This window comes from Nuphar pumila, chromosome 5 (genome assembly GCF_984573655.1).
Source record: "Nuphar pumila chromosome 5, dmNupPumi1.hap1.1, whole genome shotgun sequence".
In the NCBI taxonomy this organism is placed as follows: Eukaryota; Viridiplantae; Streptophyta; class Magnoliopsida; order Nymphaeales; family Nymphaeaceae; genus Nuphar; species Nuphar pumila.
This window is the reverse complement of record NC_143253.1, coordinates 119543671-119615759: the sequence shown is the minus strand read 5'-3', so window position 1 is coordinate 119615759 and position 72089 is coordinate 119543671. Positions and strand designations below refer to the sequence as shown.

Below are 72089 nucleotides of genomic sequence, written 5' to 3'. Positions count from 1 at the left end.
CTTGATGTTTTAAGTGGACCATGTTTGACAAACGGTACGAGCAGGAACCAGAGTCCAATGAAACTTGAATGGGTATTGGGTTGGATCCCTCAGAATTTCTTGAGAGGAAACTGGTGGCCAGGGCAATATAAATCTGTGGGTTTAGCCCCTAGTTTTAGGAGGGCCGACATTGGCTTCTGTTGTGACTCTGAAACCAAGATCCGACGCTTCCGATCCTGGTCCGAATTTCCATATTTTTTTACCTACGTGTCGGATCCGGGTATAACTAATCTGAAAAAGATCACCCGGAAAGAGCCTGAGCGCACAAACGATGTCAATAGTTACACGTAAGAAGCAAGATAAGTTTGTGTGTAAAACACTAAAACCTCTTTGAATAACGTGTAAAAAGCTTTCCTGAAAGGAAGAAACAGGAAAACTTCTAACCATAGAAACTTCAAAAACAGGAAAACTTCTAACCATAGAAACTTCAAAAACAGGAAATTCTCTCTCTTAAGCTCTCTCTGAACAGGAAAAAGGTCACTTTGAGTAACGTGAAAAGCCATTCTAATTAAAAAAAATAAAAAAACATAAAAACTTCTTACCGCAGAGGCATGAAAAAAAGGATCTATCTCTCTAGAGTGAAGAAAGGAAGACCTACCTCTTCTTTTTTCTCCTCTTGCTTGGGTTGCTCTTCTTCCTTCTTCTCTTCAGGGGGCTTGGGCAACGGGGAGATGATTTCAGCTTTCCTTCCACTTTTCTTCTGTATCCTGTCACAAACCTTCACTGGGTCTGCTGCCTTCCCTTTCACAACTACCTTGTGAGATTTGCTATCTGTGTGCACCTCCTCCACACCTACACCAAACCCCATTAACCACACCCACTTAATTACAATAAACCAAAATAAAGCAAATTCATCAAAATTAATCATAGCCAATCAAGGTTCAAGAGCTGCTCTTAAGTATTTCACCAGGGACCCTTGAATTGTACGATTGTTAGTGACCCGCCGCGACCGGTAGAATGTCAGATTAAGGACGAGCACAGACTACGACGCCATAGTACGCCGAAAAGTTCATGGAAAAAATGGACTTGGTCACTTTTTTCATGACACCCAAATGGGTTAGAACATAAAATCTATCATTCCCCAATAGCGGTAATCCACACAATAGTAACTCATTGCGTCACACCTCTCCAATATAAAATAAGAAACATCTTTGAACTAATATAAAATAAGAACCTTAAAATGTTTAGAACATTATCGTAGTAATTTAGGGGTCAGGCAGCACTAAAAGCACATGAGCTCAATTTGTAAATCTTTTTCAAAGTTGTGTTCAATGCCATGAGACATGAGTAGGAAATTTAAGACTATGAAAACGACACAATATGACCATGAAATACAATTTAAATATATTGGCACACTGACGGCTCTAAATAGAAAAAAAACGATTTTCTATGCTAAAATTAGCAGAGCATTGAAACTTCTTACAGTAAAAAAAAATGCCTAACAGGCTGACAATGGTTTCTCAAGAAAAAAAATGGTGTTTGTTCACGTGAATGAATACCTACCAAAAACATGAAGTTAGAACAAATAGTTCAACACTAAAGCAGTCCAAAAAGGTGATAGGTTATACATATCACATGTAGTAGTTTCAGAGGGGAACTGTTCCTAGAAATATAGCAAATTAATAAAAGTTCTAAAAAAAAGGACCTGGGAAGCCTCTAAGGGAGCGTTGGACCTTCTTGGCACACCCTTCACAATGCATGTCCACCTTCAACACTATCTCTGGGTTCTCCTCCTCTTCTTTCTTATCTCCATCACCCTCCTTCTCCCCTTCTCCTCCCTCCTTCGCTTCCCCACCTCCTCCTTCCTTCTTCCCCTCTCCTCCTTCCTCTTTCTTCTCACCTCCTCCCTCCTCCCCCTTCACTTCCTCTTTCTTCTCCGTTTTATCCTCCTGTTTGGGTATCCAAGAAAATTTCAGAAAAGAAAAAGATGGGTCAGTTCAAATACTACCTTTGAGCACAATTGCACATGTAATATGATATGGTTCCTTAAAAAAGAAATCCCTTCGAAAAATTTTGATAAAATATGGAAAAGTTGTTTCAGAAATATTAGGTGTCAGATTACAGGAAATTGGAAGATCTAGTTCTTCCGATTTTTCCTATAAGCAGGATTCGACCAAAATGTGAAGTAGAAATCTTAAAACAGGGAGAGAGAGATTTCGCAATTTGTAAAACTATTTTTTTTATTCTATTGCAACTATGAGAATAATGATTAGAAAATGATGTTCTTTCTAATCATGAACCCAAAAAGAATAGATTTAGTTAGAGAGTCACACGTGGGAAAAGTGGTGAGTTTTATATTAGTGTTTGAATACCACAAAGAATGCCATGTGGTTTCTAAGTCGGGAGATTCAAAGAATCCAAAGAATCTAGAAAAAACGAAACTTCACGAACAAACTCGAATTAGCACAAACAAGAAAAAGAGAGAAAAATGTAATGGAAGAAAGAAAAATTACGAAACCGAAAATTGACGCTTAAAAAACTTTTGTTCGAAAATTAGGAAAACCCCAAAAACATTTTTGAAGGAAAGCTTTTGTTCGAGACGAACTAAATGCAAACTTTGAAAGAATATATAGAAAAAGATGAAAACGTCAAAATACTTAATTTTAAACCAGAAGTAGAAAGATACTGAAGAACATGGAATTAGTTATCCAATTCACTAAGATTTCCCAACCGGAAACAAATTTCAATTTCTTTTGAGTTTCCAAAAAAGACCAAGGAAACATTTGCGTTCAAGAAAAGAGAAAGCCTTTTCTTCAGATTTTAAACAAAATAAAGTTCTGGAAATTTTTCACTAAAAATATAGAGAAATTTTAAACACGCAGCCCATATTACTCGATTTTCTTTCAAAACGGAAAGGAAGAAAGAAAAGATTGCATGAACTAAATAAAATCATCTTCTTTCTAAAAACAAAAACTAAATAAAATGTTCTTCAAATGAAAACTTAAACGACCATATAACTCGGTACCTAACCAAACCAGAACTTCTAAACAAGAGAGAGAGAGAGAGAGAGAGAGGTTATTTGAAAAAAAAAAATAAAGTAAATGCTCCAACTTAACGTACTTCACCCATTAGAGAGGGGGCACTCCGCTAACTCTGAGCAAGAGAGAGAAAGCTGCCTTCCTTCTCCACGTTCGTTCCTCACAAAACTAAGCCTTCCTCCTCCTCCTTATATTGTAGAGAGAAGCTGCAGAGGAAGAAATTACAGTGCGGTAATTCCGCCACCGCTGTGACTAAGCCATTAATTACAACTCTGCCCTTTGGATTGACTGGCTTTACGTCATCCTCTTGCGTCTCTGAGATCTCCGACAGTTCCGTAAATGACAAAAATGCCCTCAACACCTCTATCTTCCGAACTTTGAAGTTTTACTCGGGAAAAAAAAAATACAAAACCTCAGAGTTGGTCGAGAGAAGGTAGGTAAAAGAAGAGGATAGCACGGTCATTTTTTGTAAACAAGATTGGAGAATAACGGTTATGCCCTCGTTTGTGGCCTTGGGGCTTGATTTGGACTTTTGGGTGCATTTTGGTTTCGGATCCAAACAGTGTGGCCGCACAGCAGGACCGGTTTTGGGTTTTTTTATTTCAGGATGCCTAAGACTTGCTCGGATTTTGTAATTTTTTTTCTAAATCCGTTTAAAAAGATGTGGGATGCTCGTTTCAAGCTTCGATCGTACTTTTTTTTTACGAGAAAAGATAAAGTAGGAATAGGTTTTTCGATCTCTGCCGCTTGATGCACAATGTCACAGATCCAGATATGGGAATAAGATCGAGTGGAGGAATGAAAACCTTCCAAACTTCCCCAATAAAAGTGGACCGTCTGATCAGTATATGATCGGCGGTCCATAATAAACCTTTAAAAAATCTTTTAACTATCTGCTCCTTTTTTTCCTTTTTTCTTTTAGTTGTTTCAGGTATTATGTTAAAAATGATCTTTTTAACTGTCTCAAACAGAGGATATTTTAATATGATATTACAATGAAATTTCATGGTTCACCCATACCGGACCTGAAATTCCAGTATGAGTGAACCCGAACTGATCCTGTTGTGGCAAGGGAGATTCATTTATTCATCAATGCTTCCACAACAGGTTGATATTGAACTTCCAGAAGATCTACCACTTAAAGAACCACACGCCATTGGTGAATGTTTACAGATCAAGATTGAGGATCTTCCAGAGGTAGAGAGAGCTTTTGTTCACCTTCATAGGGGGAGCTGGGGGGGGGGGGCGCAGAACTGGGCTGTAGCCCAGTCCTGCCTCCCGGCCCAGTTAAAAAAAAAAAATTTAAAGCCCAGCCCTGATTCCATATGAAATAGATTTTTATCCATTTTTGTAGCCCAGCCCTGACTGCAGCAAATAGTTTGATTTGTCCATATGAAATAGATTTTTATTAATAATTGTAGCCATTTTTTATTTTATCTCAAAAAAAAATTCTCGGGCCGCTGCCCCCGAACCCCAGACTATCACACCATTTTTTTTTTTTGCTACACCCCTGTCTGCCCCCCCCCCCCCCCCCCCTCACATGAATCCTAGCTACGCCCCTGTTCACCTTGTTTTACATTTGTGAATGACATGTCTTTTATTTTGTTATCTTTTATTTACTCTAACAAATTATGTAGAAATGAGTGATTGAGGCTTTTTTACCGATTGTCTTTTTGTTGTTCTTCTAATAAGAGGCTTTAGTAATTCAAATATGAATACTACATGTCAAAGCTCTACAAATTCTAATGTGGCAAGGAAGTTGAATATGTCGATGAATAAGCATGTAGAAATAAGCGAATATATTCATATGATGTTGGATATTGATAGCAATAATGATGCTAGAGATTTAGTTGAAATATAAGTTGTTGAAGAACATTTGGATGAATTGAATGCAAATGAAAAAAAATACTGAATTGAAAAAGTTTAATTCAGAGTACGTCTCAACTGTGCCATTAAATTATGTACCTAGCATTGATATGTAAGACCGATTCAGATGTCTATAAATTTTACAGTTGGTATGCTAGAATGGGTGGTTTTGATACTCACAAAGAAAATTATATAAGAGAAGAGGGAGTAGTTAAATGGAGGCAGTTCTCATGCAACAAATCAAGGTTTAAGAAGCAGAATGAGTTTGAGAAAAGCAAAAATGAACATTCAAAGGTGCTCTATGAAAAAAAATGGGTTGTTACCAGTATTAAATATGAATACAATCATTATTTGCATTATCCATCAAAAGTTGGCAAGTATAAAACAAAAAACAAAAAAGAATATCCCTCACAAAAAAGGTTGTGGAGTCATGGGTTGAAGCTGGTTTGAGGCCATCACAAGTGATGGATGTGTTAGCCAATGAAGCAGAAGGTACTGAAAATTTAACATTCACTGAAGAACAACTTACGGCGTTTCTGCAAATGAAAAGAAAAAGTTATTTTGGGAAAGACTGTCAAATTGCATTAAACTATTTTAAACAAAAGGCATTGGTTAATTTCTATTTTTATATTGAAGTTGATGAAATGCAGCAGGTTGGCAACTGTTTTTGGGCAAATGCTACGTGCCGTGAAGATTACTATTATTTTGGTGATGTGGTGTCGTTCGATATAACCTATAAGAAGAACCAGTATGATGTTGTTTTTATCATTCAATGGGGGTCAACCATCACAATCAATCTATTTTATTTGGTTGTGCATTACTCATTGATGAAAAAAAAGATTCCTTTATTTGGCTCTTTCAAGAATGGTTACAGCCTCCAGTGTCCATTATTATTACGGATCAAGATCTAGCAATAAAGGAAGTGTTCTCTAACATAGTTCATAGGTGTTGTACTTAGCATATAACACAAAAAGTTCTAACATATGTGGATAGTTTGTATAAACACAATTTCAATTTTAAGATGCTATAAGATGCATGGATTCACAACTCAAAGACCGTTGAGGAATTTAAATTAAAATAGATGGAATGAAATGCTTTCATTGTATCTTGTATTGGGAGACATCGAGTGAGCTAAGGATTTGTGGCAACAACATGCTGCATGGGCAAGGCCATATTCTAATAACACATTTATGGCAGGAATGTCTACCACACAACGTAGTGAAAGTATGAACAATTCTTTTAAGAAATTGGTTAATACAAATTCTCCGATACATTTGTTTGTAAAAAGATTTGAAGCAACAGTTAGTAGGCATCACCACAAAGAAAAGAAATATGATTTTCGAATAAATGATGAAAAGTAACCTACAAACACTCGCAAACACTCGCACCCCGATGGAGATTTACTTGCGAGATACATTTACCCCAGCAATGAATTTGGCATACTTTAAGCTTGAGTTTCAACAGTCTGTATGTTGTTATGCAAAGCTTGAACATGAGGGAGATTTTAGAACATATCAAGTGACACAACAATTTGAAAAGAATACGTAATTACATATGACAGAAACACTCAACACATATCAAGTTGTCGGTGTCACATTGAGAATCTACTGGTGTTGTTTGTTGTCACATGTTTGTTGTTTTCAATGTTGAACATCTTCAGGAATTGCCATTGGAATACACCCTTAAGCGATGGACAATGGGTGCAAAAACTGGTGCCATACAACAATTAGGGGTGCAATTATCATATGATCACTGCACCACAAGTACGCTTATAGAGAAGCATCTGATTTTCAAGAAAGCAAACAAATGTATAAGTTTGTCATTACAATATAATAGATCAAATGCAAAATGAGGTGCAAGATTGTGCGGCAAGTTTCAATATTATCGAACATGAACAAGAAAGTGTTAATGATGAGAGCACCTCTACTGTTAGTGGATGCATGATAGTTCTGCATGCCAATGATGAGTTTTCAAATAATGATGTTATTCTTAGATATCGTGAACCTCTGTGTTCTAAAGGCTGTGGTAAACGAATCTCATCAAGAATCCATCAAAACAAGGTGACAAAGAATTGTGCAACTTGTGGACAATCGTAACATAATTCTAAAACATGCAACCTCAACCACAATTCATGGTAATCTGCCTACTTGTTAATATATGCAAAATTATTTGAAACATAATTTGACAATTTGGCTGTATGTTATTTCTGTTGTTGTAGGAACACGAGCCAAATGATTGTTAGTGGTAAACCATCAAGAATATGTCACGTTTGTAAGGGGGCAGGGCATGACAAAAGAAATTGTAAAAATGTAAAGAATACAGGTATATTAATTTCTTGTTGATACATGTTAATAAGGTAATTTTATTTTTTGATTTCTTTAACATTTTGTAAATCATATTGTATATGTTGGATTTGAAATCGTTGGTGGAATTTTCATCGCTATTAGCATACACACCTTGTTGTCAGGTATTTTCTCAAGCCTCGAGCTTTTTGAGATTGGTTTCATATCCTTCTTTTATTGTCTTTCATTCTTTTATTCTTCCATTTTTTTCGCTTTCTTTCTTGCCTCTTCATTCTGTGTGTGTGTGCCAGCAATATATAGCATGATTAAAAAATACCTTTTATGTTAGCCAACATATAACACAATGTTTGCAGGAGGTAAGTGTTTGAATGACTTAAAATTATGTTAGCCCACCTACAGAGAAGTGCAAAATGTAAAGTTTTTCTAGTTTGCAACAAGAAAGAGACATCTTTCAAGAAACACTATTTGCAGAAACACCGCATCAGGCTTTGTGAATATCTCAATCTAAAAAGCATAGAGCAGTTTGCAGATTCACATGTTGCCTGCAAACTCAACGGGTAACCATGTTATTGAAATTAGCATACACACCTTGATATTTTGTGATTGGCTGTTGTGTTTGCAGAAGTTTTTTTATAACCTTTTATGTTGTAGCCTTTAGTTCAGTCTTTTTATGGAAGGCACCTAACAAGAGAGATGGACATTACAGGTTCCATGTGATTGCTTATCTTCAGCAAATTTAGTGGGTTGAAGTACATTGTGAGCTACAGATCCATTTTCTAGCTGGGACATATAGCCTATACTTCAGACTTCAGCTGGGTCGTGCATCCATAAGATTCGGTCGGTGTCAGTGTAACTTTGATCATGTTCAAGAAGGGAAAAAAAGATGGAGATTGAAGGATTGCTAAATTTTTGTGGGTTTTGATTGATTTTCTGACTGGTGCTATGGGTTAGTTTTTACTACGTTTTTATGTCATTTTTTACTCAGTTTTATTAGTGCTTGTCAGTCTCTTCCCTTACGGTACCTAAACATTTTACACATCTAAGCATTTCTTAAGCACTGATTTCTCGCTTCTCACTCGCAAATCACTTCATCAATCTTGGTCTAGTTAATTATAATAACGCCATGAGGAGTGTCTCAGATCTTACCAACACTCTACCCGAATGGGCTACTACTTTTTTTTATCTGAATGAGCAATGACTAAGTGCAAATGTTTCTGAAATCAAGTCAAACTTTAGGCTAGGGAATTCACCTAAAGATAGCCAATTCAGGAGTGAAGCACAGTGATTTGCTGTCGATAAGATACACACTGATACTAACAACATTGCTCCCAACAACGGCTCTCAATCATAGCCTTGGAGGCACTTGGGCCTGTTACCTAATCATTAAAGAGAGCAAATCTAGCGATCCAGCCTCGGTACTTGGCAAGGTACTCTAGCCTTTCAAAACAAAACATGAGCCACATTACTTTTGTTGCAAGATGGAATGGTTCGGTTGATTACTTTTATTGCTGAAAAACGTAGTCTCACTGTATAAGGTTCAAGTTGGAAGTGCTAAGAAAAAATAGAAGTGCAAAGAAAGAACACACGATGATTAACGTGGTTCAGCAGTGTTACTGCCTACATCCACGGATGAAGATCCTCACTCTCTCAACCATATTCACGAGAGGTAGGTTTCTTTAATAATGCATTTCTGTTACAGCTCATTCCTTTATAAAAAAGGTAGCTTCTATTTTCAGCAAAATATACATTGACAGGATAGCATTTATCCTTTCCAACAGGTTCTTCCTTAAGAATAGGAAGTGATCTTCTTTGTTTAGAAGGATCACCTTTCTGCTCATGATCAGCCACACATGTAGGAAGTCTTTTTATGTTAACATAATCTTTTTCCAATGTTGACATGAATCCAACTTGTGAACCGGATTCTTCTTTAGATTGATTATATCCAGTATATGATCTAACATCCCCCCTCAAACTCAAGGATCCAGAAAGGATCTGGAGTTTGGATCGAAGCTCTTCAAAGCGGTCAGTCGGGAGAGGCTTAGTTAGGATGTCAGCTAACTGATGGGAAGATGAGATGTGAGAGACCCGATAAGAGTCTTTTGCAATTCTGTCCCGAACAAAATGGATATTGATTTCTACATGTTTGCTATGCTGATGAAACACTAGGTGAGAGGACATGTAGATAGCACTAACGTTGTCGCACCATAGCGTGGAAGGAGAGGCAAAGGGAATTCTCAATTCATGAAGTATTGTAACCAGAGAAGCTCAGCAGAAGCATTGGCAATGGTCCAATATTCAGCCTCGGAGCTGGAGCGGGCCACAGTAGTCTATTTCTTCGAGCTCCAAGAGAGAAGGTTCAGGCCAAGGAAGGTGGCATATCCACTAGTGAATTTTCTATCATCCAAATTCCCAGCCCAGTCAGCATCACTATACACATGAAGACGAAAGTCAGGAGAATGTTGAATAAGAAGGCCGTAGTGAATTGTAGTTTTGAGATACCGAAGGATCCACTTAACCGTCTGCCAATGTTCAATACTTGGTTGGTGCATGAATTGGCTGCATTTGTGAACCGCAAATGAAAGGTTTGGCCGAGTGATAGTCGCATATTGCAGAGATCCGACAATTTGCCTGTATAAAGTAGGATCATGAAAGGTATTGCCCATGTGACTTCGGAGAGAGGTCGAACAGGACATGGGAGTAGAGACAGGCTTAGCGCCAAGCATATGAGCACGGTTGAGAATATCCATGAAATACTTGTGTTGCGACAAAAAGAGCCCTTTGAAATGCAAAGCAACAAATATGCCAAGGAAGTAGTGCAGATTGCCAAGATCTTTAAGAGTAAATGTGGAGTGTAAACTGTGAATCACCTGTTGAACATGTGCAAAGGAATTGTCAGTGATAAGAATATCATCAACATAAACCAAGATATATAAAGATTTTGTTTTTTGAAAATATTCGCTAATAGAATTCACACCTTTCTTTAAGGAATGTAGTTGTTCCTTTAGCTGTAATATACGAGACCTAGATTGTGCAACATATATTTGCTTCAAACAGTTCCACGCTTCAAAAGAAGTTTTGAGCCCAACAATTTGAGTATGCACAGATTCAGAAAGGGAACTAATAATCCATCCTAATAGGAGTTGATCTTGTTTCACCCAAGAGGCATATTCAGAATTAAGTTCCTCAGTTTTTTCTTCTGAAAATTTTCTGATTTTTTCAAGACACAACTTTGATCCATCAACTAGACCGTGAAGATCATAGGCCATCAGGATGGGGTGAACTGAGACTCCCAGAGAAGGTAGTTCTCAACCGTGAGCTTTAGATTTAAAAAATATTGGAGATTCGAGGGAGAGGATAGCAGATTTTGTGACAGAGCACTTATCTGAGATGAAAACGAATTTTGTGCAGCCATGACAGAAAGTACCTTCTTGACTGAATGCACCTAAAGAAGAGACCAACTGAAGAAGACCAAGCTACGGAGGCTCTGATACCATGCTAAGAAAAAATAAAAGTGCAAAGAAAGAACACACAATGATTAACGTGGTTTAGCAGTGTTACTGCCTATATCCATGGATGAAGATCCTCACTCTCTCAACCATATTCACGAGAGGTAGGTTTCTTTAGTAATGCATTTCTGTTACAGCTCATTCCTTTATAAAAAAGGTAGTTTCTATTTTCAGCAGGATAGCATTTATCCTTTCCAACAAGTTCTTCCTTAAGAATAAGAAGTGATCTTCTTTGTTTAGAAGGATCACCTTTTTGCTCGTGATCAGCCATGCATGTAGGAAGTCTTTTTATGTTAACATAATCTCTTTCCAATGTTGACATGAATCCACCTTGTGAACCGGATTCTTCTTTAGATTGATCATATCCAATATACGTTCTAACAGGAAGTACTAGTCTAAATTTTTTTTCTGGTTCATCGTCTAACACTATCAACATGATTAAGAATGGGTCGAACTTGAGCTTTACACACACACAAGAGAGAGAGAGAGAGAGAGCAAATTGTAGAATGGGTAAAAAATGAATGAAACTAGAATTAGTTTAAGAAAATAATAAACTGGAGTTTTTCAGTTTCGTTTGTATCTTCATTCATTTTCTGCATGATCACGTAAATGAGAAAACAGCTTTTACAACACAATAAAAATTTTAAAAACCAAAAGGATTGCAGAAACCCAAAGGAAAATCAGTATGAGCCCTTGTTCATCCGTCATTGCAACCCATCATTGCTACTCATTAAAAAAGGTTTTCACAACACTGACAACTAGCAACAAAATACATGTTGCAGGTCTAAAAACAACTAAACAATGACAAATTTATCATGATATTACAAATAAAACAACTTAGCAGTAACAAACTTATCCAAATATTACAAATAAAATAACTTAGCAGTGACAAACTTGTCCAGATATTACAAATAAAATTTACATTAATATTCACCACATTCATACTTTACATTAAGATTGATATTTATATTTTTCACTCATATAACAAGTGCCTTCACTATCTCCCTTAAATCCTAAAACTTAAATAACAGGAATTCTTGATTTTGCTCATGCAATGATTTTGAGCCACCCTCTTTATGACACCAACTTACAAAATTTGGCAGTGCCATATAATATTTGTTAAAACAGTTAGAACACACTTTATTAAAATTTAAAATCATATTATATTCTAATAAAAAATCTTAAATAATTCTGGCACCCATAAAATAGTCGTCCTGTATTTGGTTTTTAGTCTTTTGCAATACGTATAGGTGCCGGAATTTCACAATCACAACATTGATCCTAATTTTTTTCACTTATCCTATAAACTCCAATACAATCTGTTTACACCATACATCAAATAAAAAAAATTATGAAATGTGTTGTAGCTATTATGAAGCAAGATGGATGCATGTGGCATAACTCCCCTCTTTGGATGAATCTCAGAAACAATTGGCCAGATGATACCATATCCTAGATGCCGAGATCTAGCACCTATGGTACCATATCCTAGATGCCACTATATTATGATATCTGAAGACATGAACTATCAATCACATTAGTAAAGGGAACTCAAGTAATGAAGTACAACCCAGATCCAGCAGCTAATGATAACTTGTTCTACATTCCAACATGAGGGGAAGGACTAACACCAATATATATAGCTCAGTTCTTGCACAAAACCAGCCAGCCAGCCTCTTTCAATTGCCACACTTTTATATAAAGATCTAGAAAGCACCCACTCCACAACAAAAAGACTGTGAAAACTAACTGAAGAAGCTACTTGCACCACTCAAATTGGCCAGGCTGGAAATGCGGTCTTATTGTTGCAAAAGTGCAGGAAAATTTTTAAGTGGCCCCACACAGTAAATAATACAGAAGCAACAAACTACAAGAGGAAGAATACCTAGCAATTGTGTGCTGGCATTCATCAATGTCCTTAACGTCAGTGTTCCACCCATGCCACAGACTATGCACGGAGTGACTCACCCGTTCCTATACAAGGAAGTGATGGCCTTTTTTCCATTAATCTATTTTTTCATGGATGCATGAAATGTGTTATAGCTATTATTTTTTCCATTAATCTATTTTTCCAAATCCACAAAACTAAACAGAACAAATAACCTGAGGATTTTGCATTTGTACTTGCACTAAGAGCAGTTTTAGCTTTCTATTGAAAAATATAGAAAATTCAGGATTTTCACGATTTCAAAGAGAGACACAGAGTGAGATTGACAAGCCACAATGACAGACTGATTTACTATTGCTGGTTTGTTGATGGATTCACTCACCATGGTTGATCTTACATAATAGGCATATGTGGGATGATTTCATACACGTCGGCTTAAGGAATTCAAGAGGAAGGACATGAAATTTAAGCCTTCGGGAAAGCCCGTTTCCATGCTATATATGGCATCAAGTGGAATGTGACTTAATTTCACGAGTTCATGACATTTTCATGTCTTACGTGAAGCTCAAGGAACCAACATATTAGAGAGTTCATGTACTTTGCTCCTGTTTGGACAACGAGGAAACATGCCTTACTAGACAAGGCATTAAGGAAAGCAGATAAAGATTTCAAAGGAACATTATAGACTCTACATACTGAAACCAAAAAAACAAAAAAAGGTGCCCCCAACTAAGAGCAAGAAACAAAATAAAAAAGAATATTACAGACAAAATAAAAAACCAAAAATTGTTGATGTTTGGCGGTCAGCTAGTGAATTATATGGAGAACAATATAATCTTGCCTGAATATATCAGTTGTCTCAAGGCATACATGATTTAAAAAAGGGTGATCTTCCTCTCAATGAGTACTTTAGTAAAATGCGTATGTTGTGGGATGAATTGGACTCCTATTCTCCCACTATCACTGATCTTCAGCTTTTTCGTAAAGCCAAAGACCAAGAACACATTTTTCAGTTACTCGCTGGCCTTGGATCTGATTTTGAACAAATGAGAAGTCAAATCCTTATGAATTCTGAGCTTCCTTCATTAAACTTTGTTTTTGCTACTCTTATGAGAGAAGAATCAAAAAGGAAAGTTATGAATCATGTCAACAGAATTGAAACTCCTAATAAGACTGCTTTCAGTGTTCACTACAAGAAAAACGTCAATTAGGGACAAAAATTTATGACGAAAATAATTCGTCACAATTTTGCGACGGATTAGCAAGAGAAAATGAGTCGTCCCTAACATTGAAATTAGTTGTTGGATTAGCGACGAAATAATATCCATCATTACTTAGCGACGGATATTATTTTGTCACAAACATGTCAGAACTTAGCAATCGCGTAGCAACGAATATTATTAGGTTGCTAATTAGCGTCGGTGTTGGCGACGAAATTGTTTCATCGTGAATCCATCGCAAAGTTTCGATGTTAAACGACCATCTAGGGCACGAAAATGTGTTTGTTGTCTCTCTCTCTCTCTCTCTCATCCTCGTTGTGCACTCCGGCCACCTCCCGCTCTTCGGCGACCGCTCCGGCCACATCACCTTCTTCGATGACTGCCCCAGCCACATCACTTTCTCCGGTGACTGCCTCGACCCCCTTCGCACCCGCTATTCCCCTGACTGCCCCCGCGTTGCTCGCCCCGACTACCTACCGCGCTCCGACGATCGCTCTGGCCACCTCTCACTCTCTGACGACAGCTCCAGCCACCTTCCGCTATCCAGCGACTGCCCCATCCACCTCCCGCTATCCGGCGATATTCGCACCTGCTCTTTCGCTGAACAACCCCGTGCTGCTCTCCGGCGACCGCCCTCACTCTCCAGCGACCCACCGGCAAGAAAGTACGTTGGTGAGTCTCCCGTACCCACGCCTCCCCTCTATCCCTCTTTCTAAAATACTTTCGGCAGGGGACCCGCCCCCCTGCCGACAGTATTTTCTGGCAGGGGATCCGCCCTCCCGCCATTGTTATTTTCTGGCAGGGGGCTGGACCCCCTGCCCTTATTTAAGCAAGGGCGACAGGGGATCCCCCCCTACCGCTGTTATTTTTCGGCAGGGGGCGGACCCCCCTGCCCTTGTTTAAGAAAGGGCGGCAGGGGATCCACCCCCTTTGCCGCTGTTATTTTTCGGCAGGGGGCGGACCCCTCTGCCCTTGTTTAAGCAAGGGCGGCAGGGGATCCGCCCCTCTACCATTGTTATTTTTTGGCAGGGGAGCGGACCCCCTGCCCTTGTTTAAGCAAGGGCGGCAGGGGATCCGCCCCCCTGTCGCTGGTATTTTCTAGCAGGAGGACAGAGTGCCCCTGCCCTTGTTTAAGCAGGGGCGACAGGGGGATCTACCCCCCTGTCATTCTTTTTACTCAGCCGGCAGGGGCGGGAGCCCCCCAACCGCTGGTATTTTCCAGTGACATGGGGGATCTGCCTGCAGGGGCAAAGCCCCCCTACACTTGTTTAAGCAACAACATCAAGGGGATCCTCCCCCACTGCCCTTGTGTTTGCTTGGTCGGCAGGGGGCCCGCACCCCTGCCGCTGGTACTTTCCAGCCTTGTTTAAGCAATAGCGACAGAGGGATCCACCCTCTACCGTTGTGTTTGCTATGTCGGGCTGGTACTTTCTTGTGTCTTTGTCTTTGGCGGGCAAGAGTAATGTGCATTGCAAGTGCGTAACAGAGCAAAATGCGCGATGCTTAATGCTAAGCATCACATGCGACTTAAAATGCTATGCGAAAATAAACAAGCAAAATGCAAATCGGGTAAATACCCGTGGTGATGCAAGCGCATCACATGTTATTTAATTTCTTGGACGCAATAATTTTTTGTTCACACACTCACTTAGTTGTGGATATCTAGGACTGCTTTGATGGAGTTCGGAGATCATGCTGAGCATGATTTTAATGTATGAAAATAGAAGTGTTCTTATTTTTTGAGTGCGGATTCCATGCTAGGCATGGTAGTAGTTAGCAGGATATTGGAGTGTGTTTGTTGTAGGTACATGTTTAACATTGTTTTGATATGGATGATTTGAATGTATTGCAATGTTTGATGTGTTTGTATCCATGCTTGCATGAAGTTATTTTTCATTTAATTATGCCTTCTATGTGAAATTGTATCATGAAAACATGTTTCAAATGAATGTATCGTGTTATTGAATGTGATTTTTTATTTCTAAATATCCTCGTGATGTGTATAAATATCATGTGATGGTGTTACACACGAAAATATTGAATTATCAATGCATGCATAATAGTTCATGGAATTGCATTTTATGTTAAGCATGCTTGTGCTATAGAGGGGAAGAAAATTTACACATTAATTGAAACAAAAAATTGCTCACAAACAATCACCAAATAAGAATTAGTACATAAATTAGATATTTTTTTCATTATAGCATTATTAAGATTCTCTTTTAACTGGTGATGATAATATTCGTAACATTATAAGACAAAATGACTGCAAACCATAAATGGATGTACCGTAGGATAGTTGATAATGAGGTGTTGCATGAATATATGGATGGTGTTGACAGTTTTATTGAATTTGCAATGACAAGTGTCAGTACAGTGGATCTCACTAGTCGGATCAGATACCCTTGCACGATGTGTAACAATAATTGATTTGTAGAACCTCATGGTGTTAGACATCACCTATACAGGAAGGGTTTTTTTAGTGGTTATCAGAATTGAATGCTTCATGGTGAAGAATTTTAGAATACTTTTGACGCACGGGTGAATATGGTGCATGATAATCCATATATGGATTTGATATTTGATGCCGCAGGACCGAAAATGGGTTCTGCTATGGGACATAGTGATGCACCAACTGGGGTAGAGGAAGAAGCAACAAACGATGCAGCTAGTAGATTTTATGACTTACTTAGAGATGCTGATGAGCCACTGTGGAATGGTTGTAAGAATCAAACTATCTTGTCTGCAGTTATTCAACTACTGAATTTGAAGTCGGAGTATAATTTGAGTCAATCATGTTTTGATCGGTTGTGCTCTATTGTGAAGAGTATGTTTCCCAAAGATGAGAAATTACCAAAAAATCTCTATCGTGCGAAGGTCATGGTAAATGCTCCAGGTATGAGGTATCAAAAGATAGATGCTTGTCCAAATCACTGCATATTGTATTTCAAAGATCAAGAAAATAGCAGATCATGTCCATCATGTGAACATCCTCGGTTCAAGCCAAAGACAAGGGGAAATGGTAGCACGAGGCCAAAAGAAGTGTCATACAAGTCACTCTGCTACTTTCCTCTCACCCCTAGATTGCAACGACTGTATATGTCTTCGAGGACAACTAAACAAATGATATGGCATGCAAATAAAGTTCGACATGATGAAGACAAGATCACACATCTTGTTGACGCGGAAGCTTGGAGGCACTTTGATCGTACTCATCAGAACTTCGCAATGGAAGTGAGAAATGTTAGGCTAGGTTTATGTACAGATAGATTTAATCCATTTGAGGGTAGATCAACCCCATACTCGTGTTGGCCGGTATTTGTCACCCCATACAACCTTCCTCCAAGCTTGTGTATGAAGTGTCAAAAGCTTTTATTATCTTTATTGATCTCTGGTCTGACTTCTCTGAGCCAAAATCTTGATGTATATTTAAGGCCATTGATTGATGAACTGAAAATAGTGTGGGATGACTGTGTTCAAACGTACGATGCCCACAAAAAATAAAACTTCAATATGAAGGTTGTTGTTCTATGAACAATCTGTGACTTTCCTGCATATGGTATGTTATCTGGTTGGAGCACACATGAGAGGTTGGCATGTTCGTACTACATGGAGGATATAAAATCTTTTAGATTGACGCATGAAAGGAAGTTGTGCTGGTTTGATTGTCACTGTCAATTTCTACCCAGCGACCATCCATTTCGACGACAAAGGAATGTGTTTCGAGCAGGCACAACTGAAATGGAAGGTCCACCCACAAGGTTGTCTGGCATAGAGATTTTAAGAAGATTGCGATACTTTTCATGTGGACTGACAGATGCCCGTATCCCGACACCCTTCCTTGGATTTGGAAAGGATCAAAATTGGAGAAAGAAATCTATATTTTAGAAACTACCATATTGGCCAACCTTATTGATACAACATAATTTAGATGTGATGTATGTGGAGAAAAATATGTTTGATAATGTATTCAATACGATAATGAATGTGAAAGAAAAAACGAAGGATAATCCGAAGGCCCGTATGGATTTAAAAGTAATATGTAAAATACCAGAATTAGAACTCAAAGAGTACAATTGCAAAATACTAAAACCAAAGGCAAGGTACGTGCTTGGACCAGATCAAAGACTTTTGGGAGCCACCAGAAAAAAATGGTAACTCATCAATATATATATATATATATATATATATATACATATATACATATATATATATATACATATATATTATCAAATTTATAAGTATTTATGCATACTTATTAATCGATTTTTTTATCATTTAACATTGCAGGAAGCAGAAAAAGGAGACATTGTGCTTTACAAGGATGTGTTTGTTGAAACACATAAACGTAAAAGTATGGGAGATTTTGTATCAAAGAAGACGAGAGCGACATCAGTATGTATTTATTGTATTAATAAATATTGTAATATACAAGTTACTATGAATTATGTTATCATAAATATTGTAATTCTTAATTATTAATTCATATTCTAATCATTACTTTGTAGGAGTCATATGAGCAACAAATGGTACAATGATATGGCGATGACTCCACTCCGCATCCACCTTTTGATCATGCAGCATGGGTGACTACAACTAGTGAATCCAAAAAGGGTCGTGTGTTCGGGTTTGGGAGTAACATGAATACCACACCAATCATTACCTATTGTAGCCATGACTCTCAGAGTTTTCTCGCCAGCATCAACTCCCAATGTCTGATTGACCCTGCTATGTCTTGGGATGGTGTCTGTCAGCGTTTTGAGAACAAAATGCATTACTTTTTAAATAAAGTCATTCTCAACATTATCTGTAATCAGTTGTGCAACTTTTTTTAGGATAGGGAAACTTCATCTACATTCAACATGAGCTCTGGTGCCCGTTAGGTATAAAGATTCATGTCATTTGTTTCATGTCGTTAGATTTCAAGCTAGTATATGCATGATTGAATACATATATGCATGATTGTCTCATTATGATTTTTTTTTAAACCTTATAACACATATATGCATAACTGATTCACTATACAATTTTTATGACACCCTTATAACACATATACGCATGATTGAATCACTATGAAAGTTTTTTTACAACCTTACAATACATATATGTATGATTTCATCACTATAAAATTTTCTTAGTGCCTTATAACACATATATGCATGATTTAATCACTATTAAAGTTTTTTGACAACCTTAGAACGCATACAAGCATGCTTTCATCACTATGACAACCTTAGAACACATATGAGCTTGATATTAGCATATATGAAAGTTTTTTAATGCCTTATAACACATATATGCATGATTGAATCACTATAAAAAATTTTGATTGCCTTAGAACATGATACACATGATTGAATCACATATAAATTTTTTTGACTGCCTTAGAACACATATGAGCATGATTGAATCACTATAACATTTTTTGACTGCCTTAGAACATGACACGCATGATTGAATCACATATAAAGTTTTTTGACTGCCTTAGAACACATATGAGCATAATTGAATCACTATGAAAGTTTTTTTACTGTCTTATAACACATATGAGCATGATATTAGCATATATGAAAGTTTTTTGACAACCTTAGAACACATATATGCATGATTGAATCAATATGAAAGTTTTTTGACAACCTTAGAACACATATATATGTGATTGAATCACTATGAAAGTTTTTTGACAACCTTAGAACATATACAAGCATGCTTTCATCACTATGAAATTGTTTTACTACCTTAGAACACACATATGCATGATTAAATTACTATAAAATTTTCCTTAGAACACATTTATCCATGATTGAATCAATATGAAAGTTTTTTTACTGCTTTAGAACACATATGAGCATGATTGAATCACTATGAAAGATTTTTGACAACATTAGAACACATATATGCATGATTTCATCACTATGAAAGTTGTTTGACTGTCTTGTAACACATATATGCATGATTGTGATACATAACGCATTTATTTGACAACCTTATAAACCATATATGCATGCGTGAATCACTATGACATTCTTTAACAACCTTAGAACAAATATCTGCATGATTGAATCATTATAATTTTTTTTTCCAGTCTTAGAACACATATTTGAATTTTGTTAATGTCCTTCAGTTTATTGTTATTCTATGTGGCATTCAGCCATTTACTTTGTTGCATTAGATTAGGTGCATTACATATAATTTATTTCATTATATTTTGTTTATAAGTACTAACATTTTTGTTCTCTTGTAAGATGCTGGAGATGATCAGCGTAGAGGAGCTGATGAAGGCATGGAGAGAGGAGCAGATCGAGAAAATGAAGAGGATGATGCCCAAAATCTTGGCGCGGATTAGATTCATTTGTTTAATTTGTTTGACGTACTTGTAACTAATTATAACTTGGCAAAGACTGTATTTGGTTGTTAAAGTTTGCTTAACTTAGAACTTGTGTTAAATTTGTTCCACCTGTATATGTATTTTTTATGTGTACTTTTTTTTATAAGCAGGTTATATGAATTGTACAACGAGAAATTTTTCTCGAGTTTTATAATATTTCAAAAAAAATTAATTTTTTTTTGTAAAAATTAGCGTCGGATAATATCCGTCGCTACTCCATCGCCAATTTAAATCAGTCGGTGGTTTGCGACGGAATTTGAGTCGTCGCTAATGTCCATCGACGAACATTAGCGACGGATATGTATCTGTCGTTAAATAGTAGCGATGGATTAAATTTCATCACATAACCAAATAAGTCTCTATTTAGCGATGGACATGATATGTCGCTACTTAGAGAGAGATAAATTCTGCCATAGTTTAGCGACTAGGGTTATGCAACGGATGATATCTGTCGCAAAATCCGTTGTTAACGTCTTTAGCGACGGATTAGTGATGGCTTAGTGATGGATAGCGTCTTTCGCTAATATGCATTTTTCTTGTAGTGGTTAAAACAGAATCCTAGAAAACTTCTGATGATCGTGGAAAAGGAAAAAACAAGAAATGGTTTTGCACTCATTGCAAAAAGGAAGGACATTCTCATGAGCGATGTTGGGTTTTTCATAGTCGACCTGGCACTGACAGAGCAAAACAAGTTCATGGTGCTATAGAACAAAGACCTGACAACACTCAAGCTTTAGATAAAATCTTTGATCTTCTCCAATCTTTAAAAGATGGACAGGCTGAAATTGCTTTCTTCCATTATGCCATATCTTCTTCAAATAAAGGTATATCTTCTAATTCTTATGACACTTGGATAATTGATAGTGGATCTTCAAAACATATTGCAAAAAATGTTTCTCTTCTTAAAGATTTCAGCTATGATAATAGAAAAAGACTTGTCACTGTTGCCAATGGGAAAGTCGTTCAAGTTGAAGGGGTTGGAAAAATACACTTCTTTAACAATCAGTTTGTTTTCAAAGTTCTTTATATTTCTCAGTTTACATCAAATTTGTTGTCTGTTGCCAGAATAGTTGAAGACTTCGATTGCACTGTCACCTTTTCTTCAACTAACATATTGTTTCAGGACCGCAAGATGAGAAAGACGATTGGTGAAGGGAGAAAAGTTCATGGGCGATATATTCTCAAGCAAAACTGCAGAGCTTTCATGTCAAAGGGAGAAGAAAGCAAATCATGGCATTTTCGGCTTGGACATTCATCTAATTATGCCCTTGAGAGTTTATTTTCTGGTCATAAGTTTGATTGCAATAATTGTGATATGTGTAGACTTGCAAAATTATCACGTCATCATTTTTCTAATTCAAAGATTGTTTCTTCTTGCATGTTTGAATTAATTCATTCCGATGTATGGGGACCAGCCCCTGTTGACTCATATTATGGTTTTTGATATTATGTGACCTTTACAGACGATTTCTCCAAACTTACTTGAGTATATTTGTTGAAAACAAAAAATAAAGTGCTTTCTAAGTTCAGAGAGTTTTACAGGTTTGTTGAGACTCAATATGAAGCCAAAATTAGGGATCCAATCTCAAATCATAAATGGATCCAGAAAGTCAGATCATTTCTCAAACATACCAAAACATAGTTATATATGTGTCAAACTACGTGGATACTCATATTTGGATCCAAGATCAAAACAAGATCCAAAATAGATCCCACATAAAAATAATGTAGGGTTTGGGTTCGAATGGACCCAAACCAACGAAGAACAAAACCCTAGAGCTTGAAATTGGAATTGGATCTGAATTTAGATCCAACCCAATCTCAATCATATACTCAAAACTATAAATGAGTTTTTAAAATCCAAACCACCTCTCTCTCTCTCTCTCTCTCTCTATATATATATATATATATATATATATATATATATATTATTGGGTTGGGTCCAAATAGACCCAATCCAATCCAAATATACCGCACAAGCACAACCCCCCTTCTTTTTAGTAGGTTTTGCGTTGGATCCAACAGGATCCACCCCAAAACCCATATCCCCTTTCTATATGTTGGTTTGGGGTTGAATCCAACCCAAACCCAACCCATTTGGCTAAACCGCCCCACCCTCAACTCTATTTAAACCCCCACTCACTGTCACTCCCTCTCTTTCAAGACACTCCCCTTCTTCCCCCTCCCCCTTGCGACACTCTCTCATTGTCCCGTACTTCCCTCTCTCTATCTCTATCTGTTCTCACCCGTGCCCCGATGCTGCCACCATTGGCGAACCGTCGCCGCTGCACGACTCAAGTGAGCTCTCCCTCCTCTGCTTCTGCTTCTGCTTGCAGGGTGGTTGTTGCCGCCTTCCGTCACGACCCCTCTCTCCTCCTGTTTGACTCGACTAGGGAACCAGAGCCACCAGTGGTGGTGGCTCTATTCTGCCGCCCCTGGCTGCGGCATCGACAGCAGTAGGGCCATGCCGGCAGCTGCAGGGTCGTTGCCATGCCGGCCTGAACTAAGGTTGTTCGGGGACACCCAAACCCTGACTGGGAGCAGGGACGACTCAACTAGTCGAGCCGGATGCCCTGGTTCGGGCTCGACTCAGTCAAGCCCACCAACGCAACCCTGTGGAGGTCTCAGGTGGGTTAGGTCGGGCTTGACTTAGTCAAGCCCACCAGCCCATTTGGGCCGCCAGCTCGAGTGGGCTGGGTCGAGCTCGACTCTGTAGATCCCACTAGCCCAACTGAGCCGAGCCGTAAGATTTTTGGGCTGGGCCCGACCCGATTGGGTCACCAACCCGGCCAGGGTGCCCCGAGCACACCTAGGGTCTCGGGTTGGGCTCGGGTTCAGCCCTGTTTTCGAAGAGACTGAGCCAGGCTCAGTTTGATAATCAAATCAGCACGGTTTGATAACCGAACCAGCTCGGCCCCTATTTTTTTTATGAGACTGAGCCTAACAATTGAGCTTGGCTAGGCCATCTGACCTCCCTTGTCCTTTTTGGAATCGAACCCGGCTTGGCTTGCTTGCCGAGCCAACTTAGCCTTCAAGCCCCAACCCTGTCCCTCTTTGGTTAGGTTTGGCTCGGGCCCAATAGAGCTCGGCTCAGTTAAGTCTAAGCCAAGCCAAGCCCCCTCCCTTTTGGTTTTGAGTCATTATCATAAAACAAACCCGGCTTAGATAACTCCTAGCCAAGCCGTGCATTGGCCTGCAAACGCATCTCAGCCAACTCAGTCGTTCCATTAGCTTAGTCACTCGGGTTAACCATTTTGAGCCCGGCTTGGTCCGGTCAGCTCAAGCAAGGTTTGTGTTTAACCTTAACGACGCGACAATCACCTCCTTTCACTAGAAAATGCTTTTATAACCTTGTACTTTTTGCAATTCGCTAAAAAACTTTTGAGCGCACCATATCAGTGCAACTAACGAGATTTTATACCTTCGACAAGAATATTAAGACATGAGCAAGCTAACACCTACGCTTAGAATCGTCAAGCATTCGGATTATCTCTGAAGTAGGGGAAATTTGCATTTGATGATGACGAATGAACATTACGTACGCATTTATTTCAAGTGCGCAGTTTTGTGTACTTTAGCTTTCTTTGAATTACACATTTATTTTAAGTATGCAATTTTGCGTATTTTTGCTTTATTTACGATGACCTTTTGGCGGACGGTGCTTTGATATATGTATAATTATATATATGTATATACTTATTCAAAGTTTATAATTTTGTGTATTATTGTTCTATTTTAAATTATATATTTATTTAAAGTACACAGTTTTGCATATTTCTGCTTTATTTACGATGGTATTTTGGCAGACGTTGTTTTGATATATGTGTAATCATTATATATATATATATATATATATATATATATATATATATATATATATATATATATACTTATTCAGATTATGCAGTTTTATGTATTTTTGTTCTACTTTAAATTACGTATTTATTTAAAGTATGCAGTTTTGCATACTTTCGCTTTAATTACGATGGCCTTTTGGCAGATGCTGCTTTGTTATATGTATATAATTATTCAAAGTACGCAGTTTTGCGTACTCTTGCTTACTTTAAATTATGCAAACATTTATTTAAAGTCATAGTTTTGTGCACATCTATTTTAATTCAATTTTAAAAAGGGCTGACATGCAATATTTTAAGTTTGCATGCCTCCAACATTTCGCAAAATAAAACTAGGTTTTACATTTGCATGCTTTAGATAATCGGCGTCCACATGCACCGCTTATCCTATAAATAAAATAAGACTCTCGTGCTCGTATGCATTAAAGTTTTCATGTTCGTATGCATCAAACATCCTCCAAATGTTAGAGTATTATTTGAAACACTATTCCCACCTGGTTCAAACTTTAAATAAGATGAGGCTGTCACGATTCAGATATTCACAACTGAGCCTTCTCTTCGAACCAACAAATGCAAGACTTCGACTATGTAGACTTCGATTGTACTTATGTCAAGTCCTTCCCTTTTGTATTTGGGAATGACCCGGATATGCCCCTCACTTGAAGTACAAGAAATCATTGAAATTTCAAATTTCTTGGTTGGTCTTTTTTTTTCAAAAAGACAGGATTATTCCCATCACAATGGTACTACCAGACATGCTCGTACGTTGATGAATGAATTGAGGTTTTTGACAAACCTCATTATGCGATAACACAGTCATGGTGACAAATATTGTGATATTTACAAAAATCTCACCAAAAAAATGAGAAAGCTGTAAAAGTTTTAAATGGCTAAATTTTACGAGATTTACAAAATCTCATGTGATTTTTTTTTGACAATTTCTCCCAAAAATATCATGAGATTTACTAAATCTTGCGATATATCGTCGACATTTTTGTAGCACTTTTTATGGTTTCTTTTTTTTCACGGTTCTTTCAAAATGCAAAAAATGGTGATTGGCTTGAAAGTATTGAAACCCTAGTTACCCTAACGAGTCTTTGAGCTTCTCTGTGAGGGTGACTGTGAGCGGTGATTGCGAGCGGACAGTCGAAAACCTATGCATCTCTCTCTCTCTCTCTCTCTCTCTCTCTCTCTCTCTCTCTCTCTCTCTCTCTCTTCCTTGATTCACTCAGTCACTAGTTTCGACAATTGGTGACTCAATGGCGATCAATGAGAGAGTGAGGATGAGAGGTTTTGGTGACTCAGTCCTGCAAAAAGAGACTCATCAAATATTTTTTTTGTTTGCCACAGAGTCCTGCAAAAGGGGTTTTTATAGAGAGGGATTTCAACCACTGGCATCAACGATTTTTGGTTTCCGACGATGCATTTAGTAAATTTTTTGGTAATTAGAGCATGCAAAATGTTTTGTTTTGGTGCATTATGCTAAATGTTTTGATGTGTGACTCGTTTGAATGGTTGCTTACAGTAGCGATAGCACTAGCAATGGTGGCAACTACAGCTGCCCTTGCTCCTGCAATGACTCCCTCTTCATATTCAAAAGCCAAAGCTCCTTAGAAAAAAATGTAAAATGGCTTATAAACAAAAATGATTTGTTTAGGCATCTCTTTGCCCTTTTCTTGTTTAGAAATCCCTCGTAAAACTAACAGAAAAAACTAGTAGCTTCTGCAAAACTAGCAAATGTGAAAAATGGTATAGTGGAAATGATATAATGACATTGATAAGTAGGCTGAACATTCTCAAAACCAAAAGGCAAGGAAGAAAACAAAGCATCAAAATTGTCGATGTGGGTTGCCTATTTTTATGGATATAAGACCCTCAATTGATGAATGATCAATAATAATATATGGTTCTCTCATAATGATAATCAAGATTCATCTTCATAAGGTAAGAAAAAAAATACCATGTCCATAGTGTTTTGCCATGGCCACCTTTTGACCCAAAGGCTCCAAACCGTTGATCTCCAATGGAGAAGAAACCACATTATGTGCAGAAGATTCACCAACCATTGTTTGTCACAAAATTGTTTGAGAACAAGAATCAACTTTGAGATTTTATGATTAAGAACAAGAACCAAGTTAAAAACTATATATTTTATGATTTTATGGCATTCTTGCCTCTGAAATATAGTAAATCCTTTATAAGAAATGGTAAGGGCAAGGGGTTGTTTTAATGTTGTGAATTTTCTGCGACATTGTTATTTTAATTTAATATTATTGCATCCATCATTAGGCACTTAATTTTGAGCCATTTGGGTGCCTCTCTTAAATTCAGCTTATAGATAGTTTTATATTTATTCATATCATTTATTTTATTTTTACCGTTCTGTGAAGGAAAAAAGATGGAGAGACCTAAAGATGCATTAAGAAACCATGCTACACTGCAATCAGATGGTCGGTTACATTCCAACTATTGTAAAGTAGAATTTAATGGGAGAATAATACGATTTAAGTATCATCTTGTGGGCATACCAAATAAAGAGGTTGTTGCAAGTGGGCGCGTAACGTCAGCTGTGAAACATCTAGCATTAGCATTAATTCATGAATTAGTGTCTAAGACATCAGGAAAAAATCAAATCTCACAAGTTATTTGTCTTCTATTGAAAGTGGCTCAGATTCTACTTTTATAGGAATTTCTTCTACTTTTTCAATTAAAGGTATGGATACAAAACACCATAAATGCTTTTATAAAGAAGAAAGATAAATAGTGTGCAAATATGTGTGTAACAAAATGTATTGTCATGAACAATTTGCCTTTTAGGTTAGCTAGAGATGATGTATTTAAGGAGATGGTTAATGCTATTGCAAATTGTGGACTTGGTTATATATTTTCAAGTAGTGAAACAATTAGAACAAAATGACTTTAAAACCTAAAAGAATAAATTATAACATTTATTGATGAGGTAAAAAAGTCATTGTCTATATCAAGATGCACTTTAATATTCGATATATGGACAGATAAGAAAAATTGTTCACACATAAATATTTTGGCCTCATGCTCTAAAGGCACAATATTTTTAAAATCTAAATGTGTTAAAAGGCCAAAAACTGATGAATATATTGAGGAGTATATATCAACTACTATTGAAGAAATTGGATAAAAAGTAGTTCAATTTATGACATATAATGACCCAAATTACTTAAAAGCAAGGGCAGCAGTTGAGGTAAGCTATTCTTATATTTTTACATCATCTTGTGATGCACACTATATTGATTTAATGCTTGAAAATTATGATAGATTGTCTAATTTCTCTCATATATTATTAAATGCAAAAAGAATTACAAACTTCATGTACAAATCACAGTCAATTTTGCAACTTATGAGAAATTATACAAATAATAGAGAGATACAAAGGCCCAAGGCTACTCGTTTTGCTATTAATTTTTTATGTTTGTAATCTATATTAAAAATAGAAGATAAGTTGAGGTTTTTGCTTATTCAGAATGTTAAAATTTAAAAAATGAAAAGGAAAATATGTGATTGATATTATACAAGGAAAAGAATTTTGAGAAAATGGAAGAGAAATAATAGCAACAACATAACCACTTATAAAACTTTTGAGAATGGTTGATGGGGATGGTTCTACCATAGGTTACTTGTATGAAGGCATAAATTGTATTAAAGAATAAATATTTTTTTTAAAAAATACTGAGTAGATAAGTATCTATGAATATTGACATCTGGTAGATGTGAGGTTAACTTGAGAAGTGATTTATATGTTGTTGTTGGGTATTTAAATCCATAACTTTTTTATAATAGTCTTGTAAAGATGAATAATGAAATCATAGAAGGATTGTAGAAAATGATGAAAAAGATAATTGATAAGGAAGATAAAAAAGATGAGCTTGCTTCATAATTGACTTATTATCATTTAAAATATCCAAAGATCTTTAATGAGATTACAATATCTCTTCTTTGTACTACACATTCACTTAAGCTTCAATTTTGTTTTGCATTTATAAAAATTTTTATTTTAGAATATATTATCAATTTCTCATTATTTGATTTTGTTTTCAACATAGATATTGTGCAAAATGAGTGAAGCAAATGTCTCTATTTTGCAAAATATAGCAATTAAAATACTTAGTCAACTATGCAGTGCATCTGCATGTAAAAGAAATTGGAGTACATTTGAAATGGCACATACCCAAAAAAGAATCCGTCTTGAACCAACAACTCTTATTGATTTAGTTTATGTGCATATGAACATGCACATGCAAAAGACTTCAGTTGAAAAAGAAGCAAAAGATTCTCGACCTATTGTATATGACGTCAATGATGTATTTACATATGGCTCAATTAAAGAAAGAAATGAAGAAGAGAAAATAGGAGATGAGGAAGAGGAGGATGAAAGCATTGACAACCAAGGAATTGATGAAGACACTTTTGATTCTACTTTTGATTTCTTAATGAATAGCAAGTGAATAGACTTTTTGTATAAACTTGAAACATTATGATGTTTGTTTTCTCATGAACTTGTGATCATTTTCTTTTTGTTTTTGATACATGATTATTCATACTTAATGTACGATAATTTAGTTGATGCTTGATACTTATTTGAATGGAAGTACATTTGATGCACATGCTTCATACTTATTTGATGTTTTATACTTCTTAGATATGGTTAGTGAGATTGAAAATATATTATATATTTTTTGCATATAAATTTAAATTAGTTAATTTTATTTGATTTTTAAAAAAAATTAGATTTTTTGAGAATTTATTTGATTTTTTAATATTTTTCAAGATTTTGTCGAAAAACTCAAGAAATATTAAAAAAAATCTCTCAAGAAATTCACTGTCTAGAAATTGTCGTTTTAAACTTTTATCACAATGCACACAATATTATAAGAAAATCACGTATAAATATTTGGATTACCTTCACAGGCAAGATGCTCAATTCGATTTAAAAGACCAGAGCATGGTAAATAGGTTGTTGGATAAAAGAAGACCCAACACACTCATTCATCATGTTCTATAAAAGAAGAGGATATGAGGTACAACCTCCGATGGACAATGTTCTTAACAACTACACTCCTTGAGTAACAATGACTCGGTGTCTCCGGTCATCAGAGTTAGGGGACAGGGCTACCAATTATTATCCTAGGTGGTAGATTCAACAACTTTTGTAGAAGTTATGATACATCCCCTATTTATTTTTCGCCTTTAAGAAAATCTCTCTCGGTCTCTAAAACCGTCTCCTTTGGATAAGGCTCAGCTAGCCATTTGGGTTATCAATTCACATAGAATAATAAACCCCCAAATGATCTCAATTATTTCTACGATTTCATCATGTGAGTACCCACATGTAAGTAATTATTGAAATAAAGATGTGATGTACAACTGCTTATTCAAAATAGAAATAATATCCTATGTATAAAAATTTGTGGTTCGTTCAATCGCATGTGAAACATGATAAATACCTATATTAGTCTTGTTCTATTTGTCTAACATCATTGTACCTATTAGGCTTTCATGAGTCTGACCCGTTTTATAGGATCCAGGTGTCGACTAGACCAATGCTGCAGGTGATGGCACGATGACATGACTTTATCAAGAATCCATTTTCTTTGTTGTTCGCTCCTGAGCACATTTGACTTTTTGTAAAAAGACTTTTATATAACTCTCTTTTGGTATAAAGCTCCATTTTCAATCTTTATGATTTTAATGGATGTATGAAAATGCGGGTCCAAATCTAAGACATTTGAGGACCCAATTCAATTGTTGAAAATCTCGCATGTAATTCACCTAGGGTTCGCTGACTTGGTCTTTACAAACCACTATTTTTGCTAAATTATTGTTTTAACTCTAAAAAAGGATTTACTACTAAAATTTTTATTTTTTTCTAGATTTTATACGTTAAAAAATATGGGGCATTACATCTTTGGAATCAGAGTATAAGGATAAGTCATTTTGAGACACCAAGCTATCTTAGAAAAAGACAACTTGGGTATCAGAGTGAAAAAAAAATTATGATTCTTGACGGTCTGACATGTGCATCATACTATAAGTATTTTGCTTAAGTCATTTTTAATCTATCTTTGATAAAAATTTTTTGAAAAAGGTTTGATGAATAATAATAATAATAATAATAATAATAATAATAAAGAGCAGTATGTACCACCATTGCCCACATAGTGAAGAGGAAAATCTTAGATCCATCAATGTAAATAATCTGTCACATGGATACCAATGTAGGTCTAAGGATATGACCACTCTAATGGTGTTTTTCAATATAACAGGTATATAAGAAGATACAATATGGGAACTTGTTCTAACCAAATTAATGCAATGCATTAAGTTAACATTATAAAATAAAGAGTTAATAGATATAGAGTATTAATTATAACCGTTAAAAGTCGTAAGTAAAAATAGTTATTAACTACAGTTTAATAAAGAATCGTAGCTAATAATAGGTTTTGAGTTAACTACAACTTCTTACTGTAGTTAATACTCTCGTCTAACTTTTTTTTAAAGCTGATAAAAATCAAGTATGCAGCTGGAATCTATAGTTAAAAGTCAAATGATCATCATTTAACTACGGTTGGAGGCGCCGTTAATACTTCCCAAAAATTGTAAGAGGATGGGTGAAAAAAAACCTTCTCCCTCCGTTGCTTTCTCCTCTCCCTCTCGCTCTCCTTTCTTACGCCGAACCCCCTCTCTCGTTTTCCCTCCCTCGACTACGACACGACGGAGGAGGCGACCATGGCCTATGACGAGGCGGTCAGGGAGACCCGCGACAGCAAGGCAAAGGTCAACTTCCCCGGGATCGTGATGCCCGTAAGGAAGGGGGGGTTTGTCCTCTGCCGGAACCCTAGGTCCAAGGGATCGTCCGCAGCCGAAAAGAAGAAGGCTGAGGCGGAGGTGAGGCCGGATCCAGCAGTGGCGGTGAAGAAGGAAACAGCATCGGAGTCGGCAGCTGGCAGATGTGGAGTTGTCGGCGGAGGAGGGCGAGCTAGGGTTCTGGTACGGGTGAAACGATCTAGGAGATGCACATCTAAATACCAAATGTCTCATAACATTTTCTCGTACTCTAAATACCAAATGTCTCACAGCAGAGGAGAGAAGGTGCCCATCTTCTCAATGGTACTCCAAACGGTCTTGTTGGCGCTGAACCTCTCTTAAGGCAAACTCAGGGTGCAAATGCTCTGGCCACGAAGATGTATGAAGAACGGTTGAAGTTGTTGATGCAAAGAGACTCCTTTGACGATCCATCCATGATGGTTTTTGTCTGAACTGTTTCCTCTTTTTCTTCCACTCTTTGGGTTTTTGCTTTGAACTCTTGCGTGTCAGTTTTAGTTGATAATATCATTGTTATGTGCCACAGCAAAGGTTTGGTGATACTGTGGGTCATCCAAATCATGCTTCAATGTTGAAGCCAACAGGGGCACCTCCGCAACTTACAGGGTATGTCATTTCTCATTTCCGGCACTTATATTGTCGACTTGTTAACCTTTTCATTAATGTTAAATTGTTCCTGTATGGAAGTATACATTCATTTTTGTGTGCCCATGTTTTCAGTGAATAAGAATTCAGTTACATTGCATGCATGCCTAAAAATTGTCTTCACCATTCCATATTTTGAGAGCCATTTTGGCCTCTAGTCTTTGGGATAAACTGCATGCCCTTAGAATATTTGACAGCAAATTTTCCTCTGTTGTTCTTTGCTAATTTTTCTTGTGATGTTTCTTGGTTTTCATGTTTCTTTTGTTCTCTGTCTCTTTTGGGTTTCTGGATATAAATGTGATAACTGCAATGCCATTGAGCTTAATTATGTCACTAAATTTCTGTTGCAAAATTGCTATCATTTTTAGGCAAGTGCTACATGGGACCGCTGGAGGCATGTCACCTGCTCTTCAGCAAGTCCAAGCACGGAACCAGCAACTTCCAGTACCTACACAGGTGTGTAACATATGGTGAAACAGTTTTTTTTCTCTCTTCCTTTCACCTTTTTCTAGATGAAATGGCGAAACAGGACATAAAAGGTGAAATAAATGCTGTACTGAACTCAAGAGCAGCAGGTCCTGATAGCTCATTAATTGGAGTTCCTGGTAATGTTTAAACAAGATTTTTCTATGGTTTCTTTTATTTATTTAATTTTCTCTCACAGTTTTTTGTTGTTCAATTTGGTGAAATAGCCCTGGTAGCATTTTAATCCGAAACCCTTTCACCCGCATAGTACCATTCTGTAGATCTAGCTCTTATATTATACGGAATCGGTACCAGTTTTACATTTTCCTGTTTAGTTCCTCATTGGACAACCTTGCTAGTCATAAAGTGATGCGAGTATTTTTTTTGCAGATCAGGTGATGCACATCTACATACCAATTGCCTCATGACATTTGCTCTTCTTTCTCTTTCACAACAGAAAATGATCAATGGGAGTAAATTCAGCCATTGGGCATGTGTCAACTTTTCATGGAGTGTTCAGGAGAGTGTAGCGCAGAGTTTTTGTAATGAGTTGGCACAAATGTGTCAAGTGTCTGGCTTGGTAACTTTATCAATTTTTCGGACCATGGTAACTCTGTAGGTCTATTCTTTTATGATAATGTACTGAAAAGCCATCAATGAAGAATGGCACCTATGCAATTCCATCTGGACATGGTTGTGGACTTGTGGGTTGGTTGAAAATCCCTGCTTCTTGTATGTTTCATACAAGTCTTTACAACTGGATGGCTGCCACCTGGACCCAAGCTTGTCGGACACGATTCTCAAGTTGTGTCATTGTCCAGCATTTGAGTTAAATTTGTTGTGTAAAATATAATTGTAATGAAGTTTTTCTTGTTCCTTTTATTGTAGGAATTCAATCCCGAACCTGTGATTCCGATATATGCAACCAGACCTGATCAAGTACAGAAGGCCCTTAAACATGTATATAATGCATCTATGAACAAACTCAAGGGGAAAGAGTTGGAACTCCTCTTAGCCATATTACCTGATAACAATGGCTCTTTGTATGGTAAAAGTTCTTCCTTTCCTACTTCGTACTCCAAGTTGATACGTACAACCTAACTCAATTGATAAAAAGCTGAAAACATGTCGGTCATTTTGCATGATCTCAAACGAATATGTGAAACTGATCTAGGCTTAATATCTCAATGCTGTCTTACAAGGCACATGTTTAAAGTTTGCATGCAGTATCTGGCCAATGTCTCGTTGAAAATTAATGTCAAAGAGAATGGTATCCTTGTTGAATTACTGAAGGCTGTTTCAGTGAATTACTTGTGTACATGCACAATGGCCAACTTGGGCTGGACCAAGGGCAACTTGTTACGGATGGCCCCAGATCAACCCTGGCTCTATCTTATGGCCATTAGAAACCTGAGTTCAGCAGCTGCAGTGTGTTTTTTCACTGTCATGTTACACGTGACTTTATAACCTTCTATATGATCTAACTATAAATATACACTATCTTTTTGTATGTTTTCTTGTAGATGGGAGGAAGAAATACAGTCCTTTTGGATGCTATTAGCTGGAGAATACCTTCGGTTAGTGACAGTGTTGTGAAAAGCGTTGAGGCGTAGCAAGGCGCTCCACCAAAATCTGAGGCGAGGCGTAAGCCTCAAATTTTTTTTTAAACTTTAAAAAACTATGAGATTAACATGTCGACAGAGCAAAAAGGACAGGGGGGAGCAGAGCCCCCTCGTCGACAAGGCAAATGGCAGGGGGGTGGAGCCCCCTGCCGGCAAAGCAAGAAGGACAGGGGGTGCAGAGCCCCCTGCCTAACGACAAAGTGAGCAACAAGGGGTGGAGCTCCCTACCGAAAAAGAAAGCGACAGGGGGCGAAGCCCACTGCCGGTCGACCCAAAGAAAGAGGAAGGGGGGGGGTGAGTCCCCCCCCCCCCGGCCGACGACAGGGGCTCCGCTCCCCTGTCGGTCGACCAAGAGAGAAAAACAGAGGGGGGGGGGGGAACCCCTGTCGAAGAGAGACGACGACAGGGGGCTCCGCCCCCCTGTCGGTCGACCCCAAAAGAAAGGCAGGGGTAACCCCCTGGCGATGACAGGGGGCTCTGCCCCCCTGTCGGTCGACCCCTCACGGAGAAGAAGAAGTAAAGAAGAGGGGTTTACCTGGCGGCGGCGACTCTGACGTCACCGGAAAATGCAAAGGAAAGGCCGCGTTGGGGATGTCGGTCGAGGTCGCCGGAACGGACGGCGGTGGCGGTGAGTCGCTGGCGCCCTCGCAACAGAGAAAAGAAGATGGTGGTGGCTGGTGGGTCACCGACGCCTTCTCAGCAGAGGAAAGAAGGTGGAAGAGGCGATGACCGGTGGTGGGTGGTTGTCGGCAAAAGCGGTCGCGGGGGACGGAGTGGAGAGAGAAGGGGGCGAGGGCTTTTTCCCCTCGCCCGAGGTGCCTATGTCTTTTTTAAAGACACAGGTTCTCTCGAACCTTCGAGAATACGGGTCTGGGTCGGACTCGGGTCCGGGTTAATGTTGGTCAAATGAGGGCTTTGACCCTCATTTGACCAACAAAATAAAGTGTGCGCGCCTCGCCTCAAGGCGCATTCAAATCTCATGTTTGAGGATCCAAGGCAGGATGATATGCGCTGATGTGGTATGTACCTATGCCAAGATCAGATGCTGTTCAAACAGTGGATCTCAAATCAAGGATCCCATGAGAGAGAGAGAGAGGTCAGATAAAGCTTTGATGAGCTGCATTGGATCCTGTTCATCCATGCGATGAACGGCAGCCAAAGCACCATCTTGTTTCTTTTTGTTTCAGTCAAATTGTTAGGTATCAACCCTTGGATTGTATTTATTAATTTTTTTTTTCAGTTGTCAAAAATTCAGTGCATTTTCAGCCATTGATTTTTGAATCACCAAAAAAACATGTACACACATCATATTTTGGACATTTGAAAGTTGATCCCCACCAAACCAGACCATGTAGTAAGGTTAGATTCACTGGAAAAATGCTAAAAATAAGATACTTCTCATTCCAACTCATTGATACTGTACGTATATTTGCACCAGAAACTTTTATATATATATATATATATATATATATATATATATATATATATATAGAGAGAGAGAGAGAGAGAGAATGGGGACATCCTACCCTTTTTGTGTTGGATCAAACTCTAAAATCATACTTTCAAGTATTTTTTGTTTGATGTGAGCTATTAAATATGTTTATCATTGCTTATTTAATAAGAAATAAGCTTTCTTTGGAATTGATTTGATATAAAAATGTAAATATTTTATCATCAAATTTTAATATAATAGCAACTATTGATTTTTGTACCTCTTTAAAATACACATCTGAACATAAAAAATCTTAATCAAATACATGTTCTTGATAAACACATCTAATGATTCAAATCAAGAAAAAATTACTTGAAAGTTTGAATTTTAGAGGGGTCTTAACATAACCTAATGAAAAAAGAGGTAAGATGATCCACACACATACAAATACAAATATATATATATATATATATATATATATATATATATATATATATAGTGCATAGGTGCTTAATGCATAGATGCTTGACCCATGCTTAATGGCACTGACCGTCCATCACAGGCATTGATGGACGTGATAGACGGTCAGCGCTCAAAAACAAAACGCATCATGCTTTGAACTCTTGCGTGTCAGTTTTAGTTGATAATATCATTGTTGTGTGCCACAGCAAAGGTATGGTGATACTGTGGGTCAATTGTCAGATCCAAATCATGCTTCAATGTTGAAGCCAACAGGGGCACCTCCGCAACTTACAGGGTATGGCATTTCTCATTTCCGGCACTTATATTGTCGACTTGTTAACCTTTTCATTAATGTTAAAATGTTCCTGTATGGAAGTATACATTCATTTTTGTGTGCCCATGTTTTCAGTGAATAAGAATTCAGTTACATTGCATGCATTCCTAAAAGTTGTCTTCACCATTCCATATTTTGAAAGCCATTTTGGCCTCTAGTCTTTGAGATAAACTGCATGTCCTGAGAATATTTGACTACATATTTTTCTCTGTTGTTCTTTGCTAATTTTTCTTGTGATGTTTCTTGGTTTTCATGTTTCTTTTGTTCTGTCTCTTTTGGATTTCTGGACATAAATGTGATAATTGCAATGCCACTGAGCTTAATTATGTCACTAAATTTCTGTTGCAAAATCGCTATCATTTTTAGGCTAGTGCTACATGGGACCTCTGGAGGCATGTCACCTGCTCTTCAGCAAGTCCAAGCACGGAACCAGCAACTACCAGTACCTACACAGGTGTGTAACATATGGTGAAACAGTTTTTTTCTCTTCCTTCCACCTTTTTCTAGATGAATGGCGAAACAGGACATAAAAGGTGAAATAAATGCTGTACTGAACTCAAGAGCAGCAGGTCCTGATGGCTCATTAATTGGAGTTCCCGGTAATGATTGTTTAAACAAGATTTTTCTATGGTTTCTTTTATTTATTTAATTCTCTCACAGTTTTGTTGTAAAATTTGGTGAAATAGCCCTGGTAGCATTTTAATCTGAAACCCTTTCACCCGCATAGTACCATTCTGTAGATCTAGCTCTTATATTATACCGAATCGGTACCAGTTTTACATTTTCCTGTTTAGTTCCTCATTGGACAACCTTGCTAGTCATAAAGTGATGCGAGTATTTTTTTTTGCAGATCAGGTGATGCACATCTACATACCAATTGCCTCATGACATTTGCTCTTCTTTCTCTTTCACAACAGAAAATGATCAGTGGGAGTAAATTCAGCCATTGGGCTTGTATCAACTTTTCATGGAGTGTTCAGGAGAGTGTAGCGCAGAGTTTTTGTAATGAGCTGGCACAAATGTGTCAAGTGTCTGGCTTGGTAACTTTATCAAATTTTCGGACCTTGGTAGCTCTGTATTCTTTTATGATAATGTACTGAAAAGCCATCAATGAAGAATGGCACCTGTGCAATTCCATCTGGACATGGTTGTGGACTTGTGGATTGGTTGAAAATCCCTGCTTCTTGTATGTTCCATACAAGTCTTTACAACTTGATGGCGCCTGCCACCTGGACCCAACCTTGTGGGACACGATTCTCAAGTTGTGTCATTGTCCTGCATTTTAGAGTTAAATTTGTTGTGTAAAATGTAATTATAATGAAGTTTTTCTTGTTCTTTTTATTGTAGGAGTTCAATCCCGAACCTGTGATTCCGATATATGCAGCCAGACCTGATCAAGTACAGAAGGCCCTTAAACATATATATAATGCATCTATGAACAAACTCAAGGGGAAAGAGTTGGAACTCCTCTTAGCCATATTACCTGATAACAATGGCTCTTTGTATGGCAAAAGTTCTTGCTTTCCTACTTGCACTGCTTGGTACTCCAAGTTGATACATACAACCTAACTCAATTGATAAAAAGCTGAAAACATGTCGGTCATTTTGCAGGTGATCTCAAACGAATATGTGAAACTGATCTAGGCTTAATATCTCAGTGCTGTCTTACAAGGCACGTGCTTAAAGTTAGCATGCAGTATCTGGCCAATGTCTCGTTGAAAATTAATGTCAAAGAGAATGGTATCCTTGTTGAATTACTGAAGGCTGTTTCAGTGAATTACCTGTGTACTGTACATGCACAATGGCCAACTTGGGCTGGACCAAGGGCAACTTGTTACGGATGGCCCCAGATCAACCCTGGCTCTATCTTATGGCCATTAGAAACCTGAGTTCAGCAGCTGCAGTGTGTTTTTTCACTGTCATGTTACACGTGACTTTATAACCTTCTATATGATCTAACTATAAATATACACTATCTTTTTGTATGTTTTCTTGTAGATGGGAGGAAGAAATACAGTCCTTTTGGATGCTATTAGCTGGAGAATACCTTTGGTTAGTGATATACATGAAATGAATAAAGGTGTGCACAATCACAATGCCAGCGAAGGGCTACACAAGTGCACACTCACGATATGATCACTAGAGATCAATATAAATCTCACAAAAGAGATAAAAAATCACAAAGAATACAAAGAGAATAAGAAGCTTTTGTATTTCACAAATATGCTTTGAAAAACATTTAAAATCGTTACAAAGTGCTCTATTTATAGAGCTTCTACATGCACCAAAACAAGGAGAGTAGGCAGTCTAACTAGTCGTTGGACTGTCGTAAAAAAAAAAAAAAAGCAAAAGAAAAATATAAAAAGACCTAACTAAATTACTATAGTCCCTAGTGACCGATATTTATAAAAGACCAAAATGCTCCTGATATACATATATTTATATGAATATATAAATATACATATATCAAGTACATATATGTAGCCATGTATATATTTATATACAATATATTTTAACATACTCCCTCAAACTTATGGTGAGATCTCCAAAAGTTTGTTAAAAAGAAACAAAAAACATGGTAGAGGAAGAGCTTTGGTAAAGAAATCCACAATCTGAAACTCAGACTTAACATATGGTAAAATAATTGTCCCTTCAAGTATTCTTCTCGAACATAGTGACAATCCATCTCGATATGTTTTGTTCGTTCATGAAATGTATGATTGCCGGCTATATACGTGGTATTTTTATTATCATAACATAACTTTGAATGTTTAGAAACATCAACACCCATATATGAGAGTAAGGATCTCATTCACATAACCTCAGTTGTTGTCGTAGTCATTGTCCTATATTCAGCTTTTGTGGATGATAAAGACACTTTATGTTCCTTTTACATCTTCAGGAAATGAGGGAATCGTCTATAAATAAACAAAAAGTTGTAGTTGAGTGACGATTATTAGGATCTTCTCTCTAGCCAGAATCAATATAAGTAATAAAATTTAAAGATGATAAGTATAGTTTTTTTTATGCATCAAAATATTTGTAATAAAAAACTCGTGAACTATTGTAGGCACATGTTGAAACTGACTTGCAGTATACATTGCATGCGCAATGTCTGACCTAGTAATAGATAAGTACATTAGTGATCCAACAAGTTGCCTATAAGGAGTTGGATCATTTAATGAGACTCCATTTTTAAATCTCATTTTAACATTTATTACGTAAGGTGTATCAACATATTTTGTATCTATGATTCTTGATCGTGTAACAATATTAGCTTCAAACTTAATTTGAGACAAAATGTGTTTCCTTGGCGGAAATGCTACTTTAATACCTAAAAAATATCTCAAAATACCAAGGTCAGTTATATTAAAAGATTTCTTAAGCATAATTTTAATTTCTTCAATTTCCTTCTGATCATTCTTAGTTCATATCATCAATATATAAAAACAATATAATAAGTGAGGTACATGTAGATCTCATAAAAAGAGTAGTGTCAATATAACAGGACTTCAATCCAAAATTCAGCATAGTTTCACTAAAACGATCCTACCATGCTTTAGTAGCTTGTTTAAGCTCATACAAAGTTTTTTGAAGACGAATAACTATTTCATTTTCAATAGTCAGACCAGAGGGAGGGTCCATGGAAACTTCTTCATTTAAATTTTCATTTAAAATTTCATTTAAAAAAACATTCTTAACATCAAACTGATATATAGGTCATTTTCTAATGGATGCTATTGCAATTAGAGTCTTAACTGTGATCATGCGAGCTACCAGAGCAAATGTTTCTTCATAATCTATTCCATATTCTTAAAAATATCTTTTTAAATACCCATTTACATCCTATTGTCTTCTTTTCCTTAGGAAGATGTTGGACTTCACAAGTATGGGCTTTATATAATGCATTTAATTCTATTTTCACAACTTCTAGCAATTCTTTTATGTTTTTGGCTTCTTTATAATTAGATGGTTCATGATATGAATGAATTGCTAAAAGACATGATTTATAGTTTGGAGTGAAGGATTCATAGGAGACAACCCTATTTGTAGGCCTATGTATTCGTTGAGATCTTTTAACGCTAGATTCTTCAATATTTATTGGTTGACTATACTTCTTAAAAGCACATGGATGCTCTCCATTATCTTGTATAGAGTATTGTATAAGATTATGAGTTGGTTCTCTTTCTTCACTTAGCCCATTATTTGACTCAACATTATCATTATTGTCATTATCAATAATTTTATTATTGGGCTTAGGTACTAAATCAAACAAGAAGGCATACTCGAATTCTTTCTTAGGTTTTTCAAGATCAAATTTATTTTTATTTTTAAGAAATGTTACATTTCTAGAGACATAAAGTTTATCATTTTTTTTAATCATAGCATCGATAGCATTTTTTATTTTCATCATATCAAAGAAAAACACATTTTATAGCTTTAGGAGAGAGTTTGTTATATTTTTCAAGAAGCACAAAACATTTACATCCGAAGACTCTCAATCTTTTCAAATCGAGAGAAATTTTAAAGAGTTTTTCAATTGAAGATTTGTTTTTCAAAGTTTGAGAAGACATTCTATTTATTAAATAGACTGTGGTGTGAGCGGCTTCGGCCTAATTTTTTTTTGAAATTTCTTTTGAAATGAGTAGAGTCTTAGTAGTTTCAATAATACAATGCCGTTTTCTTTCAAAAATACCATTTTGTTAGAGGGTCCTAAGACAAGATTTTTTGTGTAAAATATCGTGAGTTTTTAAACAGAATTGAAAGTCATTTGAAAGAAACTCTCCCCTTGAGTCAGAGTGAAAGATTTTAATATTTGTTTTAAATTGATTTTTAACAAGATTATGAAAATTTTTAATACACGAAAAAACTTTGGATTTGATTTTAAGGAAGTAGATCCAAGTGTGTCTACTAAAATCATCTATGAATGTAAAATAGTATGAATAACCACCTTTTGACATAACTGGAGCAGGTCACATACATTCGAATGCACTAATTCAAGAATTTTATTAGTCAAAGAAGTTCTATATCCAAAATGCATCATTTGCATTTTTTCAAGTATACAATATTCACATACAAATTTTGTATCCTTATAATTTTTTTTCAAAAATGAAAAAAGAGATAATTAGGATATACTTGGATGTCCTAATTTTTTATGCTAAAGATCTAAATTAATTTATTTGATATAATTACAAAAAGAGTTTTTAGGTAAACATAAGGAATCTATATAGTAAAGATCTCTTCTATGGTTTTGCCCAATCAGCTTTCCTAACTAAAGATTCTGCACCAAACAAGACTTAGATGAGAAAATACTTTACACCTATAATCCAAAATTTGAGATACCAAAAAAAAGTTTAAATCTAATTTTAGAATAACCCTCACATTTGTAATAAATTTTTTTTTTGAAATATCGTTGAGATTTTCTATATTTTTAACTTTCAAAGAAGTACCATCCACGGTTGACACACATGAAAATTCTAAATTAGTACAATCGGATAATAGAGACTCGTTATGAGTCATATGAAAAGAGGGTCTTGAATCTAAAAACTAAGGCGACACCAGATGTAGATGGAGTGACTTTTAATATTTGTGAAACAACCTTCTTTATTTGGGCAATTGTCAAATCATTGAAGTTGCCACATTTCTTTGATTCTTGAGGTTCTTGGAGAAAAAGACAACTAATTGTTTGTCCAAAATGATTCATTTATTCTATGGTTTTCATAATATAAACTCAAAAACTCATGCTGTTGAAATAGGCAAAACCGAATTGATTAAGGTTTTCTTTTGAGTCTAAAGTGTTTCTAACATGAACATAAAAATAAACATGAAAGGGGTGGCTAAGGGGTTTTAACCACCAATCTCTCTCGATCCCCACCACTTGATAATTGTGACAAATGACATCACCTTACGGAGAAAAAGACAACTAATTGTTTGTCCAAAATGATTCATTTATTCTATGGTTTTCGTAATATAAACCTCAAAGACTCATGCTGTTAGATTGTTCCAAAGAACTCGTTCTTTATCAAAATCATGCCTAATGATGTAGAGGCACATAGGATAGCATTTTTTTTTATCCTTTTGTAGGTGCTGTCTTGAAGTTCATGGCAGACATGTTTGCCTTTACCATTCTATTTCCCCCCCTTTCTTTTCAGTTGAAATAGACAAAACCAAATTGATTAATGTTTTCTTTTGAGTCAAGTGTCTCTAACAAGAACATAAAAATAAACATGAAAGGGGTGGCTAAGGGATTTTAACCACCAATCTCTCTCGATCTCCACCACTTGATAAATATCAATTAAAAAAAAATACTGGTTACAACTTCACCTAACCCAGTAGGTGTGGACCTGGGGCTACAAAAGGGTTCATTAGTGGATATAATGGATCATCTCCCTTTAATCTAAAATAATCAAATCCTGTACGTCATAAAACAGTTTTAGCATGCAAATTTAAGAGTTTTCTTTCAAGGTGGGGTGACTCTATATAACTGAGGAATCATTACATATGATTGTCTACTGCAACCATCCCTAGTCCTGGTTCGGAATATGAGCGAACAATTTCAATGGAATGAACGAAAATTGCAAAAATAACCAACTTATCGGTTATTTACAAATTACAGCCTAACTGACCAGCCTGTGATAGTCATCTTTGTCATGCAATGCACGCTTGGTCCTAAACTGAGTTAATTGCATATTAATGTTTGGTCAGCCAAAATGATAAAGATGCCCAAATATATAGGGGTTAATCTAACATTAAATTAGTTGGGTTTAACACTAGATGAATTATTAAAATTCTATTAAAAAGTGAAGTTTTAAAAAAAAAAATTGCATGATCACTTTTGAGCTCAAAAAGGTAAATTTATTGGATTCATAAAGTTACTTTTTTGAAAAAAAAAAGTGTCTTGGCTTAGGGATGGCAGTGGACCGTGGGAAAGCGGGGCCCCACCCCGCCTAGCCCCGTTTGGACCGGGGATGAAGGGTATGAAACGGGGATGGAGGCGGGGACGAAGGTTAAAATCCATCCCCATCCGGGGATGGAGGCGGGGATGGACGTGCACTTTTCCCCGCCCTGCCCCCCCTCATCCCAGTTTGAACCAGGGATGGAGGACATGAAACGGGGATGAAGGCGGGGGTGGAGGATAAAATCCATCCCCGCCGGGGGTGGAGGATAAAATCTTGAGGTGGGGCGGGGGTGGAGACCTTGTCCCCCGCCCCGCCCCGCCCCACTCCACTGCCATCCCTAATCTTGGCTTTCAATTGCCTTCAGGTTCAAAAAACTGACCGGGCACTTTGCACCCCATGTGCCATTCCTCCTTGCAAAACCTTTAAATGTTTACCTTTTTCCATCCTGTAGGGGGGTTCCGAGTGTCGAAGGTGGCTCCATCTGTTCGCCACCAGGTGTTCTGACTTGCTTAGGGTGCACATCACCTGCTCTGTCACAACATGCACCACATCTTTCATTACTTGTTGCTGAGACTTGACACTCTCCTAAAAGGTTATCTCATTCCTTTTCCTCCATATCATCCATATGACTACATGGAATGCTTTATCCCAACATTCTTGGATCTCTTTTTCTTTGAATTTTCTTCCCATTCATCTAATCAACTCCTCTTTTACGCTTATGTCTGGTTTCCAATGTTTCTCAAGCAGATTGGAAACTGATTTCCATATGTGAACAACCCAGGAACATTGCAGACATAGGTGGTTATTTGTCTCCTTTTTGCAAAGTACACACCTACTGGGCATTTGGAATCCCAAATTTTAGAGTTGGTATTGAGTGAGCAATTTACCTCCTACTGCTAACCTTGGGATGACCGTTGCTCTAAGTGGGGCTTTGTTGTTCCAAACCTTTTTGAACACGGGGTCTTGTTGCCCTTTTTCTCTCACCATATCCCAAGCACTTCTCATCAAAAACCTGCCTGACGGTATCCATTGAAGCTCGTCTTCTCTTCCTGACTGCCATACTTGCCTCTCAACCTCTCACATGGTAGTCGGGGGGAGGTGCACCCTCACATCCATCAGCTTGATGTTGGGGTGAGAATTGGGGTCTATGGCCTTTGAGAGACGTTAGGAAGGGTGTTGTATAGGGGAGGGTGGTGTATGTTCGCCCCCGATGATTCACTGAATCCCACGTCTGTGTTCGGGGGGTTGAATGAGCACCACGTATTTACGCGCATGGGGCTCGTATTCTCGTGTATGATGACATAACTTTGCATCGGACTCTGGTGCTGTTGCAAAGACTTAATCACCCTTACTTGCTTTTCTTACCCTGAAATGACGGTTCAAGGAAATGACAAAAATATCCTTCATTCAAAAGTTGGGAAACTACGGTTCGAGAAAAGGACAAAAAAGTCCTCCATCCAGAAAGTTTGATGTTAACTATTTAAAGTGGAGACGTTCCCTATTCATTAAACTCCTGCGCCATCTGCTGTAACAGTAGCTCCCATTATCAACCCAAACTTTGCCTTCGTCTCCGATCGAGGTTTCCGCCTTGTTTTTTATCCAGTTTTACAACACATTGTCGCCTTCTCGTGCCTGGCTTGTGTTACAAAACATTCTCGTGTTTCGGTTGTAGGATGAGAGGACCCCTAGACAACCAAGGGTCAAACCAGAATCTGATCGATCTACCTGCCCCCATATCCCATCTAATGCCCTCCTTTTAAACTCACAGCTCCAATCCTGACCCCCTTCCATCCACAGGAGGTTATTTGACTCTTTCTTGGCACCCACATAGATTCTTTATGAGTATTTGGCCTTGACTAGTGTGGTCCATGGTGTGGCTTGTTGTTGGCAGAGCAATCGGGCTTGCTTGGTGAGAACAACAATATTGATATCTTCAATTCCCTTGATATCAAAACCTCCTTCTGACCTGGGTTTACAAACTTGGTTCCAATTAAGCAGGTGGACGTGTTTGTGAGCCTCATCCTCATACCACAAGAATTTGCGCATACTTTTCTTGATCTCTATAATGATAGCACTAGGAATCTAAAAACAACTTATCCAATACAATGGGAAGGAAAGTAAGACTATCCTGGTTAAGACTATCTTGGCTGCCATTGATAGGAGCTTATTGTTCCATGATTTCAATTTTGCTCGAAAATTTTCTACCAGTTTCTTGTGCATCATCTTTTTTAAGGCACCTTTGAACAATGGAAGGCCCAAGTGTGGCACTAAAAGAGTCTTTGCTTGCCACCCACTCCCTTGGTGGATTTGATTTGTTCTTATGGGGGAGATGTTAAAAGTATGAGGATGGATTTCTCTTTACTTATCTGGAGACCCGACACTCTTTCAAATATTTCCATTAGAGTGAGAAAAAACCTAATGTTGTTCCAGAAGTCTTGGAAAAAAAATAAAGCATCGTCAGATGTCAATGAAAATCTTTCACTTTGACAGGAGTTATCATTCCTTTGTTCTCCTCATGATTCATTAATCTTGATAACCTTTCCATCACCATCAGTAAAAGGTAGGGAGACATATGATCCCCTTGCCTTATACCTCTATTGCTTGGAAATCCTTCCCCTTGACGTGAAAATTCCTGCATACCCACGGATTCTCTGAACACCAGAAATTTTGAGGATGACAAGGCCTTTGTAAAACCATCGCAACTTATTCATTTGTAGAGCAGTGCTTCAGCACTATTTCATATTTTTCAATTGCATCTCTTATAAAATGATATCTAAGCTCAATGTGATTTGTTCTACTATGAAAGGTAGGATTTTTGGCAATGAAAATTATAGACTTATTATCACAATAGAGCTTAGTTGGAAGTTTTTGTTCCACATGCAAATTGTTCAAAACACACCTCATCCAGATCTCTTGATGGGTAGCAGATGTAGCAGTAATATATCCTGCTTCTGAGGATGATAAAGCTATTGACTTTTGCTTTTTTGAGCACCACGACACAGCGCCTGAGCCAAAATCGAACACAAAACCATTTATGCTTTTCCGATCGTCCATTGAACCTGCCCAATCACTGTCAGTATATCTAAGTAAATTAAAGTCAGTAACATACTTATAAAAAATTCCATAATTGGTTGTTGCCCAGATATAACGAAGAATCCTTTTTATTGCACCTAAGTGTTGCACGAATGGATTGTGCATAAATCTTGAGATCATACTGATTTAAAATGTGATGTTTGGCCGAGTGTGCGTTAAGTATATCAATCCATCGACCAGGCTTCTAAAATACCTTTCATTTGCTCTTGCCATTCCATCTTCCAAACTCAAATTTTTATTTTAATTCATCAAAGTTGCACAAACTTTGCAATTCAACATTTTTTCCCTTTTGAGAAGATCCAATACATACTTCTCTTGAGATATGAGAATCCCTTCATCAGATTGCACGATATGAAGGCCAAGAAAAAATATAACAATCCCAAATCTGACATTTCAAACTCCTTCATCATACTATCTTTAAATTTTGTAATAAGTTTATATGAAGAACCGGTTTAGATAATATCATCTACATAAACACTGACTATAAGCAATTCTTTCTCATTCACTTTGACATAGAGTGTAGGTTCACTATCACTTCTTTGAAAACCATTTTGATGAAAAAAATTATCAAGGCGACTATACCAAGCATGTGGGGCTTGTTTTAGCCCGTATAAAGCCTTTTTAATGTATAAACTTTTTCTTCTTTTCCTTTAATAACAAATCCAGGTAGCTGGTTAACATACACAATTTTATTGAGAAAACTATTTAAAAATACAGCTTTAACGTCAAATTGATAAACCTTTCATTTAAATTGAGTTGTAATTGCAAGAACGATTCTGACTGTTTCAAATCTTGCAACAGGTAAAAAAGTTTTGGTAAAATCAATTTCATATTTTTGTACAAATCCTCTAGCAACTAACCTTGCCTTATATTTTTTCACATTGCCATCAGTATCATATTTGACCTTGTAGACCCACTTTACTTTGACTCTTTTTTCGGGTGGTAAATCGGAAAGCTTCCATGTATCATTCTTTTTAATGACCTCCATTTCTTCTTTCATTGCATCTATCCAATTTTTATTTGCACATACTTCATCATACAATGATGGTTCTACTACAACAAAAGCAAAAGCACATTTATAAATATCTTTAAGGGAGCGTACCTTTTTGGGAGAAGTCTCATCATCAAGTGTGCACTCAATGTTTTCAATAGTGTGATCTTTTGTAAATTCATCTCCCATGCCTAACGCTTCTGATGATGATGCTACATTGGCATCAAAATGATTTGATTTTGCTGCAACTTCATCAATTTGCAACTTTAAGGTTTCATTGTTAGCTCATTCCCAACGAGCTTTTTCATAAAAAATGACGTCCCTCCTTATAATCATTTTTTTAGAAGTAGGATTACAAAGAAGATACCCTTTAGTCTCATTACTATAACCAACAAAAATACATTTTTCACTCTTTTTATCTAACTTAGTTCTTTCCAAAGAATCAATCAAGGCATATGCTACACATCCAAACACTCTCAACATACTTATATTTGGTTTTCGATTCCACCAGGCCTCATATTGAGTTTTGTTTCGAACTGCCTTTGTTGGAGAGATATTTAAAATATGCACTGTTGTATTGATGGCTTTTGCCCAAAAATCATTAGGCATCTGTTTTTCATTTAGCATGTTGCGTGTCATTTTCACCACTGTATGATTTTTTCTTTCAGCCACTCTGTTTTATTGTGGGGTCTTTCTTACTGTCAACTGTCTGTGAATACCATGGTCTTTGCAAAATAAATCAAACTCATCAGATAAGAATTCTCCTCCTCTATCTGTGCATAATATTTTTATAGTTTTCCTTCTTTCATTTTCCACAAGGGACTTGAATTCCTTAAATCTATCAATTGCATGAGATTTATGAGTAAGAAAGTACACCCAACTCATTCTAGTAAAATCGTAAGTAAAAAGCAAAAAATATTTGCTATTATTTAATGAAGGAGTTCTCATGGGGCCACATATATTAGCATGAACTAATTTAAGAGGTTGTTTAACTCTCCATGTCTTCCCAACTGAAAATGATAATTGGTGTTTTTACCATAAACACACCATTCACATACCTCATTTGTACAATCAATGGTTGGAAAATCAACCACCATATTTTTCTGATGTAAGAGTTTCAAACCATTAAAATAAAGATGCTCATACCTCATATGCCATAACTTAGATTGATCAAGATAATTTGTCATAAAGGCACAACCATCTATCTTGATTGTTTCAAGTGAAAACATTTTATTTTGGACCATGTTGTTTTTTACAAGAACTACACCATTCTTGTTTTTAATCTCACAGACATCATTTCCAAATAAAAGAGTGTAGCCTTTTTTAACCAATTGCCCTACAGTAAGTAAGTTCTGGGCAAACCAGGAACATAATACACGTCTTGACTGTATCGTTCATTACCTAATTTTGTTTTGATAGCCACTGTTCCTCTGCCATTGACGTCTAGTTTATTATTGTCTCTGAGCCACATATTCAATTTCACGGTCTCATCAATATTTTTGAAGAGACTCTTATCATCGGTCATATGATTACTACAACCACTGTCTACAAACCACATTTCACTTTTGCAACAGTTAGCATTCATGTTTGCAAAAAATAAATTTTCATTTTCATATGCAAAATTTGTTTGTTGCTTTGCCTTTTCAAAACATCTGGCTTCAATATAACCAAATCTCTTACAAAAATAACACTGCTTTCCTCTAAAGAATTGATTTTGATTACATTTTTCTATTTCTTCATTCCTTTGAGAAGTATCATAAAATCTTCCTCGACCTCTACCACGTCCACGAAAGGTTCCTCTAAGACCTCATCGTCATCGACCTCTTCCTTCACTCCTTTGATCACACTGGCTATTTTTTTCTTTTGAAATTTCTACCTTAGTTTAAAAGGTCTGCTCCAACATTTTTTCTGATGACCTGTTTATACGATGCTCATGGGCTAAAAAAGACCCCATTAGTTCATCAATAGAGTACACAGACAAATCCTTGGACTCTTTCATGGCAGTAACAACATGGTCAAATTTAGAAGGTAGACACCTCAAAACCTTTTTCACTACTTTTTTATCATCTAAGACTTTACCAAAAGTTTTCATTTGATTTACAATTGTAGAGAGCCTAAAAAAGAACTTTTGAATAGACTCATTGGTTTTCATAGAAAACGTTTCAAACTCTCTTCTTAAGGTTTGAAGTTTAACTGTTGTGATCTTCTTATCCCCATAAAATTTTTGCTTCAAGGGTTGCCACGCATCTTTTGACTTTATAGCATTGGAAATTATTGGAAAGATGGTTTCAGACAAAGTCTGCTGTAATACTAACAATGCCTTTGCATCCTTCCTTTGAGCTTTTTTTACATCAATTTTTTCGTCTGCCTTCATTCCTTCAATATCTACGTAACCATTCTCAACCAACTCCCAAAGGTCTTGTGAGATAAAAAAAAGTCTTCATTTTAATATTTCAGAATTCGTAATTCTCGCCATCAAAAATCAGTATTAATGATTGGGATAAGTTGAGAGTATTGGAATTGTTTTCCATACCAATTTTACTCAGAGAATATACTTCAAAACTCCATGTCTACATGAACTCCTTGCTTCAACAATGCTCCTACTGCATTTTTTATGAAATGCCCAGCTTAGATTGCAACCTGGCTATGATACCAAGAATTGAAGGCTATATCTGCAATATAACCAAACACATAAAAAAAATGGCAACCAAGAGAAAAATAGGAAACACGACAACTGTATAAAAAAAACAACCTTTTCATTTTACTCGCTATTTCAACTTGATTTTTCTACAATGCTTAATGTATGCAAAAGGACCCCTATTTAAAAAGAGAACATAGCATGAAAATAAGAAGACAAGCATAAAAATAGGAGCAACAACTGCTCCACCATACACGTCGAACCACTATTTCAGTTTTTCTAGACTTTACTAAAAACCAACCCCTATTTTTGAGGACTCAACATACATGAGCTTTGGATGCTCTGCCTTCTTGAACTCTAACCCAATGTGAGCATTGGATGCACTTATCCATTATATCCACACTTGAACTCTAATTTGACGTGACCATTGGATGCTCTTTGCCTACTATTTTGAACATTAACCAACAAAAATAACTTGATTGCTTCTTGTGACTAATGATTGCCATCCAACTTTCCGCAAACCCAATTTTTGTAATAAGCTTTTGCAATGTTAGCTTTGAACATAATGCTTTTTCTTTTTTCCTGTTGCCATCAAGTCAATTATTTCATGGGCAAGAATGATGCTATCTTGGATGAACCTCCCTTCCAAGAAGGCCCTCTGTTTGCCACTGATAATTCTTTCTTATACTCCTCGCATTCTATTGAACACAATTTTTGTGATTACCTTGTAAACAAAATTACACAGACTTATTGGCCTAAATTAACCGAATTTATTATAAGCTCTCTCCACCTTGGAGATCAAAACTATGTTGGTAAGGTTGACCCTTTTTAGAAGCTTCCTAGTTTTGAAGAAATTACCCACTACTTTACAAACACCATCACCCGTTATGTTCCAATACTTCTGAAAGAAAACCCCTAAAAAAACATCTGGGCCTGGTGCACTTTCAGGGTCAAGTTCAAGGACCACTTGTTTGATTTTGATCTCTTTTAGCTTTGTTGTCATCATAGTGTTTTCTCCTTCTGTCACTTTCGGTTCATCTAGCCCTTCTATTGTTTCTGTGGACAATGACTCTTTGTTGAATAATCTTGTAAAGAATGCTACTGCCTCTCTTTTTATGTCCTCATTTCCCTTCATTTCCAGTCCAACCTCCCTAATTATAACTGTGATGCTATCTCTCATTGTATTATTGTTAACTAAAGCATGAAAAAAACTTGTGTTTCTATCCCCCTCCTTAGCCACCTGCATCACAATTTTTTTTCACATTTCATCTTCCATTTGATGCAATAGTTGGAGTTCATCTCGTAGGTGAAGCACTTTTCTGATTTTGTCTAAGTCTCATGTCTCTGCTCTACTTGTCATTTTTCTAATTCTTTCCCAACTGCCTTGATTTTGGATGAGATATCCCACTTCCTGAGGCCCTTCTTGACCGCCTCCAGCTTAGCTACTAGTATGTACATAGGGCACTCCCTCACTTCATTTTCCTTACAGGACTTCACAACTTCTTCATAATCGACTTTAAGGGTCCAGAATGTGAAGAATTTAAAGGATGATGCCACTTGTTGTCTTGACAGGCTAGTAAGAAATAGCTTATTATGATCCGAGATAGATCGAGGCATGATTCACACCTTGGAGTTAGGGAATTTGTTAATCTAACTTTCATTCACCAGAGCTTGATATGAATTGAAAAGCAAAAGAATATCAAGCAGACACGAATTTAACGTGGTTTGGTCTCTTGTAGACCTACATCCACGAAACAGCTAAGTCACTCTCTATGTTTCATATATCAAACAACCAGAGATACAAGGTATTTATAGAGGGGTGCGCAGAGGAGATAAGAACAAAAAACAGAAAAATATTCACCAAGATTAGGATATCTTGCTGGATTTACAATGCTTATCATAACAACCACGATAGATATCTTGTTGGATTTACAATGCTTATCATAACAACCACGATAATCTTTGACCAAAGAATCCTAGGCAATCTTTGACTTAGCCATTCAAAATGTCGTGTTTCAACACTCCCCCTCAAATGGGGTGAAGATATCATAGCAGCCCCACTTGTTTATGATGCTAAAAAATTGTTCACGATATAGACTTTTTGTCAATGCATCAGCCAGCTGATTTGAACTTTCTGTGAATAGAGTTTGAATTTCACGGTTTTGAACCTTCACACGAACATAATGGCAATCAATTTCAATATGTTTTGTTCGTTCATGAAAAACATGATTTGTGGCTATATGAATCGCGACTTGATTGTCACAGTACATAGAAATTGAAGATTTATTCTGAATTCCCAGATCATCTAGCACCATTCTTGTCCATGTGATTTCACTTGTTGTTAAAGTCATAAGTCTATATTTTGCATCTGCGATGGATCGAGAAACCATATTCTGCTTTTTGCTTTTCCAGGAAATGATATTTCTTCCTACAAAAATACAGAAGCCCATAGTGGATCGTCTATCTTGAACATCCACTGCCCAGTCTGCATCGGAGTATCCAACTATATCACAATGCCCAAATTTCTTGTACCATAAGCCTTGACTAGGAGATCGTTTAAGATATTTCAAAATTCTCTCAACAGCTTTAAGATCACTGTGTGTAGGGGCGTGCATGGCTTGACTTGCTTGGTTGACGATGTAGGTTATATCAGAATGGGTTACAGTAAGATAAATAAGCCTTTCTACCAGTCGTTGATATATGTCATTGTCCTCTATAGGGTCCCCCTTAAGCCTGTCAGCCTTTTTTCCTATTTCACATGGAGTTTCAACTGCTTTGGCTCCAACCTTGCATGTTTCCTTGAGAATATCCAATGTGTATTTTCTTTGTGACAAAAAAATGCCTTTTTTTTAATATGTAAACTCAATCCAAAGAAAGTATTCTAGCCTTCCCAAGTCTTTGATGTCAAAAACTTTATGTAAGTATTTCTTAGTTCTAGTAATTTCCTCTTTGTGATTTTCGATTATGACTATATCATCCACATAGACCAAGACCACAGTGATATCGAGATCAATTTTTTTAATAATAAAGTATTGTCGTTAGTGCTTCGAAGAAAACCCCTTTTTTTAAGAGCAGAGCTTAGCTTAGAATACCATGCTCGTGGTGACTATTTTAGACCATAAATAGCCTTCCTTAACTTACACACAACATTTGGTTTTCCTTCATCGAGATGCCCTGGAAGTAACTCCATATATACTTCTTCTTCAAGCTCTCCTTGAAGAAAACCATTTTAACGTCAAGTTGAAATATATCCCATTCAAGGTTACATGCCACAGAAATAAGAATTCTAAGAGTATTCATTTTTGCCACAGGGGCAAAGGTCTCGGTATAGTCGATCCTGTGAGTTTGGGTATATCGTTTAGCTACTAGACAAGCCTTGTACCTCTTAATTGTCCCATCACTCTTATATTTGATTTTATAGACCCATCGACATCCTGCAATTTTTTGTCCAATAGGTTGTGAAACAACCTCCTAGGTTTGATTTTTATGAAGAGCATCTAACTCTTCCTCCATAGCTCTAAATCACATTTATTAAGTTTTGGCCTCTTGAAAAGACGTGGGCTCACGCTGATCAATTTGACTTAGATATGCAACATACCCTAGTGACAACTTATCATAAGATATATGTTTTTCTAAAGGATGAGCAACCAAATATGTAATGAAATCTTGAAATCGAGTGGGAGGTCTTAAAGTGTGCTCAAACCTTCGAAGAGGCGGTTCATGAACAGGGACAGGATCGTCCTCTTGATTAGATTCCGTATTCTCATGAGAATCTTCAGGAGACCTATGTTTGAGAACAAAATCGTGCATACTTCCCAAGTTGAAAAAATCGGGTTTTTATTTTTTATTTTATTTTCATAATTTTGTTGTGAGAAATACAACCTTTTTTCATTGAAGTTGACATCTCTTGAAATAAGCATTTTTGAGTTTTTTATGTCAAAACATTTATATCCTTTTTGAGTCAAAGAGTAACAAAAAAAAATTCATTTCTTAGCACAAGGATTGAGTTTATCACGGTGATGGGGTGAAATCCACACAAAAACTTCGCATCCAAAAGTGAGTAAATATTCCATTTTGATTTTCCTTCCTTTCAAAATTTCTAGATGAGACTTTCCTTGAAGGTTTTTTTAAGGCAGCCTATTTATCAAGTTGCAGGTTGTCAAAATAGCTTCATTCCAAAAAAAATTAGGAATGTTGCTTTGAATCATAATAGCATGTGTGACTTCAAGAAGATGACGATTTTTTCTTTCTGTGACCTCATTTTGTTGAGGGGTTTCAACACACATGGTTTGGTGATCAATGCCATGAGCCTTCTCAAAGTCATCAAAGGCCTAATTTTTGTATTCTTTCTCATTGTTTGTTCAAAGAGCTTTGATTTTAAAATCAAACTGAGTTTCCACAAATTTATAAAATTCTTTAAAAATAGTCAGCTTCATCTTTAGATTTCATAAGGTAGATCCAAATGCACTTTGAAAAATCATCAATGAAAGTAATATAATATTTGAAACCGCTATTAGAGACCATAGGGGCTGGTCCCCAAACATCATAATGAACTAACTGAAAGGGTTTACTAGAAAGATTTTCAGTTAATGGAAAGGGTAATCTACTGAGTTTTGCATACCGACAAATGTCACATAAAGAAATATCAAATTTGACTTCAGGAATAAGAGATTTCAATATCTTTTTCAATGGATGACCAAGATGATGATGCCACAATTCTCCATTATGCTTCTTTGCAGTCATTAACGCTCTATGATTCTAATTTTCACTTAAAATATAAAGATTGTTAATGCACTTTCCTTCACCAATCATCCTCCTGGTCTGTCAGTCCTGAAAAACAATGTCAGTCGAAGAAAAAACCACATTGCAATTAGTAGCCTTGGTGATTTGAGATACCGACAAGGGATTAGAGGCTAATGTGGGTATAATAAGGGCTTTGCTAGGACCGTAGCCAAAAAAATATTTATGACCAAAACCGGTGATTTTAATTTTGGATCCATCGGCTAAGGAAATGGAACTATTGTTGATAAGATTTTCATTATGTAAAACTGTTTTGCTATTTGCCATATATTGAGAAGCTCCAGAATCTATAATTCATTGAGAGTTAGAAGCTATACCTGAAGGAGCAGAATGAGCGGCATTCTCAATGGTTTTTGAAGTTGCCTTATTGTTGTCGTTTTTCCCAAGGATTTGGAGTAGATGCGTCAAACTCTCAATAGTGAACGGCTCACGATCTCTATTTTTATTTCTCATATTTTCTGGCTTTCCGATAAGAAACCAACAATTTTCGTGGATATGTCCCACTTTTTTACAATGTGAGCATTTAACTCTTTTCTCCCAGTTTTTATTGTTTGAGATTTGTTGCCTTGGTTCATTCTTGTTTATCATAAAGACATTTTTTTCATGTTCTTTTGAGATATCTACATTATCCTCTTAGTTCATTACATGCCTTCGGGCTTCTTCTCTCATAATTAATGAGCAAACTATGTTTAATTAAGGTAACGATTGAGTCATAAGAATTTGGCTTTTCAAATTCTCGTATTCGGGTCTCAGACAGGCTAACATTTGAAAATTTTGTTTATGTTCTTTTTGTTTTTGAGCATCTAATGGGTTACTAAAACTTATGGTGTATGAGTCCAACTCATCCTATAGACCTTTGATTTTTGCATAAAATTCACTAAATGCGGTTTGACTGTTTTTTTTTAAGGCTGCATAATTCTTGAGTTATTTGGAATATTCTTGCGATATTATATTGTTCTTCTAACATTCCTTTAGCAGCCTTCCATATTTCTTCAACCGTATTTAAAAACAAAAACCATTAGCAATCTTAGGCTCTATAGAATTAAGTAACCATGACATTAGAAGATGGTTATTTGATTCTCATTCATCACTTAAATCGGGTTTCATTTTTTTTTTCAGATACATAACTCAATTTTATTTTGCTTTGGACCATTGTAAATAATTGAAACCATTCAGAGCCACATTCATGATTTTGAAATTTGGACTGACATGTTCTTGAATCATCATTTTCTGAGTATTGAAGACGTAAATGTCTTTATTGTGCCTTTAGCAATCTTACTTTGATACCATGATATAAATTGAAAAGCAAAAAACTACAAAGCAAACACAAATTTAAAGTGGTTCAGTCTTGTAAACCTACATTCACGAAACAGCTAAGTCACTCTCTATGTTTCATATATCAAATACCCAAACATGCATGCAAGGTATCCATAGAGGGTGCATAGAGGAGATAAGCACAAAAAACAAAAAAAATATCCAGCAAGATTAAGATATCTCGCTGGAATTACAAAGTTTATCATAACAACCAGTCAACCACGATAGAATATCTTGCTGGATTTACAATTTTTATCGTAACAGCCACGATAATCTTTGACCAAAGAATCCTAAATAATCTTTGACTTAGCCGTTTAATGCGCCGTGTTTCAACATATCGCTATCCAAACGACTCGCTCGAAACTACGAGCCATGTTGCTCATTTTGCCATGTGAATTGGGCCACCCTCCTCACAGTTGTCCAGGACCAATTGCTTTCTCCTTTTTGTGGTTGTGCCACTTTTGTTGCTTGCTATCAACTGACAGCACTGTCCCATCACTTTCTATGGCCTTCCCAATGTCCTCTTCCTCTTGGAGGAGGCACCCCTCATGATGATGCATCACCGTGTCCTCTACCGTTTGGACACAGTTTTCACGAGGTTTCGTCGTGATCGCCTCCAACGACCTAGTTGGGGTGGTTTTTCCGGCGACAGTGCCTAAGCTCGAGTGACCCTGTGAACGGGGATCCTGTCGTGATTTCTCGCCGCTAGAGGCGTGTCGTGCTGAAGCCTCCGACCGTGTCGCAGCGTCCTTCGGGCTGGGAAGCTCGCCTGAGTTCCTGTCGTTCTCCTCCATGTCTTCACTCCCCTTCGTCGTGACCTCCCTCTAGTTCGACCTGATCTTGCCGTGACAAGATTGTCTACGGGTCACCTTCACCTGTTCCCATCCCTCTTCCACTGGCCGCGGGACCTCATCCTTCGTTATTGGCCATTCTCGACATCGGTTTGCTGAATGAGTAATCGCCCCCACAGTATCTGCAATAGCGGACAGTACTTTAGTACGGTTCGCAATGTAATTTCTGTTTTAATAGGCAAGCTGGGGTTAGGCAGACCCTACCAGATATCTCTTAAGCCCTATGTGGCAGAGGGATTCGAAGCTGGGACTTCAGCTTGGCGGGATACCACCTGGGTGGTAGTTCTCAATGTAATTTTAGTTTATCGATACTCTCTCTCACTATATATTACGTCATATTGAAAAGCTCAATCGATCTTAAACCTAGCTGACTGCCCGGGCTAGCGTTACAGTATACATGCTGCTCTTTGATGTAAAATGCACCTCTAGTTGGCCAACAAGTCCAAAGAATAGGATTTAAAGAAAGAACTATCTAAATCTAACAGCAGCTCTGAGCACAACACCCTCATCTCCAAGAATAGGATTTAAAGAAATATATAATGGTTATGTACTATGATACCTTACGGTGGTACACACTCTTGTTAGATCTAGATGTGTATTGAATGTAGTATGGTTTATTTACTATGTTCTGAGGTTTTATTATGTCGAAAACACAAGGTTCATTTTTTAGATGATAAAAATCAACAGTTCACAATTCATGAAAATAAGGGTGGTTTAAAAATAACATAAAAATCACATGAAAATAGTAAATAAAACATCTAGACATCATACAAAGGTTAGATTTTGCTTTTGAAGCTTAGATCTATGTAAGTCGTGTAGCAGTACCACTACCACCATTTATCCTTGTGGTAGAGCCGTAGAAAACGTGCATTAAATGAAAATAGATAGGAGGCTTCATGGGCAGGTTTCGTATCAAAACTTCACAATTAAAAAAAAAGCAATATCAAAACAATTAGAACCAAAGCATATTTTCACTAAATAAACCATAACAAACCCATTTACAGGCCTGATTGGCTAAATAATACCTGCAGCCATGACTTTCTAGTTTCTAGTAGAGAGTATAGTGCTCCCGAAAGTACAAAGATAAGTCCCTATTAAAAGTATCAATACAGTCCCTTGATAAATTAACAATTATATATATATGAATGATCCCTTTATTCCATTCTTTCAACTTGCACACCGGCTAACTAGAAACGCCTATGGAGTCCATTGTAGTTCATCAAACCGTACACTCCACACAGCACATACGAATCATTTACATGGTTTTGCATACCGAGTCTTCTTCACTGAAAACCACACAATGACTAGAATACCCATGGCCATCACCGGAACACGGATCGCTCCGGCATCTGCAACCGCATGTGCAAGGCCGCGCCTCGTGCTCGGGTCGGCAAGGCCGGTAGTGGCACCCACAATGACATGGCCCGCAATGGTCCCAACCCACCGGTGCACCTAGGACTGGTGGTGCATATGCAATGACTTCTGGTTGTGGTTTTGGTACCGGTTTTGGATCCGGTGGAGGCGGTGCTGGGGCTGGGGGAGGGATCACCACCACCACTATTGGCCCCACCACCTCTGGCGATTGGGGAACCTTCTTCTCGTTATCGCCCTTGTCTTTTTCTTTTATGCCAACTTTGTCCCCTTCCTTACCTTTCTTCTGGGTCCCCTCAGCTACCTCTTTTTTTTGTGCAGCTGGAGGTGGTGGATCCTTCTTGTTACTAGTGCTATCACTGCTGGATTTGGGCTTGTTGCCACCAGAATCCAGCGTCTTTACTACCTCCAATACTTCGAAACTCAGGACGCACTTGCCGGCTTTCCGGCATATTTTTTTGATGATCTTTTGTGGATCAAACATTCCGGTAATGGTTATCGTATTTGCCTTCTCATCAAAACTCTTGCTATGGATCTCTGTTATAGGAAAAAACATTGGTTAACTAAATGGTTAATTAAGCAAAATCAACAAATTCATATTCATATAAAACAATAGACAAAACTCTTTTGCTAACTAAAAAAAAAAGAGGAAAACCAACCACAAATACAAATAGAGCATATTGCTTTATTGATCTTCTCGTGACAACGCAAGCAATCTAATTTTGCCTTGATCACTATTGAGTAAACCTGAAATTTACAGAAGGTAACAGAGAAATGGTTATGTCATAATCAGAAAACTGTTTGTAAAATTGTTATCAAACGATACCTTCCTCAGATGTCGCTTTTTTTTTTCTTTTTTATGGGTAAAAGACTTAGGATACGCATACATAACTAACGCATTATATATATAAAAAAATGTTTGCTGCTGTATGTACAAACACCTTTCAGTCACTATGGTGCAAATTATTTTGATCCAATTAGACTTCATAGATGGATTCAGAGTCTAAAAAATAGTAGGCATCAGCTTTTGAATTGTGATTTTTTTATGAAAAACAAGAGTTTATGACCCTAGAAAATATCATACATTGTATGCCAATGATTTTTAAAGCTTTATGAAAACCAAACCTGCCTATGTGTTGTAATTCGACGATCTAGGAGCCAATTATCACTAAGAAAAACATGTATGGTTAGTTTCATTAAAAAACAGCCAAAAACCAAAAAGGAAAAGAAAACAAAGTGACATTTAGACCTACAAACCACTGTAGCACTTATGGTCACACACACACACATATATATATATATATATATATATATATATATATATATATATATATATATATATATATATATATATGTGTGTGTGTGTGTGTGTGTGTGTGTGTGTGTGAGAGAGAGAGAGAGAGAGATCTGGCCAAACCAACCATATCCCCCTATCCACCCTGCCCTTCTCCTCTTGTTTCTTCAAAGTGAGGATGTGAGACCCTCTGAAAAAACAGGGATCTGGCATGGGCCCCATCCAAATCATGCTCTCAGCAATAAAAATGCACCGCTAATGACTACTACTACTACTCTTAAAGACTGGGACGCAGGCGCTCAGAAGCCATGTCCATGTACTCTGAGTGTTAGACACCTGGTCCAGTCTGGGACTATGCAAGTTCATGTCTGATCGCTCTCAAACTCTGCTAGGCTCTTAATCCGGCTTGGCCTGGGTCCAGTTGCAAGTCCAATAGACTCAGCAAGTAAAGGCCAAGGCGTGACTCGATCAGTCAAAATACGAGCGTATGGGCCCTTGAAGCAAGGGGATACTAGCGTAACTGTCTTCTCGAGCTCTCCACCTGGACACTCTCCTGAAATAAACATTGATGAGTGCAGCTGCAGTTGAGCATCGCCAACTGCAAAAACTTCATCTAGGACCAAGGCTTAGCCAAGCCCGAATTTACAAGTAAAAGTTTCCTTGTTTTTTTTTTTCTCTGCCCAACCTTGGACATTGTGGGATGACAACGAGGAGATTGGGAGCGAGCTGATCTGCTTGGGACTGATATGGAGTGTAAGAGTGCAATTAATAAATAGGGGAGAACACATTTCATCCACCTTTCGTTATAGGACACGTGTCCCAACACAACGTCATCTGCATGACGTCATCTGCATGTGCTTAATCTAGACCAGGGTTTCCAATTAGCAGCTATTCATTTTTTGGATTTGGATCCAAATCTTAGTCAGGGCAGTTTGAAGACCCAAAACTATAGTGGGATCAACATGAATGACTCAATCCCACGTCTTTTGAAAAAGAGCCTAAGGCAGCGGACTAGGCCAAAACACATACTAGGAGTCCAGCTAGGGCTGCGTTTGGTTAGGTCAAAGATTCGAAGCCAACTAGTGGGATTGAGGCTCACCTATGACTAGTCGGTAATGGGTTCATAGCTCATGATAAGCAATAAAGAACAAGGATCTTATGGGAGCTAGATCATGAGGTCATTGGTTGAATCATGGATCAAATGGGTTGCACCATCTCACAAGGCTGGGGTGGACTCGGATCATGTTAGCCCCACAATTCTCACAGGCTGAAACCAATTACGGAAATGGCAAGCAGAGGAATACAGAGTTTTGCTCAAGTTTTCATAGGTAATAATTTACAATCAAGTCAGACAAATTTATGTAGGTCACTGGTCTGGCATCATGCTAGTTTCTTAAAGCCAAATAACAACCGTGAATGGTTCTTTTCGGGTCCACAGCCATGGGGCTGAGCCAACTGTAGTTGTTTGACTAGGGCAGACGTCAATGGGTTGGACTGAATTGACCTGGGACAAGATCCAAATCAAGAACAGAATAACTACTGACACAAGTCATGATCATATATTCATCTTGGCTCTGGATGCCAACTTTCCAGGTCCTGGTCAAGGTTCAATCCGGTCGTCTCCAACTCAGGTGGGTCCAACCCTTTGAGAGCCCTAGACTTGCTAAAGTCCAGTAGGCAAACGTCCACTGTCATGTTAATTGACCGGCCCCATTAAATCATTTGCCTCTTTAGGTGTATAAACATATCACAGTATGCTTTTCTCTCAAAGGTTGTTTGGGAGTTTTTAGCTAAGTCAGCCTTTATCTTTACCCATTTCCACACTCAGAGGGTTCAATCAAAATGACACAAAACCTTCATTGTTCAAAGCACAAGAAAAATAAGACAATAAAAGAAATGAAAAGTTGTTTCTCCATGATCTTTAACACGTTACTGAAAATACCATGGATCCAAGGAACTCACTAATGAAAGTAACTCGCCTTGTGATAAGAATGAATTGGTAGGGGTGTCAATGAGTTGGGTTTGACCTGGACGCAACCCGTACCAAACCTTATAGGGTCAGGGTTTGGTAATAAAGAATGAGGCCCAATTAAAATCTGGGTCGGACATGAAGGGTCCAATTAGTATATAGAGTTGGGTATGGTTTGTGAAATTGCATACCAAACCCGGCTACGACCTGAGTTCTGATTAAGACCTGTGATTTTTCTATGTAAAAAGGTTTAAAATTATATATATTATTTTACTGGGTCTGGACCGGGGCTAGTTCATGTAAATCCTTATAAAACCTGAGTATGGTTTCTTATGGCCAACCCAAATGGATCTGATTCCAGATTTGGTACTAGCACCTCAAGATCAGATCCGGGTTTGGACCTACCTGGGTCCAAACCAGATCTGAACCGTTGACACCCCTATGGAATTGGATGCTTGTTATTATCTGATCCAAGTGGTAAGCCACTGCTTAATTTTCAATCTTAATCCTTTTTGGTATAGAAACATGCACGCGAAAGGCAAGTTTTGATGTGACTGTATGGCCCATAATTACCAGCGTTAAAAGTTGGTGTGGGAAGCGATGCATGAAGCGTGAGAAGCGGGTGTTTCAAAAACGCTTTAATGCGTAAAATCTGAAGTGCTTAGGTAACGTGAGCGGATGCGACTTGAAGCAATAATTAAAGCGAGTGAAAAGCCACATTGAAAAGAAAAGCAAATAAAGCTTGTGTTTTTACTGAATTTACCTTTCAGCCTTTTGCTCAAATGCTCAGGTTTCACAGTAAAATACAAACTTTAAAAGAGAGAAGAAAGAACTATCTAAATCTAGCAGCAGCTCTGACCATTGACATAAAACCTCAAAGTTCCCTTTGCTCGGAGTACACACATCATTGGATTCAAACTCATGAGTTCACTTCAACTTTGGTGAGATTTCGAGCTGCCCTGCCCCTCCCTATAGCCAGATGAGCAGATCCCTGGTGGCAAAGATCCCATGGTCCTTTTTATTGCATAATTCTTACTTCTATCTCACTTAACAACTATATGAATTGGCAATTCTGTGCCTCTCAACTATAAATAGTTGTTCTTTGAACTTTTAACTACAAATATGGTTTTGTTAATTGTGATGGAGATTGGCAATGAATAGAATCATTACATTGTGTAGATTTTAAATAATTTTGAATTGTAAGCATCGTTTGGTTACACTGATGGCTGAGATGGTAAGTTGGACCATAGAGAAAAGTAAGATTAAAGAAGCTGGTCATTTGGAATGATCACTACATATAAAGGGTGGGCTCAGGGTCGGGTCCATGTGGGTTTAGTCTGAGTTTTAACTAAAGTAGCTTTGATGGTGTCCGATCTGTATCTCACAATATATCTGTTAGTCCAACCAAGATATATTTGGATCGGGGTGTTCGAATCAGACTTTGGTTGATCAGGACGATACAACTAGAACGATGGTTCAGTTGAGCCCATGTGAGACATCAGCATGACCTAAGCATTTGAAACAGACCAGGTACTGAACCTCGTAGAGTTGAACCCTACGTCACAAAGACATGGACACGAACAGTGACTCAGTAGGAGTTCATTGTGTGAGTTTGCATTTCTTTTTCAAAATAGGACAAGAGGACACAGGTTTTCTTATAATTTTATGTATTAAAAATGGTTTGTTTGATGTTTTACTATAAAAATATATGTTTATTATAAAAGAATATTCGAAAAATAAATAATAGAATATGGTCCATGCATGTTAGGAGTAGGGAACGAGATGAGCAGCTCGTCGTTAGGCTCAGCTCAGCTAGTGAGAAGCTTGGCTCGATCAGCTCGGAAATTGAGCTCGGTGAGCCAAACTATGAGGATTTAGTCAGTCCCAGGTCCCAGTAAAAGCATGTCAGAGTTGGATCTGGGTGAAGTGAAGGTCTAACCTGTTGACACCACTACTGCTTGTTATATATATATATATATATATATATATATAGAGAGAGAGAGAGAGAGTAATGGGTAGGTGCCTAACGCTTTTTGTGCCTACCGAGCTTTGGAAAGATTGATTCTATTTTTTCTAAAATCTGTATATGCTTGATTTTATGAAAATAGACTTTTGGACTGTCTGATTCAAACATCAAGTTAGGACTTTATAAGATTCAAAAATCAACGGACTATAATTTTAAAAAATATTCAATACTTAAAAAATCATCTTTTTTCTGAAAAAACATGATTCAAGCGTGATTTCCTAGCAAATCGATCATGCAGAACACATCTGCAGGGTCAGATTTTTTAAATACAAACTGAAAACCCATATCCATTGGTTGTAGGTAGGGGTGGCAAAACCTAACACGACCCGCCAACCTGCTTCTTAGGCGGGTTCGGGATTGGCTTAAACTAACCCGTTTAATAAACAGGTCGACCTGCCTAACCCATTTATTAAACGGGTCAGGTTTCGTAAACGGGTCAGGTTCGTGTTAGGGGTATGCCAACTCGCCAACCCAGCTGACCCGTTTAATAAACGGGTTAGGCAGGCGGGTCAACTCGTTTACCAAAACCCGACCCGCCAACCCGTTTACCCGACCCCGACCCACCCGCCAACCTGCCCGCCAACCCGCTTATTAAATGGGTTGGCGGGTCGGGTCGGGTTACCCGTTTAATAAATGGGTCAGGTTCTTGCTTGCCACAGCCGACCCGTTTATTAAACGGGTTGGGTTCGGGTTGAGGTATGCTGACCCGCCAACCCGCCGGGTCGACCCGCCAACCCGACCCGATTGCCACCCCTAGTTGTAGGCACACTGTAGGCACAAAAAATGTCAGGCACCTACCTATATATATATATATATATATATATGGTAATGATAAGGTGCTCCCAGAGTACCTACTCCCACGAATAGAAGCTTTAGATTTTCAAATTTCTTAAACTTTTTTTATTTATCAGGATCAATCTTTAGTAGAAAACAAGATTTGGATCATGTGATTATAGCATACATGTATGTTTTTTAAGACCTTTAAAAATAAAAATCAACGCCTTATAATGTATCAAAATTTCATGACTTAAAAAATCTTATTTTTACCATAAGGTTTAATTGAGAAGATACTCCATATATATATATATATATATATATATATATATATATATATATATATATATATATATATATATATATATATATGGGGTATAGGTGCCTGACGATATTTTGTGCCTATTGCTTGCCTACCAAGTTTGGAAAGATTGTTTCTATTTTTTCTAAAAGCTCACCATACATATGTGATCTACATGCTTGATTTTGTGGGGCTCGACTTTTGGATCATCCACCAAGTTAGGTTTTTATATGATTAAAAAATAAACGATTTACAATTTCAAAAAATAATCAATGCATGATCCAAGTATGATTTTCTTGTAAATCGATCATGCAGAACACATGTAGGGTCAGATTTTTAAAAAACAACCTGAAACCCCCTATCCAAGCTTGGTAGGCACAAAATGGGTCAGGCACCTACCCTTTATATATATATAAAGTTAAAATATGTCTTAAATGAGTTACCATCACGGGGCGATCGCATAGCCACCCTGGTGGTTGTGAGGGTGCTGAGATGAAGGCACCGGTTTCATCCCCGCTGGTACATGGGTGTATCCATGGACCATAGCTTTCAGAGGCGGGCCAAGTGAGGCAAGGTGGTTGTTGGGTCTCACCCAAGGTTTTCCTTGCTTAGGCTAGGGTTCTGTCATAAAAAAAATGTACCAGACGAAATTTAAATTATATGGGTCAGGTTTGACATTCCATTTTCTTGACCTGACATAACCGAAGCCCAATCCCAAACCTGAGTGCTTGTTATTTTGGTTGGTTTAAGTGCACCTTGATGGGTCGGATGCCCGATCTATTGACAGCCTTAGATGAGCACATTGGGATTACGCGCTTTAGCCTAGAAATCTTTAGTTTTATCAGTTGAATATTTTTGTGGAGATTATTAAAAATTGATTGCCATCTTAGAAAAAAGGCAAAAATAAAAGAAAAAGAATCGTCCCCCTCTTTCCATGAACACTAGCCAAGTGACTCCTCCAGCACTCAATATTGAGTTACGCGCTTTAGCCTAGAAATCTTTAGTTTTATCATTTGAACATTTTGTGGAGATTATTAAAAATTGATTGCCATCTTAGAAAAAAGGCAAAAATAAAAGAAAAAGAATCGTCCCCCTCTTTCCATGAACACTAGCCAAGTGACTCCTCCAGCACTCAATATTGAAAATCCTTAAACCAATAATCGGAAACTAAAATATTAAAATAAGATCTATGAATGGCAAAATCAACGTGGTGAACCATATACTATTAGAAAATATGAAGAAAAAGAAAACCATAATTACAAATAATGAGCTCACACTGAGCGTATACCTAACCTAAGCATGTGCATTTGACAGAGGGCGTGAACACAATAATCACATTGCATGAAGCCAAGGCCCTCTCATACCACGTTGTGATAGAATAATCCAAAAGAAGGCTAATCATGTGTTCTAATCTGTACCATAGCAGCACTCACTTTATGTGAGTAGGTGAACAATACCTTTCACTAGCATAATGACTAGGGGGGTTCAAGATTTATGCTAATCTTCATGTCATAATAATCATAGCTGTCATTGTTATTTATTTCTTCTAGAAGCAAAAGCCACATGAAAAGCTAGCTATGAGTCCAAGAATTAGATATATTAGTCTTGTTAGTGATCTTTGACCACCACCCACAAAAGCAAGGAGTGTTGACCTTCATAATTGCTCAGGAAAAGGACATAAAGGTTAATGCTCCCTGCTTTAATCTGAAGGAAATGGAAATGATTCATTTAGCACTCTTCGGTTCTTGGACGCTTGGATTATCACAAACAACTTGAAAATGGTGATGTTGGTCCAGTCCTATGGCGCTGTGGAATAAGTAAATAGTGCCATCATTCTTGGGGTTTGTGGACATGAGAGATTCTTGTTATGGTCTTGATCATATCTATCACTAAATCGGTCAAGCTTAAATATATCATAAAATCTCTCTCTCTCTCTCTCTCTCTCTCTCTCTCTCTCTCTCTCTCTCTCTCTCTCTCTCTCCAATGGCCTGCTCCCTCAGAGTAAGCCATGCTCCTGCATCTACGCTTGGGACTCACATTGGAATAGACTTTCACTTTGGTTTAGTCAGCCTTTCTCCAAGTTTTTCTTTTTTTTTATAACGACCCTTCTCCAAGTTTTTCTAATCCCTTTTACCAATCATTTCTTATGGTCGTAATTGGATATGATCAGAATATCCAGAAGTCTGTAGACATTTATAAATCCTATTAGTGGGATTTCTACCAGCACCTGCAGTAATTTTATGCCTACTAAGATCCAGAATTCCTTAATTTCTTTTTAGCAACTAGCATTTGCAATTTTAATTTCAAAATCTAAAAAGTTCTTGTTTTGGGTTGTCAATATTACACGCAAAAAGTGACAGACTATCCTCTTCAGGCATGTGAGAATATACGATGCCTGCATGTGCCAGCCCAACTGAGTTCAAATCGATGCCTCATCAAACAAGTCTGAGAGACACATGTCAAGATCTTGTTGGATGGTCACCCTCATTAGTTACTATTTATTCATATTTTCACACCATATACGCACGTATTCAATCCATCCCTTTCAATTCACACGCACCAACAATCCCATCTTCACCATCACAATGGCTAAGGTATGCCAAACAAAATTTAATTTTATCATCTTTTTTCTCAAAAAGAAAATAGCATTTTTTTGAAAACCCAATTCTTAAATTTGATTATTTGTAAGAAATTCATTTTATTTCTTCTTGGAAAATTTCAGGTATACTCAATTGTGATGATGGTGAGATTGGACTGCTCAATTTGTTATAAGAAGATCAACAAAGCATTATGCTCCATTTGTGCTTGTGGTAAATATACATTTTTCATATATATCTTACTGGCTACTATCCTTCATGATATACATTCGTCCTCAATTTTCCATCACTTTTCTAATGATTGTTGGGTAGATCTTGCATCATTCATAGGTGATTCTCCTTTTGAGTGGCTCCACTCTTTTTATCTTTACAAATTTTCCACTTATTTTTTTTGCTAAAAAATTAGTGAGCTTTTCTTTTTTTCTTATTAAGGTTATGATTTTCTCTTTTTTAATGGCTGTTGCTGTTGATTACTGGGTAGAGTTACAGAGCAAGAGCTTTGATGAGAAGGAGAACAAGCTGACGATCACGGGAACCTTCGATCCCGAGAAGATCATGAAGAAGATTTGCGGGAAAGCCGGAAAGGCGATTCTTAGTTACGAAGTGATCGAGATCGTGGATAAAGAAGATAAGGCTCCGGAAAAGGAGGAGCCATCCCCAGCACAAGGACCAGAACCAGAAGCAACACCAGCACCAGCACCAGCACCAGAACCAACAGAGGATGACTGCCGCATGAAGAATGGCAAGAACGGCAAAAAGAAAGGAAACTGCAAGAAAAAAGGCTCAGTGGTGGTCGTGGTGGTGCCTCCGCCAGCTCCTGCTGCTGCTCCAGCTCCAGCACAGAAGACTTCCCCGAGTGATACAGCACCAGAACAGCCACCGTCCGAACCAACACCGGGACTTCCAGTGTCGGCCCCAGCACCGGAGCTGCCACCTGCAGTGGCCGTGCCATACCCGGGTCCAGTGATGGGCAAACCAGTGGGCTGGTGCTACTGTGGACCATGCCACTGTGGGTGCTACTATAGGGCATGCTATGGTGTGCATGAGCGCCCATCATGCAGCTGTGGTTGCAATTCTGGGCCCCGGAATGGCTATTATCGCCAGAAATGTGTGTTCTTTAGTGAAGAGGACTCTACCTGCGGGCCCATGTAGATATGAAATTTTGAAGAAGGCTTTGCCTTCACCTAATTGCCTGCACCCATACAAATGAAAGATATGAATAAAGTGGTGATGATGTTTCCGGAATTGTTTCCATGCTCTATGCTAGTATGTGGGTCCTACTTGATTGGTTTTGTGTGGGTCCCACCTTTTTTGGACATTTGAAGTTTGAACTATTGGTTATGAAGATCAGCAGTCATGATCAGCTTGTATAGTCCACAGTTTCCTTTGCTACGTTTGACCATATATTTGAGTATTCCATTCATCGTTTGTTTGCTTAGTGGTTGAAGATTCTTTACCATGGGCACTGAAAAGTGGTATAGAGATTAAGGAATTGGAGGAACTTGGAATTCCACTCCTTGGAGTTCCCACATCTGAACTGAGATTTCTGGTCTCACAGAAACTAAAAAGGGAAATGAATGACCAACAAGCTTATCTTCAACTAGAGAATTGGAGATAGGGAATCATAGGTTTGGAAGTCAGAGATGGGGATCTGAAACTCCCAAATAGGTCAGAGATCATGGTAGATACAGATATAGATCCTAAATTTTTGGCATCAGAATTCAAGTACAAATCCAAACTAGATCCCACATAATAGAGTTGAATTTGGATCTGATTTTTCTATGGTAGTTTTGGATATACTGATAGAGGTTAGAAACAAGGGTTTCCCATGTAAAAAGCACACATGCTTGGATTTTATCTAGTTTGAAATACAGATCAGATATATATATATATATATATATATATATATATATATATATATATATATATATATATATATATATATATATATATATATATATATAGAGAGAGAGAGAGAGAGAGAGAGAGAGAGAGAGAGAGAGAGAGTACTAACCTTAAAAAGTCTGATGTTCATGTATGACCTGAATCTATATTCGGAAATAATGTGTTGGGTTTGAATTAAGGATGCAAATGGATCGGATCCAGGATGGAGATTTTGCAAATTTTGGCTGTTCCAGGTCTGGCTGGATCCGACTCCGAGTCCCCAATGTAATTAGCTATTCTGTATCAGAACCATTTGCATCCCTGATTTGAATGAACATATCTGACCAAATCTGATCAAATTGCATCCTTACTCTCAAAACTACCAATTCTTACGGGACGGAAATGAGAATTGGGAATGGTAGCACCCAAATCCTTCAGATTTCCAATCCCCAGTGTCATGGAAAGTTAGCTCATGGACAAACTTATGTCAAAATAATGACCCGTGGGTGGGGTACAGCATGTCATTGGAGATATACCCCTGTTTAGAGAGAGAGAGAGAGAGAGTGTGTGTGTGTGTGTGTGTGTGCGTGTGTGTGTGTGTGTGTGTGTGTGTGTGCACGGAGCATGGTAACTCTCACAAAAGTGTGTATTCAACACTCGCCCACCTGGTTAGGTGGGTCATCTTAAGGCTTTCAAGTTGAAGGAGGTTGAGAGTTGGATAGTGTGTGTCCTTTACCACAAGGCTAAGCCAAACAAGAAACTATATTGGGTGAGTAGGGGAGAGAATTCATGGAGTTTTACACTGTGGACACCAATTTAGGTTCATGGACAATGTGACATCTCTCAGCCTGTAACAGTTGTCCTACCCATAGCGGTGGTTTCTCCATGCTATTTTTTTTTAAAAGCCCAAAAAGGGTGGGGTTGCTCGAGACCTTCCTTCTGTGAGAGAGAGAGAGAGAGAGAGAGAGAGAGACCTTGAAGAAGGGAAGCAGGAGGCTCTTTCCCCGTGGAGAGTTGAAAATGGAGCAAGTGCATCGCAACCATGCTGTGGTGGCGAGGGAACATCCGTCCGATGCGGTGCACGTGAGAGCACATGCCAAGTCTGTGCAAGGGACAAGCAGCCCAAACCTCATGTGAAAGCCTCGATTTTGCGATATTGTGTGTCAAGCCCCCATTTGCTACAACGTTGTTTATTAATATACTTAATTAAGCAGGATTAATTACAGGCTGATTACATTGCATGACCAAGTGCCTCACCTGCCATGAATGGAGATTGGAGAGTATTATGTGAATTGCCAATAAAAAGAAAATGACCTTCCTGCAATCTGGCTATTCCTATTTAAACTACCAACTTTGGAATGCAAAATCCAACGGTGCTTTCCATTTTGCTCAATACAGTCATTGGTACCAATGTCGTCAATATTGATTTCGGGGAATCGATTCAGGCCAATGTTTTCGGTGCAAGTCAGTCTGAATCGGCCAATTCGCATCGTATCCGTGCAAAATCGTTACAGAACAGGGCTCATTCAGCTTATTTTTCAAAAATGCTTAAAATTTGTTAAAATAATTTTTTTAATATTTTACCGTGTCATCCCCTGGTTGAAAACTGGCCGATTCAGAATCGGATTAGGTCAATTCCCTGATACCCATACTGATAACATTGATTTAGAGAATCAGCCTATTCAACTCGAAATCAATCAAGCTTAACCGGTCACTTTTACCTTCTCTAATTTCAAAACATCATTAAAAAATAAAATTATTAACGTATTAAATAAGAGACAATTCAGCTCGAGTTGGGCCGTTTTATAAGGGGCCAAATTGGGTCCCTTCTAGAATCGATTTGTGGCCGATTCAATGCGAACAAAATTGATTGGTACATACATCATAATATCCATATGACTTGGCTTTTTTCTCTCATTCTCTCTCCTCTCTCTCTCTCTTCTCCAAAAGGAAAAACGTGAATGATGGTTTCAAAGAGGCTCAACCCCTATTAAACAGTAGTTGGGCTATCCTATTAGAATACCTCACCCTCTATCTAGAAGACTTATCTAGGGGACACCCTCCCTAAGAAATGTCAAAGGTCAACAAACTAACTTGCTAATTAAGTTACCAAATTAACTTAACTAATTAGGATTTCTAATTATTTTAAAATCAATTATTACTTATTCTAGAATATTAGATTCCTAATTAAGTTGACTGAGTAGGACACCTAATTAATTAGGTTAAGAAAGATTCTTTTTCCAATATTCGAGATCTATTTATTAGAATATCCAAGATCCATTTATTAGACAAATAATATTAATTAATTATTAAAGAATTCAGATTAAAATGCCACTAAATTAAATTAAATTAAATTTATGAATTAAAAAAATGCTAAGTATCACACAAATAGAAACAGCATGCTCAGATTTGGTCAGCATACAGAAATTCTATCAGAACATACTTAAAAACATGTAGCATCCATTACCATTCAAGAAAAACTCAGATAGCAGAGGTAATTTTCTACCAAAACCACAAATCAGTAGAGTGACAGGCAAGCAGAGGTCATTTTCTACCAAAACCACAAACCAGTTGAGTGACAGGCAAAGCAGAACAATGAAGTATACTTTTGCTAGTTGAAAGAAAAATTAAGCAACGATCATTATAAGTTGAATGATCCAATCATAGTTCCTGTTATCCAATCACTAGTAATTGAATGATCCAGTCATAGTTCCTGCGATCCTTGGCAAATTCAGTGGGTGTAACGCGATCCTTGGCAAATTCAGTGGGTGTAACATTAGTTAAAAGTTCAGTAGATGCCAATGAATCAAAACCTCCAAAACAGCTTATGATCCTATCACATACATCAGACATCCTACAGCAACCTTCAGTGATACAATAAAAACCCTTTAGGCTCTGTTTGGTACGTGGAGATGTGAGGGGAGATGGAATTTAATGAGGGTTTAATTAATACCACCTATCCTTGCAGTTGTTTGGGAACCCTGATTTGGAAGATGAAGATGGTGTTGAGAGTGGAGATGGTTCATTTTTAACTACATCCTCACAGGAATGTAGTTCACAACTCCAACCTCATCATGCATTTTCTTCCCCACTCAATCACCCCTCCAATCTCCTTTCCAACACCGGCTCCCTTTCCCAAACAGAGCCTTGTACAAATAAAATTTTGAGTGTTACAGAACAGTCCAAGCGTGACTCCAGTTGACCTTATTTTCATCGGCACCTCCCCTTGACGGACAAATTTTCATCCGCACCTCCCCTTGAGTGGCTTTAGTATAAGTGATAACAAATTCTAGTTTTTCTCATTTAGTTGAATGAGAAGCAATTTTACACTTTCATCTTGAACACACTGATGCAAGAAAAGCCTCTCAAAAAGTAAAGAACTGGAAAAACAAGAAATTCTTCAGTTCACAATTCAAACTCTAAGGGA

The 72089-nt window shown here is 37.4% G+C and overlaps 4 protein-coding genes across 4 annotated transcripts in view; 2 read left to right on the top strand and 2 right to left on the bottom strand.

The window, feature by feature from the left end:
- LOC149838372 (heavy metal-associated isoprenylated plant protein 7-like) overlaps positions 1–3207 on the bottom strand; it is a 6751-nt gene extending 3544 nt beyond the window's left edge. The window contains exons 1-3 of the mRNA XM_090006544.1: positions 3100–3207; positions 1685–1928; positions 638–831 (exon numbers count right to left, since the gene is read on the bottom strand). Of these exons, the coding sequence (XP_089862670.1) occupies positions 638–831; positions 1685–1928; positions 3100–3108 (447 nt within the window). The 5' untranslated portion in view covers positions 3109–3207. The remainder of the gene's footprint in view (positions 1–637; positions 832–1684; positions 1929–3099) is intronic.
- Positions 3208–30747: 27540 nt separating this feature from the next.
- LOC149838371 (uncharacterized) lies at positions 30748–33606 on the top strand. Its single transcript, XM_090008236.1, has 7 exons — positions 30748–31065; positions 31158–31322; positions 31427–31506; positions 31914–32001; positions 32899–32970; positions 33238–33440; positions 33534–33606. The coding sequence occupies exons 1-7, from the start codon at positions 30805–30807 to the stop codon at positions 33604–33606; spliced, it is 942 nt and encodes a 313-aa protein (XP_089864362.1). The 5' UTR covers positions 30748–30804.
- A 2631-nt stretch (positions 33607–36237) lies between these two features.
- On the top strand, positions 36238–37576 carry LOC149838370 (protein argonaute PNH1-like). The gene is made up of 4 exons (XM_090008235.1): positions 36238–36314; positions 36711–36900; positions 37208–37362; positions 37472–37576. The coding sequence occupies exons 1-4, from the start codon at positions 36238–36240 to the stop codon at positions 37473–37475; spliced, it is 426 nt and encodes a 141-aa protein (XP_089864361.1). The 3' UTR covers positions 37476–37576.
- A 19822-nt stretch (positions 37577–57398) lies between these two features.
- On the bottom strand, positions 57399–59846 carry LOC149838369 (uncharacterized). The gene is made up of 3 exons (XM_090007681.1): positions 59797–59846; positions 58477–58564; positions 57399–58354 (listed from the first exon to the last, which is right to left on the bottom strand). The coding sequence occupies exons 1-3, from the start codon at positions 59803–59805 to the stop codon at positions 57702–57704; spliced, it is 750 nt and encodes a 249-aa protein (XP_089863807.1). The 5' UTR covers positions 59806–59846; the 3' UTR covers positions 57399–57701.
- Positions 59847–72089: the final 12243 nt, after the last annotated feature.

Excerpts from the sequence above, each read along its gene's own strand:
- LOC149838371 (XM_090008236.1), top strand. The coding sequence starts at position 30,805 with ATGGCCTATGACGAGGCGGTCAGGGAGACCCGCGACAGCAAGGCAAAG. Across the intron at positions 31,323-31,426 it reads TTGACGATCCATCCATGATG|CAAAGGTTTGGTGATACTGT; the intron begins GTTTTTGTCTGA and ends TATGTGCCACAG. Across the intron at positions 31,507-31,913 it reads GCACCTCCGCAACTTACAGG|GCAAGTGCTACATGGGACCG; the intron begins GTATGTCATTTC and ends TATCATTTTTAG.
- LOC149838370 (XM_090008235.1), top strand. The coding sequence starts at position 36,238 with ATGGGACCTCTGGAGGCATGTCACCTGCTCTTCAGCAAGTCCAAGCAC. Across the intron at positions 36,315-36,710 it reads AACTACCAGTACCTACACAG|ATCAGGTGATGCACATCTAC; the intron begins GTGTGTAACATA and ends TTTTTTTTGCAG. Across the intron at positions 36,901-37,207 it reads TGTGTCAAGTGTCTGGCTTG|GAGTTCAATCCCGAACCTGT; the intron begins GTAACTTTATCA and ends TTTTTATTGTAG.
- LOC149838369 (XM_090007681.1), bottom strand. Across the intron at positions 58,355-58,476 it reads ATGCTCTATTTGTATTTGTG|AGATCCATAGCAAGAGTTTT; the intron begins GTTGGTTTTCCT and ends TTCCTATAACAG.